Source organism: Cupressus sempervirens, chromosome 1 (genome assembly GCF_028749045.1).
Source record: "Cupressus sempervirens isolate cs-2001-9-10 chromosome 1, ASM2874904v1, whole genome shotgun sequence".
NCBI lineage: Eukaryota > Viridiplantae > Streptophyta > Pinopsida > Cupressales > Cupressaceae > Cupressus > Cupressus sempervirens.
In genome coordinates this window covers 654,139,096-654,211,184 of record NC_143118.1, presented here as the reverse complement: position 1 = coordinate 654,211,184, position 72,089 = coordinate 654,139,096, and the positions used below count along the sequence as shown (strand labels likewise).

General features: G+C 35.1%; 1 protein-coding gene across 1 annotated transcript; it reads right to left on the bottom strand.

Annotated features, from left to right (window-relative positions):
• Positions 1–32,329: 32,329 nt before the first annotated feature.
• LOC149579590 (protein PHR1-LIKE 3-like) lies at positions 32,330–66,953 on the bottom strand. The gene is made up of 7 exons (XM_089786067.1): positions 66,037–66,953; positions 65,422–65,629; positions 63,501–63,577; positions 63,088–63,145; positions 33,456–33,528; positions 33,299–33,368; positions 32,330–33,204 (listed from the first exon to the last, which is right to left on the bottom strand). Exons 2-7 carry the CDS (start codon positions 65,624–65,626, stop codon positions 32,521–32,523), a joined length of 1,167 nt encoding a protein of 388 aa, XP_089642193.1. The 5' UTR covers positions 65,627–65,629; positions 66,037–66,953; the 3' UTR covers positions 32,330–32,520.
• Between the last annotated feature and the right edge of the window lie 5,136 nt (positions 66,954–72,089).

Sequence of the window (72,089 nt, the reverse complement as noted above, 5' to 3'; positions counted from 1 at the left end):
ATAACTTTCTTCTTCTTATTTTCTCATGATTTCCTTATTTCTAAGTCATATAAAGGCTCATGCACCCATTAATTGATATAAACATGGGTGGAGTCCTACTTAGCACCAGTTAGAGAGTCAGTTTGTACATAAATAGATTTTTTTTATTAGTTTTAAGCATATATTTGCATGAAGGAATCTCTCACTCTCAACACGAATTAAGGAGAGAATTTCTTATAAATTGAGGAATGTAATTTGTATTTTTGGCCGCCATTATTTTGATGCAATAATAGATGATGTTGGTGCTCGCATTTGGAGTGTAGTGATTCTTGCCTATGTGTGTTATATTTTTGTGAATGTGTGTTCATGGGATGTAATTGAGCCAATAGTTTTATTGCATTGTTTTAGTTGTGCAATCTTTTAATTCTAGTGTTTGTTATGGGTCTACAAATTCTTTTGACTTAGTTTGAGAAGAGATCACCATATTGTTCCTGCATAGCTTTTCATCTCGCATGAGCACACTTTTTGTGGCCTTGCGATTTGATGACAAGTGAAACATCTTACAATTATTGAATTCCCACCGACGATTGTATCAGTGGAATTAAGGAAGCGCTACTCCTATTTTCATTGGTTACCCACCAATCTTTTTGAAAGCTTAACTTACAAACACATTATTTTTGTAGCTTATGTCCATTAGAATTTTACTTTCCATGTTATTTTCTTAAACCTCTTGTCACCTTACCTTCATTATTTTCTTTACTAAACCCTTGGTTAAATTAGTTATTCATATAGTTGCATTGTTAGATTGCATTCATCTTAATAATAGAAAATACAACAATATATTCCTTTTTGTGTGGTTATTATTTTTGAGACAACAAGTAGATCATACATCTTATCCAAATCATTTCAGAACCAACAAAGGCCTCCTCATGAACATTCACATTTATCTTCAACTGAGTAGATTCTAGTAGGTTGAAAGATCACCCAGAACCTTGGAGTCAATCCTTGGATTAGCTTTTCAAGAAAGGATTTTGAAAGGATTCCTATTGTTAAGCATCGTGTAAAATGATAACTCAACAAACTATTAGACTTGATATGTTAGCAACATTTTATGAAAATTGAATTAGAAAACATCACATTAGAGGCGCGATGTAGATTTTTATGTATTAATAATTCAACCATTATAATAGAGCATGTAATGATTGCTAGTAAGTAGGGCTTATACATGCATGGAATAACATGAAATGTCTTACTAACAATCATTGATGATATGTCTATTTATTTTGTTTAAAGTGCATTATCTAATGCATCGAGTATACCAGACCCTTGGATGTCATGGAGCAGATAGTCCCTCGAGTGTGGCTACCACTAGTCACTTTGTTATGTGAAACATGTTCTTATGGAAATTTATTTTTGTTTATTTATGATTTGTTCATGTTGTGAGTGGGATAGCATTGAATTTTTAAATTTCTTATGTGTCAATTAGTCACCTTACTCTCTTTTTTCTATCTATTTTGTGACACTAGTCACCCTTGATTTACTATTGAAATTTGTCATGACATTCTTTTCATTTGGTGTTGAACTTGATGTTCACCCACTTGGGTTTTCCTTTTGAGTTATACTGTGACTATATGAATGTTTGATATTGTTGGCCTATTATGTGACAAGTATTATTTCTATCATGTTCATTAAGGACCTCTAATAGTACGTGTGAGGGAGGACACTATGAGATTTCATTTTGACTGCATATAGAAAGGAAAGCCATTTAGATCGCATAGGTTGCATTAGTGTCACATTAATTATGATTGGGTGGATGTTCTAGGATTGCATGGGGTTCTCAACTTATTATTCAAATATAACATTAAATGTTGGATGTCTTTTACGATGCTCATTGAATGTGAATCTAAACCTATTTAAGATATTGTTAAAGGAAGAATGTTGGTCAATGTGGTGTTTGTTTTATGCTTAAACCATAATGATATTTTTCTTAGTGGTTAGATGTGCATACTTAGTAATTTGGATTGTATTAAATTCTTATATGACCCTTTTGTATGACATTGTGGATATTACTTTTGATTTTAAGTATCTTAGTGGTGATAGTCAACTTCCATGAGTAAGCCTATTTTAAGGGGGGGAGGATCTAATATCCCTTCTCTACTATCATTGGAGACTTTTTTGTTAAAATTTATATTAGACTTTGTTGTGGACATGTTATCCCTTAACTTATATTTGAAATACAATACTTTGTTAAATAGGGTAATTGATTATATCACAAAACAATGGTTTCTTACTTACAATGATGGTGCTCTAATTGCTCGTAATTAGTGAATGTAAATACCTTCATAATGATGTCAAATGATGTTTCTTTGAATGATACTTACCATATCGTCATGATGATGAGTTTCTTATGTTAGGATATGATGATATTTATAGTCATGTTTTACTAATTATACTTGCCTCATACTTGCATGTGTATGGTGTGTGTGTCTATTTTATATTTCTATTTGATCTACTTTATGCAATTGAGGGAGTGGTAGTCACCCATGAATCGGGATCTATGCAATGTACCATTCCCTTCCCTTACATGTTTATCTTAGATATATATGCACATGCACATGATCATCTTTTATGTAAGTTGCATCTACCAAAGATTGACTTCCCTGAATTGCCAAGATGAGCGTGCCCTATCACAATAACTCAATGGTAAGACTGAGGAGATAATGTTCAAGTCCAATCTCAGCCAAAGCCTTATTACTTGTCTTGAGAAGGAGGACATTTATCAAATTGCCTACCCTTTTGTAACCCGTGAGTTTTTCTTCATGCATGTTGTTTAACTTTGACTTTGGTTAGTTTTTCTTATGTTATTTTTATGTGGGTTTGGCTATGTGATTTGCTTGGTAAATGATTTAATAATGATGCTTGGATTAATCTTATGATATTATAATTACTAAATATTATTTGATTTAAAAGGGAAATAATTAAAATATGATGATATTTAATTAATTAAAAATTCATTAAATATATGTTTAATTTTAATTTAAAAACTTAATTTTAGAGTCTAAATTAGAAATTAGAGTAATAAGAGAATTAAAATATTAAAGAGTAAATATTGATTTATTATAATTATCTAATTAACAATAATTAAATTAGAGTTGCATTTAAATAATGGACTTTAATTATTATTAATTAAAATAAATAATTATTATTCTAAAAATGTCATGCAATATAAATAAAGTGAAGAAAAGAAAGAAAATAATATTTTAGTATAAAAAATGCTTTGAGTGTGCATGAAAAGATTTATTAAATTGAGTTATCTAATATTTAATTAAAAGTAAGTAGTTTTTATTAAATTAAAAATTAGGAAATCCTAGTTAGGGTTAGGATTCTTTATTTGAGGCTTTTTGGTCATTTTAGAATTAGATGGGTTTCGGGAGAGCAATTAGATGGAGAATTAGAATTAACAAGTTTTCACAGAAGTGCATGGTGATTTGATATTGATTTTAAAGAGAAAACTCAAATCTTGGGAATATTTTGGATCGTGTATTTTGGGCTTATTAATCTTGAAAATTATGCTAGTGTATTTGAGGTAGGGTTTGGGAACTTCGCAAATCTTTCTTTAAAAAATGATTGTCTTCTTTGTGTCTATCTAGTTGTGTTGTAGCAATTGTCAAAATTGATGAATGATTTTTATTTGTGAAATTTAAAAGTGAAATTACTAATGGGTTATATTTTTTTTGAGAGATTGAGAGAAAACAAAGTCACTATTCATGTATAGAAATTTCTAATAAAACATAAATTTAGAAACCCTTGTTTTAAATTAACAAAAACCATGTGTAGGACTAGAAAAATGGGTTAAAATGCATAACATACTATGAGCAAATCACAAAACTCAATCAACATACGTTAGCACCCACTAGTCTACCATGCAAGCCAAACTAATTAAGAAAGCAATAGAAACCCCCTTTTTCGTTTGTAGCTCCCATGTTCTTCTTTCTTCTCCAAATGATTGTAGCTCCAAAGTTGCCTATAGTGCACACAAAATTGAAGCAAAAGTCTATGATGTGGATAATGCCATGAGAATACTTCAAGTGTGATTTTATGAGAGAGAGAAAATGCAACATGCAAAGAAGTAGAGACTCAAAGATTTGGATTTTCAAAACTTCAGCATTCCAAGATTCAAGGACTCAAGACTTAAGCATTCTAGCCTTGAAATGAGAGGAAGGGTGTCCATTTTATAATTTCCATGTAGGGTGAGAGCATTGGATTTGTCACCCACAGACATGTGATGTGGCAAGAGATTCCTATGACGCATATGACGGAATATGCCAAATGTAAGATTCTATGACACATGAGAGTCAAATTTGGCTAAATGTGGAAGAGAATCTGTGACACGTCATAAGATTCCTCAACCCACTTAAAGCCAAGAATCTATGACGAATAAGCCAAATAGGGACATGCGTAAGAGGTAATAATAATTCCTATGACGCATATGATAGAATATGCCAAAAGTAAGATTCTATGACACACGAGAGTCAAATTTGGAAGAGAATCTATGACGCATCATAAGATTCCTCAACCCACTTAAAGCCAAGAATCTATGACGAATAAGCCAAATAGGGACATGCGTAAGAGATAAGAATATTTGATTATGATAAATCTCAGCCAAGTGTCAAAGGAGAATCCACGAGGTGTCACATCCAAGTGTCATGATGATGAAATATTTTATGGAATATTTGAATTAAAATCCTTTTATTCCACAAAATAAGAATTAGTAGAAAATGGAATTAATGATGGAAAATAGAACTTAGGAAATTGTAAATTTCCATGGTTTGCAGATAATGAATCAATCAATTAATAAAATTAATTAATTGAGGATGATAATCAGGAAGAATAATTAGTGAGAATAATAGAATTAAATTATGGGTTATTTAATCCTATAGAGAAAATTAGTAGATGATTGGCCAAATTGATTAAACGAATGTGACCGTATCTTTTGATGAAAATGTGATGATGATAGATATCGAATAAGATGATGAAAAGGTAGACCAAAGCCATGGTCAAATTAATTGATAGATCAAAATTGATAACATGCCAAGGACACATGACATGAATTAATTGATATGTAACATTTAACCGACATTGTAAATGCTACAAGATTGAAATTGATTGATAAGGTTTGATCATAATAACATCGACGGACACTGTCAATATTATTAAAATGATTGATGATGCCATGATCTGACATTGAAAGCCTCAACAATGTCAAAGATTGGATGACATGAATGATAGTTCGACCTAGCGCTAAGAGCCACGACAGTACTAAGGTCAAATTGATAAGATTGATAGGTTGATAGGTTTCCAAGGCACTGAAAGCCACAACAATGCCTAGGAGTGGATAAATGATGATTTATTTGGGATGTTTGATACATTTTGGGTTGATTAGGACCGATTTTGAGTGATTTTGAGTTGATTTGGGGTGATTCTAAGTTGATATGAAATTGATGTGAAAGGGGATACAAATGACAAAATATGGTCAATCTGGCCAAAAGATTGAAGTTAGTAGAATGAGAAAATGGGACAAATTAGTATGAAGAAGTGATGAAACCATAGATGTGAACCATTTTTTAGCGTCTACATTTTGCCCCTCTTTGATACAATGTGATTTAGAGTGTTGTATCAAAGAATAACTGATGAGAAAGCTACAACATGCCCCAGTAGGGATGATATATATGGGTTCCCCCTCAATAAATTGACTAAGATAAGCATATGATTAGTCAATTTATCGATAAAAAGAAGACAAAATGATAGCAGCTAACGGAATGAAAATCAGAGCTAAAATGTGAAAGTTATGAGGCCTAGAGTGTAGACCCGAAATTGTGCGTGCATGCCCAAAATGATGGAAAGATGTCATAACATGAGGGAAATCATCAAAAATGGTTGTATTTGGTCAAATATGATGAGACAAATTTTAGAATAAGGTTGAACCAGGTGGAAAGCCACAGAAAGTTGACTGACGATGCAAGATGATGCAAGAATGCATGAATGCGAGATGAAGATGATTTGGTGAGTCGAAAGACATGATTATGGTGATGGAGAATGAGATGAAGAAGAAAGATGAGATGAGGAGATGTTAGTATGATGGAAAGACTTTTTCTTCTGGAAAGTACACTATATGTCAAATGGAGCTTTATTTTGATATGGCAAACGGAATGCAATGCATCATGGCATAAAGGGCCAGAGCGCAAATGCAAGCCTTTTGCGTAAACAAGCACGATGCAAACAGAGAATGACCTTTTCCTTTCTAAGGCATATGTACATGCCCCAAACTCTCAAAGGTACATTGTAACAGACAGAAATGGAAAAAGATGACCATGAACCATCTCGGCCAGTCTCATAGATTAGATTTATATCATCGAGTGGCATAGGAACATGATCAAAGAAAAATAAAGCGAAAAATAAATCACTCACTAAACAGCATGAGCCAACAGCTATCCTTGTCCATTATTACTTTCTTTTTAGTGTTTTAGGTGTTTAGATGGTGTTTGACAAGTTGATAATGTGATAGCACTATTTGTGGATTCAGTTGATAGGTTCATAGTGACATGTTGGATTGATTGTTGGTTCCTATTGCTCAGATAGTGTGATCGTCTTGAAAGTGTAGTGCTTTGATTTTCAGTCTGCAAATTGCAAGTGTTTATGCAAAAGGGGTGGTTATCCATAGTGAAAATGTGCAAAGTTTATTGCAAATTTTTGACGAGTTTTGTGATTTTTAGGGTTTTTGAGGATATTTGATGTTTTTGCGTGACTAATTTCTTCATGACATTTTACAATTTTTAGGGTTTATTTCAGGACATTTTATGATTTTTAAGGATTTTTTCAAGACATGTTATGTGATTTTTAGTGATTTTCTCTCAGGAAATTTTATGATTTTTAGGGATTTTTTCATGACATTTATGTGATTTTTAGTGATTTTCTCAGGATCATTTTATGATTTTTAGGGATTTTTTCAGGATCGTATAAGAATATACAAGTGTTAGCTCCAATCCGTTATGTGATAGATTCAATGGATAAAAAGCACTTAGGGGTATGCCCATAGTTCAAATTCAAACTTATGCACTATGTAGGTAATATGCCCCCAGACAAGATGCAGACTATGTACAAAGGCCAATGACAGAGTGTGTACAGACTGGTAATGCTTGGTAAGATAACAAAGGAAATTAACTAGTTCATGAGCCATGATAAGGAACCAAGGATGTCTTGCAATATGAAGGATATGATCAAGGAATGATAGAGGGGGAAAAGTCTAGATGGAATCCCGATAGATGGAGGAGCAACACTGATTACACATGGCGCCTGTTTGCTAGGTTTTCACCATGGTACTTGCCCAAAGTGCCTGTTTGCCAGGTTTTCACTTTTGGACGAAATTTTTCTCTTGACTCAAATTTTTGTGCCAAGATGCCTGTTTGCCAGGTTTTCATCAAGGCATCCATTTTTTCATGACTTTTTTCACTTTTTTTTTCTTTGCTTTTTTCATGACTTTTTACTATTTTTTTTGATATTTTTTCATGACTTTTAGATGGAATCAAGAATAAGAAGATATTTGTTGTTGATGTTGCTAGTTGATGAGCTCTGAATCCATGACTGACCATAACTACATAGGATTTGTTCCGAGTCTGTAGCTAAAATCAAACCACTAGAAAGGCCTCAAGAGATACCATCATGTACCGTATGTAAGACAATGTCTATCTCTTGCAAATCAAGGCATCTAAGGATAATTGGGTCAATAGAAATGTCATGTGGGATGTCACTGATGATGACATAGGCAAAGGCTTGTTGGATAGAGGACTGATTTTGGTTATAGGACAAAGTAGGTAGTTGGATTTGGGGATAAACAAAGGGATATACGGGAGGGTTGGGAGGGTTGAGACCAATGACCTTCCGCATGAACGCTGATTGAGAGAGCTCCCAAAGACTTTTTGGCATGTTGAACACTGGAACACTGATATTCATGGCATCATATTTTTCATTTTGTATTAGTGGGAGTTGCTTAGCTTTTTATTTTTTATAGCCTAATGGCGCCTTTTGATTTTCACCAAGAGACCTATGCTTGCTATCTTTTTCTCTTTTTGCTTTGTAACTAGAAAGTGGAGTTGGCTCCCCAAAATATGCCAATGTGTTCTCTTTAGGAGAAACTGTTTCTTTATGATCTTCAGTCATAATTCCTTCAAAGTCTATTATGAGAGTGTCATCATCGTCGAATTGATCAAAAATTGGTGGTCCACGTTGGTCCCAATCCAAAGGTTCAGGATAATTTGAGGAGATGTCATCATCAGTGTTGAATGGGCTTTGATTGAAGGTAGATATATGGGTAACTGATTCAACTGGGTCATTGGGGTTATGCTCAGAGGCTAGGGGATTGTTGGTTTCAAGTGGGATAATCTCAGATGCCTTTTCATCATTCAAAACATCCATAGTCCTACATGTAGGTACCGTGGTACTAGGAGGACCTATTCGTAATGATTTAAATCCAAGCCCCAAACTAGGAGGTTGTCCTTCTATAGTGATAGGTTCAATGATTCCTTGTTTCTGAGATCCAAGACCACTATAGCCATCATAGCCTTGTTCCTGCATGATGGTAAACCCAAGTCCATACTTGCTACGAGATATCAAAGTGGGTTCTTTCGTTCTTCTTTTTCTTTCTCAATACATACAGATTTATTCTCATTGATAGAAGTATCATTCTTTGTACTGATGGGGAAAAGTGGTGACTCCCTAATGTGAGAGACTTGAGACATAAAGTACTCTCCACACCCATTGTCTTCAATCTTCATCTTTTCCTTGGCTTTACTGAGTAGTATATCAACATCCACATACTTAGAGGAATTTGTGGGTTGTGCTTCATTATTTGTTGGGATTTGGTATGCAGTGGCATCTCTTAAATTAGCACAAAATTGGAAAGGATCTGGATCGCCAAGGATGGTAACCTCCATGTTATTATAGGAAAACTTCAAACATTGATGATATGTAGAAGGGACTGCTTTCATAGCATGAAGCTAAAGGCGTCCTAGTATCATGTTGCAATTCATTTCGATGTCTAGGACATGGAACAATGTGTCTTTAGTAGCTGGACCAACTCTGACAGGTAATGTGATGATGCCCCTAGAGAAGCGTTCACCATCATCATAAGCTTTTATTGTGATTCTTCGAGAGGGATCCACATCATCTTCAAAATAACCCAAATTGTTGACAACCTTAAGAGTATAGATGTTCAGTCCTGCTCCTCCATCTATTAAGACAGGTATGACTTTGGCATTATGGATGAAGACTTCGAGATAAAGGGGATCATTATGGTTAGGTTTTTCCTTAGGAATATCACAAGGTGAAAAAGTGATATGTTGTGACGTGGATAGGTTCCCAACCATGGCTTGGAACTGGGCGACATCCATGTTATCTGGGACTATTGACTCTTTAAGGGCTTGCTCCAAGATCTTTTGGTGTTGGGGGGATGCACGCAGTAGGTCCAAAATGGATATTTGTGCAGGGGTTTTTCTGAGTTGTTCAACAAGGCTATAATTAGCCGAAGTAGGAGTAGTAGGTCTAGATGGGAGTACAGGTCTAGTAGAAGCAGTAGGTCTAGATGGGGCTCCAGGTAGGGTGATCTTGCTATGGCGTGTAGTGACAGCACAACGAGGGTCTTCAGCCTTCAATGTGAATGTGGATATGTGGAAGTCAGACTCATTAAAGCAATTGATGGTGTAGTCATAGCCAGTACGTGTGTAATTCACATTACCTTGCGAGTTTGAGTTTGAACTTGAGGGTTTCTCTTTGTCATGATTACCCAAAAGATTTTTGAAAATAGTGTGATCAGAATTGGATGCTAACAGTGATGGATCAACTGTGATGACACCATCATCAATAAGGTCTTGTATTGCATGTTTCAGTTGGAAGCATGATGAAGTCTTGTGTCCTTTGGTGCGATGGTAATCACAATACTTTTTGTCATCCCACCAATCTGCTTTAGTTAATGGTTCATCTTTGATTGGGGGTAGCTGCAGGAAGTTATTACTCAGTAACTATTGTAATGCAGTCTCAAGTGGTATTCCCAATGGTGTGAATTTCCTGTCATTGGTTCTAGGATGTCTTCGAGGTTTATCTTGCGTGGGAGTCTCAGTTTTCTGTTATGGAGCTAATGTTTGATTAGAGGTTTGTGAATTTGTAGGGTTTACACCTTTCAAAGTCAATTGAGGTTGTGTTGTGCTAATTGTGCAAGCATCCACAATACCATCATTAGTCACATTCTTGTTTTTGGAGAAAAAATTTGCCTTGTCAATAGACAAGTTGGTGTTTGTGTTTTCTTTGTTTACCTTGAGGACTCCCTTACGGATAAGAGCATCTTCAATACTAGCCCCTTTTTTCATTAGTTTAGAAATGGTGCTTGGACTCTTGATTTTGAGTTCATACATTAAGTCTAGGACTAAGTTTTCAATGCACAGGTTTACTTGTTGTTCTTCAGGAATATCTAGTGAGCATTGACTAACTAGGTTTCTCCAACGCAGTAAGAATGTGATGAATGATTCTCCTGCCTTCTGTTTAGTTGAGAACAAATCAGAAAGTGTCACCTCATTTGCGATGTTAAAGGCAAAGTGGGAGATAAACTTGTCTGCTAGTTCTGACCAAGATTTGATATTACCAGGAAGTTTGGAGTACCATTCAAGTGCAGGCCACCTAGAGAATGAGGGAACAATCTCATAAGGTACGTGGGCTCATCACTAAGTTTGGTGCATGAAGCACAAAATTCTCAAATTTGATCAATAGGGTTTCCTTTTCCTCGATATTTTTCAAACCTTGGAGCTTCAAAGTGTTTTGGGAATGGAGGCATATACAGACTTTTATCGAATGGGTTAGGACGTAGGTCCCTTTCTGTATATAGAGCCTGTTTCTTTTGGACTCCCAATGCCTCGACTTGTTTGGAAAGCTTTTTGAATTTTTGTAATAGTTCTTCATTGGGTTTTTGCATGATGGTCTTTCCTTCAAGTCTTTTGTGTCTCTGAGTAGACCGTTTGCTGTGGCGAGAACTATGTCTACTTGGTTCTGACATTTCTGTGTCTGATGAGTTTGATGAAGTTTCACTAGGTGGTGGAGGTATGTTGGCACCTCGAAGACAGAAAGGTCCCTGTTGTTGGGGAATTTGTTGTGGTATTTGATGTGGCACTTGTTGTGGGATTGACTGTGATTGTTGTACCATGTGTTGTTGTTGTGCCATGTGTTGTGGTTGTTGTTGGGATACCTCTATTGGTTGTATGTGAGACCATGTACATACTTGTTGTTGTAGAGGTATTTGTTGAGGTTGTTGTGGCACATGTTATTGTTGTAACAAATGTTGTTGGTATGCAATTTTTTGCTCAAGGCGTCTTTGGTATTCCATTTGTTGCTTGAGTTGCTCTTGTTGTTTAGCAAACATCATTTGTTGTTGTTGGAATTGTTTTTGATAAATTGTGTGTAAGTCAAGTGGGTCATTAGGAATGTTGGATGTTTGCCCCACTTGTGGTTGTTGTCATTTCTTTTGATGTTGTTTTTGATATGTATGATGTGTGTCAAGCGGATGTAGACTTGGTTGTGCCTTGGAAGTGTTGAGTCCTCATACCATTGTAGGTTGTTGTTGTCGTGGGGGTTGACTAAGTCCTTCAGAATTGAACATCATGTTTGTATTGTTGTTTTGGTACCTTTGTGTTTTAGATGTTCCTGCTTGCGACATCATATTGACTTGACTATGAGATACATTTCTATTGGGAATGGGTGTAATGTCAATAAGACTTTTCCTTTGTGTGTCCATAGGGATGGTTGCACTTGATGTTTCACATGTTGTATTTATGAGAGGCTCCATAGTGTTTGATGTCGTAGCACTAGGTAAAGTTAGGAGCAAAGGTGTACTTTGTTGATTTGCCTCCAAAGAAGGTATGTCTGGAATCCCTAGAGCATGGGTCCCTTTAGGTGCATCTTGTTGTTGCATCATGTGACTAAAATCAAGTCTTAATGTCCTTTTGGGGTGTTTAGGGATTGGTGGTATTTCATCAAACAAGGGATTAACATTGATGTGTTCAACTGTGCTTTGGAGGATTTCAATTATTGGTTCTTGATGGGACCTTATAGGTTTCATTATTGTGTTTGAAAACTCCAAAGGTTGTTTTCCCTTGTCTAAGTCCAAATTTATCATGGGTTGGATGTTTTCAATTGTTGTGTTGGTTTGATTTTTGGACCTAGGACCTTCCAAGTTTGGATTAAATTTGACAATTTCTTGAGCTGCCAAACGTTTGAAGTTCTTGCGAAAACTTTTGTCTTGACATGCCCTAGCCATTTCTTCATCAGTGATGCCATAATCATTTTCAGAGTCATCACTTAGGTGTACAATACTTTGTTGTATGCTTGATGTGTTAGGTTGGCTGAATTCAAATGAATGTGATTGTTCATCTTCAGGTGAGGTTGGTACACTTCCTTCTCCTGGTGGCATTGGCACGAATATAGGTTCAAATTTAGGACTCCATTGAACCATCCCATGTGTGGGGGAAGTGTTTGGAGGAAATTTCATGATAGGTCCATTGTTCAAGTTTTATTGTGCCATAGGTTGATTATGAGGATCTTGCGGATACATATTCAAAGGGTTTGATAGTAATGGTTGTGATGCCTCAATTTGATCTTCGTCAAAGGTTTGTTAGATTTTCTTGCTCTTTCTTTATCTTGGATGAGGTTTTGGTTGTGCTTGTGCCTTAGAAAACAAAGGTTGATAGAGTTCCTCTGGTCTCTGAGCTGCTTGTCTCCTAGTAAGTGTCGGCATGATACCTAAGAGTGCAAAGAGTGGTGGGTATGCAAGATATGAACGTTTTTGGGATTTTTAATTGTTTAAGAATGTTATGAAATGTGAGGAAATGCTAAATGAATTAGGGTTTTTATGTGCAAAGTGCAAATATCCTAGGGATGTTATGCAAATGCAAATGCAAGTTGATGTTTTGAAGTTTGACTAGAGGGGATGAAAATGACTCTAAGGTATGCAAAATGACAATTAGGGTTATGTTTTGGACATGTTAAGGGTACTAAAGGTTGATGTATGCAAGGTGTATCATGCAAAGGATGATTTTCTAGGGTTCGTAATGACGTTTGGGACATGCAAAATGAGGGTAAATGCTCAAGAAGGTAATTTGGTTGATGGACAATTTGATAGGGTTTGGTAGTGAAAATGATGCTAAGGATTTTGATCAATGCAATATGAAGGGGATATACCACTAGGGTAGGTCAAAATGACATTTTGGGATGCTAGGGATATGATTATGCAATGAAAAGGGTATATGGAAAGTTTTGAACTCAGATAAAACCTTTTGAAAGTATTTTGCCTAAGAGTTTAACCTTGTGATAAAGGACTTTGGATCTTGACCAAAAACTGATAAAAGATGAAAAGATCAAATTGATAAAAGATGAAAAGGTCAAATATATCAAGACATAGATAAATTTTGATCAAAGAAAATGATAAGCAAAGACAAAAGGACTAGTCAAGATCCATTATCCGTCAACACTAGGAGATACTCTAAGACTTATACTTTGTCTAGATTTTTGACTAAATTCAAAGGTTTTGGGGGTTCAAAATGACGTTTTGAGGACTCAAAATGATGGTGATGCTGAGAAAATATGTGATAAAAACAATGCCTATGATGCAAAAGGGGTTTTTGGGTGCCATATGTGGTTTTGGGTTAGGTGCAGAATAGGGAGGTCTAGAGGCTCCTAGATGCAGTTTTGGGGTCCTAAAGTGCAGTTTAGAGGCTCAAAATGGTCATGTAGGTACCCAAGTGCGCCCTAATAGTGTCAAGTGCACCCTAATAGTACCAATTGAATCATTGATGCACTTGGAGCCAGTTTGGGCACAGTTGGTAGTTTCTAGGTGCAGTTGCTAAGTCAGAATGAAGGTTTGCTAATTCTGAGAGGTATGGATGTCAAATTGATATGTCAAGAAGCTAAGATGCTGGGGTTGATGTTAGGATGGGTTGGAAGATGAAAAATGAAGGTTATGACATATAGAATGATGTCTTAAGTGAAGGTGATGATGATTAGGTGTTGTAGAATGCATATCTGGGCAAGCTATTGCAAGGGGAGCTAACCAGGTACCTAAGGACACTGTTGAAGCCCCAAAATGTTATTTGAAACCCAAAAATGTATCTCAGGACCACCAAGTGCACCCAGACAGTGTAGACTATGTCAATGACGTAGTTGAGGCCCAGTTGGGCACACTTGGTAGTTTCTAGGCGCAGTTGGTAAGCTGGGTTGAAACTGAGGCAATTCTGGAAGCTATGGTTTCAGGATTGATGTCACAGAGAGGTAAATGGTAGAGGACAGTGTTAGGGCTAGTTTGGATGCTCAAAATGATGATTAGGACACCCAAAATGATGGATGAAGTGGTCAAGATGATGGATAAATATGCAATGATGCAAGGTGGTGAATGCAAAGTGTTGATTCTAAGATGGGAATGCAAAAACTAAGGAAAGCAAAACTGAACCTAAATGGATGCAATATGAAAAGTAATAGATACTAAATGAGGACTAAAAGGTCCAATATGAAGTCTATATGATGTAAAAATGAAGCTTGGACTAGGGTGAATGCAAGTGAAATCTATGCAAGTGTGAGATCTACGTTTTGCCAAGCACATTTAAGAGCACAAGTCGCCATGTTTTCCAAGGTTCGAGTGTGTTGAATCAATGTTTGCAAAGTTTGATAAAGGTTGAAATGTTTTGGAAATGTGTGAGGTTTTGACAAGTTCAAATGATATCCAAGGTGTAAATTTAACAATTTGGCTTTTATCTTGATTATGTTTTACACACACGCAAGACACATTAAGACAAGAATAGCTCTTGTAAAAAGTTAACAAACACACCACAACCTAGGCTGTTAGGACTATATCCACTGAATTCCTACTTGAACTGAAGTTTAGCTATGCTTATCCAGAGTGGACAACCTGGGATCTTGGCACTACAAGCTCCCCCTTACAGCGCACTCACTTCTCGGGGCTACCAAGATCCGCTTCCCAAGGGGCATGACTTCCCAAGGGACTGTTGCCTCTACTAAGGACCATGAGAATGTAGGATGTCTTCGCGGGCATGGGTGACCCCTTGAGCCAGTGGATAGAAAGGATTTTGGCCACTAAAACATGGTTTTTAGTAAGGGCATTCCATTCGGCAAGTTAATGATAAACTTCCGCAGAAGGTCTCCCAGCCTCGAGAACCGAGGTTTGACACACCACAAGGGTACTGGAGGAGAGCTATCATGCAGCAATACCGCCGACACAGCTTTCACTGTAATCGAGTTTTATATAGCAGTTGGAACGTTGACCTAGCTTTGGCCCGTTACCGCTCTAAGGTCGCCCCCTTGCATACCCAATATCGAGTATCTTGGTCCAAGGCAAGCCTCCTATAGAAGTTACATGGATTTCTCTTACACCCAAGACCGACAAATGGCGAGGGGAGAGGATACGTCCAATGCAACTCCTAGGGATCTAACACTGTAGACACGCCAGGCAGAAAAGAAAAAGGTTCTTTTTAAGCACCAAACGAAATGTTATCTAATCTAGGAAATCCACACACATAGTTTTGAAGGACACACAAAGTCTTTGACAACATCCTGCAAACAAAGCATTAGTAGTTTATGATCATGTCTTCATCCCACGATTGCCACATGCTGCAAATAGACCATCAGTAACACAAAAATCACTTAATCTATGTCCTAGAGAGCGATAGGAACTTGAAATGCAGATTTTGATTGGTGTATGTGCTTACTGTGAACCTAGGTGTGCTCCGACAGTGCAAATTGCTCCCCAGAAGGCCAAAACGGCTCTGAACATCCCCAAGTGTACCCAAACTGTGCAGACTACGTCAATGACATAGTTGGGGCCCATATGGGCGCAGTTGGTAAGTTGGAAATCGCAGAAAGAGGCTTTTGTGTCTTCTAGGCTCCTAAAATTGCTCCTAGGGGTCCCAAGTGCGCCCTGACAGAGCAGAGTGCGCCCTAGGGAAGCAAGCCTTCCAAGTGAACTCCTTCCTTGCACCTACAAGCACAAACAAGAAAACCCAAAAATTGAAGCAAAAGTCTATAATGTGGATAATGCCATGAGAATACTTGAAGTGTGATTTTATGAGAGAGAGAAAATGCAACATGCAAAGAAGGAGAGGCTCAAAGATTTGGATTTTCAAAACTTCAGCATTCCAAGATTCAAGGACTCAAGACTTAAGCATTCTAGCCTTGAAATGAGAGGAAGGGTGTCCATTTTATAATTTTCATGTAGGGTGAGAGCATTGTATTTGTCACCCACAGACATGCGATGTGGCAAGAGATTCCTATGACGCATATGACGAAATATGCCAAATGTAAGATTCTATGACACATGAGAGTCAAATTTGGCTAAATGTGGAAGAAAATCTGTGACACGTCATAAGATTCCTCAACCCACTTAAAGCCAAGAATCTATGACGAATAAGCCAAATAGGGACATGCGAAGAGGTAATAATAATTCCTATGACGCATATGACAAAATATGCCAAAAGTAAGATTCTATGACACACAAGAGTCAAATTTGGAAGAGAATCTATGACGCGTCATAAGATTCCTCAACCCACTTAAAGCCAAGAATCTATGACGAATAAGCCAAATAGGGGCATGCATAAGAGATAAGAATATTTGATTATGACAAATCTCAGCCAAGTGTCAAAGGAGAATCCACGAGGTGTCACATCCAAGTGTCATGATGATGAAATATTTTATGGAATATTTGAATTAAAAATCTTTTTATTCCACAAAATAAGAATTAGTAGAAAATGGAATTAATGATGGAAAATAGAACTTAGGAAATTGTAAATTTCCATGGTTTGCAGATAATGAACCAATCAATTAATAAAATTAATTAATTGAGGATGATAATCAGGAAGAATAATTAGTGAGAATAATAGAATTAAATTATGGGTTATTTAATCCTATAGAGAAAATTAGTAGATGATTGGCCAAATTGATTAAACGAATGCGACCATATCTTTTGATGAAAATGTGACGATGATAGATATCGAATAAGATGATGAAAAGGTAGACCAAAGCTATGGTCAAATTAATTGATAGATCAAAATTGATAACATGCCAAGGACACATCACATGAATTAATTGATATGTAACATTTAACCGACATTGTAAATGCTACAGGATTGAAATTGATTGATAAGATTTGATCATAATAACATCGACGGACACTGTCAATATTATTAAAATGATTGATGATGCCATGATCTGACATTGAAAGCCTCAATAATGTCAAAGATTGGATGACATGAATGATAGTTCGACCTAGCGCTGAGAGCCACAACAGTACTAAGGTCAAATTGATAAGATTGATAGGTTGATAGGTTTCCAAGGCACTGAAAGCCACAACAATGCCTAGGAGTGGATAAATGATGATTGATTTGGGATGTTTGATATGTTTTGGGTTGATTAGGACCAATTTTGAGTGATTCTGAATTGATATGAAATTGATGTGAAAGGGGATACAAATGACAAAATATGGTCAATCTGGCCAAAAGATCGAAGTTAGTAGAATGAGAAAATGGGACAAATTAGTATGAAGAAGTGATGAAACCATAGATGCGAACCATTTTTGAGCGGCTACACCATGTTACATGAAACCTGTCAAAAGCCTAGGTTCTTCTTGAGAGAACTTACATGCAAAATAATTAGAAAATATGATAATTTCATCTAATTTAGAGTTTGATTGAATGTATTTGTAAATAATTTATAAAATTTAAACAAATTAAAAAGTCAAAGATAAATTTGCAAAGTAGAAATTAACTCTAATATCTAAGAAAAAATTTAAATTGAGCAAATTATATGTAAAAATATATTTACATATTTTATAAGTAAAATAGAATATATTTATTGTGAAAAGAATTATGTTTAAAGAAAATATATGTATAAAGATCAATATAGTTATGTATGTAAAGAATAAATATATTTATTCATGTGAAAATGAATAAATACATGTTAGGAAATTTCATATAATAATCTTGCATGTTTAAGAGTAAATAGGCATGTGAAAATAAGACATGCAGGCTTTTATATATATATATATATAATTTAAAAAATAATGATTCAATTATTAATTTTAATATTTTTAAATATATATATATATATATATATATATATAATTTATTTATTTTTAAAAATTAAATTAAATTATTATTTTTTACATGTGAGTTGTAAAATAAATAGATAATAATAATATTTTTATTTATACAACTATAAATGCATATGCAGTTTTGATTAAGTAAAATTAGGTTTTGAAAGGACCTGAAACCTTGTACAAAGAAACAAGAAAGATATAGTAGTGAAGGATCTTAACACAACTATGCAACACCACCCAGAAAACTAGAGGGACACACCGAAGATCCCAACAAAAGGGTTAAAACCAGCCCAACAAAAAATAAAAGATCATCAAGATTTACATTTTGGTCTGGTCTTTTGAGAACATAAAGACATATCAAAAAAGGGTTTGGAGGATTTGACTTTTTTTTCTTTAACTAATGTCCAACCGTCCTCCACTTTTTCAACAACCATCTACCAATCCATAGATAAAACTAAAGAATCAAGGCAGATCGCAAGAGTATCAATAGAAGGGAAAGGGGTAGCACTACTACTAACCCCCAAAACCCTCACAAAAGAAACATGGGCATCAATACCTACAACAAGAGATAAGACAGTTGATTCAGCTCCAGCATTAAGGTTCTAGATAGAGCTAGTAGCAAAAGAAGGGACAACATTAACATTCTAAACCAAAGTCGCCTTAGAGACAACATTTGTGTCATCAAAGACAGCAACATTATCATCTACCAAAGAAAGATCATGCTGAGATGAGTAATCCACCCCATCCCCTTCCTTGGAAACTTTTTGAACCATATAATGATGGTCCGCAACCCCCAACCATCAAGAAGGTGATTCCTTCTATCTAACCTTATTAGAATAACACTGCACGGAAAGATGGCCAGTCTTATGACATTTCCTGCATCTGAAAGGAATACCCTCATAATCAAGATCCTAGGTCCAAGAACCATTTGGAGATGCCAAAGTAATATGTTCAGGGAGACCCTTAGAAACATCAACCTCCACAAGAATGCAAGCATATGTCATCTTAAATATATCAGAAAACTCTATATCAACCATCTAGAAATCCCCATATCAACCATCTAGAAATCCCCTATGGCCTCCCCCATGAAGTCCAAGACTGAATCAAACCAAAAGTGAAGGGGAAGATTCGGCAATCTTACCCATAAAGGTATCTTAGGTTTGGCCATTAGGGGGAACCTCTCCTCCCAAGAGAAACAACTATTACACAAAATGGTTTTCATGTCTACAACATTGCATATTTCACAATAAAAAAAACCCCTTGCCCTAGGGTAAATCTGAATCGTATCAATTACGATTGGTTCCCAATATTTGGAAATCCAAGCATGTAAATCTAGAAGAGAGGGCCAGAAACCCCTAAAACAAAAAAATAGCAATAGTAGAAGAATAATCCTTCACATTTTTTGAAATCTCATCAATAGTTTTTGAAACAAGATTAATCATAATGGGGCTATATACAAAGACAAGCACAACCGAACAAAGTCCCTCTCTCCCAACAAAGGCATGACCACCGAAACTTGCCTCAAATGTAGCCAAATCAGCATAAGAGAGTGTCGACCTCTCTACAGCAACCCAAGACTTGATGAGGGTCATTTGAGACATGCTAGAAGACCCACCAGGAGACACAACAGCATGGGCATAGGACTTCTCACAAGCAACACCCCCAAATGTGGCAGTCGCAATAGCAGGACGGTGGGCGAGAGCATCCGTGTTTTGAAACACATTGTGAGCGAGAGCATGAGTAGGAGTCATCTTGTGCATGAATATAAATGCATATGTGGTTATAAGTTAGTAATTATTTAATTGTATTTTAAGTGAAGTTATAGTGAATTTAACTAGATAATCATTTATTTATGATGAGTAGATATAATGGGTGGAATTAGATTTAATTGTATTGTATTTATGATTATAATTCAAGTTGAGTTATTTATAATAGAACTATGAGTTTAATTGAAATTAAATATCAATATTGGACCTGTATGGAAGTTAAAGTAATACTTCAAGAATGATATTGATATAAATATTTAATCTATACTTGACGTTATTAACTAAGACATGTATAATATAAGATCATTTAAATTGATAATATTAAATAATAGGTTATAGCCAGAATTGATAAAATATTAATATTTAATTTTTGAGTTGAATGTTAAATTATTCAATAAGTTATTAGAAATAATATTATTAGAATATTGATTGATAATGATGATTTAATATATATGAAGTATTTATTTACACTTATACCATAGGTATTCATACATGTTTTGAACATAAACTCTTAAGTCAAGCTGGACTTTAGAATATAAATTAATTTTACTGCAAAACTAAACTTATATTATTATTTCTTACTATATGGTTTGTTGTACTTTCTTTAATGATATTTTGGGGGTTATGTAGTTGGTCAATTAGTATTGCACACTAGAGGCTATTGGATTCTATTTTCTATATGTAATAATATAACTATTTTTATGTTTCGGTTAGTCCATGTATGGTTTGGATTGAAAGTGTGAGTAATCTTTCTTGATCCAATCATTGTGTCTTTAAACTAAAGAGGGTGGCGACCATTGTTTTTGTTAAGTCTAATTTAGTGGGTCACCTTGTGTTATCATTTATGTTGATCTATGTTCTAGATGGTTGTGTTGCAAAGTATGCTATTTTATGATTTATTCTATAATTTGAATGGTTATCTTTATGTGTGGCGCACTTTATGACGAAAATGGATGTTAGTAATATTGGTATGTTGTTCTCATGATTATGAGATTTTATGGATTGTTACTATGCTTATGGGATATCCATTATGAGATGGATGATTCTTTGAGATATTATATTTAGATGGATAATGAATGCTTGTGTGGATGTGATGTTTTTTCCTATGCTCCATTATTTTACTTTGGTGACTTTCATGATTATGGTTTATGAGAATGTTTTGGTGTTTTTGGATTATTTTGAATGGAGCATTAGGGTAGGTTATCTAGGTGTATAGGGGGAGTGGCTTGCAATGGGGTTTGGGGTCCTAAATTGTTGTTAGGGTAACTCGTTGTAAGTAACTTAATTAAGTGATAACAGTACACATTAAATTGGGGGTTTTTTAATGAATTAAAAAGATTAAGTATTCCCCTTCCATATCATGTGCGATAGTACAAGCTAAGATGGGAGTGGGAGAAGATGCTTGATTGTGATCTTGCATAGTTAATTTCCTTGTATGTAAAAAAGGATTACTGATGTCGCATAGAGTCACTAACTAGGGGCACAAAGTCCAGAGAGACTGTTAGGGTAACCTTAGAGCTGACTCATGTGATGACACTTCCCCATATGCATCTTAGATTTCCTATCTATATTTATATTCATGTTTTTCTTTTGGGTTGCCTTTGGGATTGTCTTTTTGTATGAGTAGTACCACTTATTGTAGAAAGACTTTAGGATCCTTGCCTAGGATTTGTATTGTTGATTTTGTAGTTTGATTATCCATGTGTGGATCATACATTATCTCCCCTCCATGGTCAAAGTGGGAACCTAATTAAGTGACCACGCAGTGCTAAGGTAGTGACTTCTTAGCATTTGGGTCCCCCTTAGATTGGCACCAATATTGGATGTTTGTTGATGCAATTGTGCCATTATCACTTGTATTCTTATCTTGGAGACTATTTATTCAAATGTTATATCTATGTACTCATCTATTTTTTATCTTGAGATCCTACGGGGTGCCATATTGTATTTTGGATGTACTTGTATTTGTTGTTGCATACCCTTTGACATGTGTGATGAATGTGGTTATTTGGATGTGCTTTATTGTATCAATTGTACTTGTGTATCTACTTATGAGATTATTTATTTTTTATTCATTCATGGTTATGGACGTTATATTCAAGATTAAAACTAATTAATAAAACTTTCTTAAACATGACTCAACGTGGAGGAACCCTTTAAGGAATGAAAATCGTATTTGTAATTGCTTATGTGTACTTGATGTATATGTGTATATTGCTTCCACATTGTTATCTTGTGCTATACAAATCTTTAAAAAATTTTCAATAAAACATTGTATCATAGCAGGTTAATTTCTCTTGGGTTCCCAAGCAGGGCGTTACATGGCATCTTGGGATGGATACTTAGCCATTCTTTAAGTGTTTCTATTAATGCAAAAGGGGGGGATTTTTGGAAAGAGTTATCTTGTAATGCATAATATGTTGTCATTGATGGTAACTAAATTGACTACTCTTGGCCATATTTCAATTGTGTTAGTTTACCGAAGGTGTAGATGCATGAAATTGACTAAGAATCAAAAGCAAAGTAGCAGATAGCCAGATAAAATAGCTTGATACAAATAAATAACAGTGAGTAATCATGGGCATGAAATTAGAAATCCTCATATGTCTAATTTGATCTTCACATATTCTATAGTTTTGATAGGTATGACAATTTTGGGCTAGAACAAAGCGGTTTAGTATAATCATTCGATATACTTGGCTAATCAATTTAGAGTTGTGTTTAATGATTGATTATGCTAGAGTTGACATAAGAGGATATTACATTTTCTTAGCAAGATTTGATTTGATGTTTTGATCAAGATTTGGTGCAAAGCTTGAACACATTTTGTTATTTTGTTTTGGGTCGACAAACTTATGTTTGTGAGTTTATGATCTCATATATAAGATGAAGTTGTGATTACAAAGGTAGATCTATAAATTGAATGCTAGTGTGATGATATTGTGAGGTCATATGCAAATTATATGGGTAGATTATTGCATTGTACTTCATCAAAATTATTTTGGCATAATTAATGCTACTTGTCAGTTCAGTTTTGGATTGCAAATCCTTTTGCTATGTAAAGTGGTTGTAAGCCTTGATATATTTTGATTTTGTAATTGAGAATTGTGCTCTAGACTATAATCTTGAATGCAGGTGTATTATGCATTGTGTACTTGTACCATTAACATGGTACTTATTACTGCAGTAGTGAGATATTTGTGGGTTCCATTCCCACTAGGGTTTTTCCCTTAACCAAGTTTTCCTCGCTGATAAATCATGGTTTTATAATATTGATGTTGTTTATCTTGTTTGCTTTACTTTCATTTTTTTGTGGATTTAAATTGTGGTTTTGGTTAAATAAGTATGGTGCATTAATTCACACTCTCCCTCTCACTCACACGGTGCTTCCTAATCCTAACATGTACTATGTGGTGGCATATGGTTGCTTGATCATAGATGCTCAAAAATTGTGTCTATGAGACATTTTTGTTGAGATGCTCATAAACTTAACTAAAATCCTCATAATGAATATTCATATGGCCCTTCTGAGGGCCCATCTAGCACATTGATAGCCAAAATAGGTCCAAATTTGTGAAACTTTTGTGACGTATCTAGCTCTAAATTCCTTCCTACTTTACTCCACTAGATGGGGCCAAAAACATGGGGAACATTATATCCTTACAACTAATTTTTTATTTTTGAATAAACGTAACATCTCTTAAAGCATTCTTCTCCTTGGGGTAGCTTCTTCCATTTTTGGTACCAACATTAGTTTATTTTATAGATCATACTAAAAATAATTATGCAATGGGAGCATCACTTGTATTCATCTGATTGAGTTTACTAATCAATAGATGATTTTGTAAGGTAATAAATGTGTTTAATACGCTCCATGTACCTAATAACATTTTATCTTTTAAGCAACTTTAGTATCCCTAATCTTTCATGATAATCGACTCACTAATGTGGGAGGGAAATTAGCATCCTAAAATTGCACCTTTACATTTACATCATTTATGCATAAGGTCTCATGTATTTATAACAAATGATCATGATAAAATGCTTACAATTTGACAGCATGACCCTCTGTAGCACAACTTCCATTATCCCTCGTCCAAAATTTAGCCTTACTTTTGGACAAGAGTGCAGTGTGTAAACGTTTGTGTGATGTGCACTCGCCCCCATAAATTACAAAATTTAAAAGTCCAATGCCATTTCCAACGTGAATCCCTTATATTGAACATGCACGAAACAACTACTACCACCTATTTGTAAACATAAAAGGTTGGATTATTCTCATTTTATCTATGTCTCGAATCGAGAAAATAGCTTTGATCTCATATATGAATTCTAAAGTAAAGCTCTGCCAAAATTTCTAACATAACATAGCTTCCTTCTATCTAGGAAGGAGGATCTACATTATGTATCACTCTCTTTGATTCGTTGTCTCTCTGTATACATTGATTTATCATATTTAATTTATCGCTTGCATTGTATATTGGGACTTAATCTACTAGGTAAGAGGGGCTTTCCTCCCTTGAGCGAGGTTTATTTTTATTGGTGGTAATAGGGGTTATCTTCTGATAAACATTTATTTATATTGATTGTCTCAATCTTGGTCTATCAATTTTATCTACTTGGATGTCTATGGAAGTGCAAACATCAAAGCAGGGGTTTGACTTAGAAAAACCTCTATAGCCTAACATTTATCCTTGTCTCAATGAGTGTAGATGAAAAACAAATATCATGACAGCAGAATTTGAAGCATTTAAAGCTTATTGGTGCCTTCTTCTTCTTTTTGGTAACCAAGACTATAATGCAACTCGCAGACATCCTTGCATCACACTAGCATTTGAGGTAGATAGCTCCAAACTTGCCAAGTAAGTAGCTTAAGGTCTATATTTTCTACTTTTGTATCCAAAATAGTTATAGTTTAAAACCCCATCAATTATTGGCACTTTTATTTCCTTGTTTATAATACTAGAATATTATAGCTATCCAAAGACTCGGTTTACCCTTCTTATCCTTTCCTTTCTCCATTGTTTTTCCATAAGAAAGCAAGGCCTCCTTAGCCATTTCAATGGATTTCTTTTGCATCTCTTCGAACAACAACAAAGAAACCACATCTTCTAATTTGAAAGTGGTTGTTGTGCTTCCAATGGTCATCACAAAGTGATCACACAAGTTCAAAAAAGAATCAAATAGAAAGCGTACATTTTTCTTAATCATCAATCTTAACACCAACATAATTTAACTAAGAAATCACCATATTAAATGCATTCTTATGACCAATAACAAGTCTTCCTTCCTCCATCCTCAAAGAATACAACTTATTTCTTAGGAATAATTTTTTCACCAAGGATTGTCCTTGATATAATAGCACAAAATCAGCTAGACAAAGTCTTATCAAACCTTTGACCTTTTAATCTATTATATCTCGTACATATTACACTATAGTTTGGGGTTTTGTTAAAGAACCATAGCACATAGATCTTATCTATGAACATATCATTCTCAATCTCTAATCTAGAGGATGTGTTTTCCATATCAAACCTCCAATAGTGTTATGAAATCTTTCTCTACAAAATTCCCAGTAAAATTAGATGAGCACAAAAAATTCTTATACCAAACAACACTAAAAAAATAAGCCAAGATCTAGTTCCAATTGAAAGGAAGTCAAGAGTTGAATATACATTTTCAAACACTAAATCCAACAAAAGGGATTATGGAAAAAATGTTGTTATGAACCCTTGACTGCTACAAATTAGATAAACAAACACAAATAAACTCACAATATCAAAAAGCAAACTCAATTTATTATTATCAACAACCATGTTACAATACAATGCCTAAAGTCAATGCTATTTAGGAGTAAATAGAATAACTAACAATCCTAGAAAAAGTTTGGCACACAAAAGCTTCTTTAAAGATATCCAACATATCATACAAATTATACTAAGGAACCACATATTTATTAGAGTTCAACAAAAGTAGAAGTGCCCAAGGTTTCCAAAACCAACTCCATTGTCAAAGAGGTGAGTAAACAACAATTTCTTAATCCCGTCACATAACAACATCCACAGCAACACTCATCATAACGGTCAACTTGTTATATACAACACCTCCTTCACACCAGTTGTCAAAAATGAACTCTGTTATAAATATCGATTTTCAAATAATAACTCTACCACCAAACTAGTAATTGTTGTAGTCAGAATAGCAATTCACCAAACGAGTAACTGTTATAGTCAGAATAGAAATTCATCATAGTTATAATCGAAATTATTCTAATTGAGACAACCCTTGCCTCTCTAAGACAGTCAAAGAAACAGTTGAAATTTTTCTGAGCTTAGAATATGTCATTCCCTTCGAATTTCTCAAGATTACTAGAGTGGCCAAGTGGAATATTGAGTCTAAAGGAGAATATAGAATTGAGCAGCCTAGCAATGAGGTTGCACAAGAACCTTGCTCAGCCTGAGAACAAGGAAATATAGCGTAACGAGTCTAGGTGTCAATCCACCAACCTGAGTTTCCATTTCAAAGCCTTTAATCTTGGGCAATGATGACTATAATGTTTTGTTTAGAAACACACTGTGCATTTGAATGCGATTTTTTTGTAGCCTCAATAGATCTCAATAGAAAGACCATTTGAGAGATCCATATTTACACAAACTCGAGGATAGGTAGAGCTCGCGTACTTATTGTCTCTTCTGAATCACAAAGAAATTCACCCAATCCATTGTCAATGGTCTACAATCATTCCAATTATCAACTATTAAAGGTAAGGTTCTAACTTCCAATACTATAAGAAAGGTGTGGTAATTAACTTAGAGGATATCAAGCTTTCATACATAATAAACATCACATATTAAAGTAAAATTACTGAGTTTTGTCTTAAACTCACATATTTTAAAATTATTTCTCAGGTGAATGTGAACATGATACTGGATAGGGACAGGCTTAGGCACTTCCTTCAAGCAGGCCACTCTACCATGTTCGTTTATGAGCTTAAGGACGGCTATGACTAGAGGAGCCACATGGATAACCTTGTCAACTTTGAAGACACTTTGAAGAAGCTCACAAAGAAAATCAACCAAGACAACAATCCTACTGAACAACAACTGTGCATGCTGGCCCAAATTCAAGAAAAAAAGAACATTGTGTGGATGGAGGGTCCTGGAGGATGGACTGCCTGGGTGGAAGACAAATCTAATATCCTGAGCTAGGCTTCTGTTGTTGCACTTTCTTTGCTGTTATTTATTTTTGACGTACTCATAAACTTTGGTGTCTGAGGCTAGGCCTCAGCATGTATACTTTCAATTAATTTGGTACCTCCTTTTATTTTTTGATATCACTATAGTTAATACAAAAATTAAGCTTGGAAAAAGTTAGTCAACTTTGACTATTTAAAACTTTTAGCTTAGGAATCAAGTCTTCATGTGTGGTATTTAAGTCGTTCGATGAACACCCTTAAACATCACACACTTAGAAAAAAAAAGTGAGCTTGAAAAAAGTAAGTCAACTTCTATTTAACACTTGTACTCTACAACTCAAACCTTAAGAGTGATATTTAAGCCATCCAGGCCCAACCTGTGTGACCCATATGTATAGATCACAAGTCACTAGAAACGAACCTGTGTAACCCATATGTATAGATCACAACTCACTAGAAACGAACTGGATTCATCTCAAGAATGAATTATAAACCAACACGGGGAAATACTGATCTCATTCTCCAATTTGTTTCTAATGAGTTGTGATCCATACATGTGGGTCACCCGTTTTAGGCCTAAATAGCTTGAGTCGTAGATTAAAAGTGTTAAATACAAGTTGACTTACTTTTTCCAAGCTTTTTTTTTTCTTAATGTGTGATGTTAACGGTGGCCAATTAGACCATATCTTAGCATATATATATATATATATGATGACATGGTCTTGAAGAAGATCCTCCCTATCATAGACAAGACCTTCAATGTGAATCTCTAGAGTTCTAAGGAGAGCTATCCAAGAGCAAGCGCACCAAGATTGCCCACACAATTTGATGTGGCGTCCCCACTAGGAGTATCCATAATGAAGGAAGGACATGGGCAATGACCAAAGCTAAAGAGCAAGCACCATTTAGAGCAGCGTATATCACTCCTCGTTAGATTAGGTTTAAAATTCTTGTTGCAATAGTAAATGCACTTAGTGTTTTGTTTGGCTGGAGCTATTAGGCTTGAAACCACTCGATACGGATGAAACTATCCATATCATTGTTAAATTCAATTCTCCTTGCATAGTATTTATTTTTAAAAAGAATAATTGAACTAACCAAGAGATTGAGTTTTCTATAAAGATATTACATTTTTTGATGGCAAAGCTCTACGTAATTACCAGGTATTACTGCTATTGTACATTGTACACATCTTTAAAATTTTGTGTTTTTCTGTCAGATCTTACATTTTGACAACCAAGACATGGAGGCACTAATAAGGCTTACGAACTCTAACAAAATGTTCTGTACTTTGGCTAACATCTTTGCCAATGTCTACTATGTTCTTCTACATACCCTCAAATAATATCAATCTAAAAATTCAATAATTTTTAGAATTTAAGTATTTATAAAATATAGTTTTACTCTGAATTAAATTAACTCTATTAATAAAAAAATACTGGATTATTATTTTTAAATAACCAATAATATATATGTATATAATACCATGTAAATATTTTTTTCTCGCTATAACTTATGTACCTAATATCCTATGTAATCTATAAAAATTCATTATACGGCAGCCTTTCATTTTTATTTTGTTTCAAAAGTCAATAATTTTTAAATGAAACGCCTCAATGTCACTCCAATACTTTATATAGATTGCATTAAGATATATATACTGGTAGAATATAAATCAATTATAAAAGAATAAGTACATCAGCATTGACAAGTTTATAGTCATGCATACAATAATCATGATTGATATATTGCACTTCCTTTAAAATTACTCAGTGATGCGAGAATTTTGGTTTCTGTATATGCTCTCAAAGCTTAATAAACAGCATGTTTACATATTTCAGAGCACCATCGAATCCTTCATTATGGGAAACTATCAAGGTTTTCATTCCAGAGTGCATTGAAGAAGAAAGTAAGCAGAGTCATAGCATATCATGAACTGAGCATACATAAAGATGAACTTGCTCAGTTTTTCCAGTAATAAATTAGATCATGCTAGCGCTTTATGAGCGACGAAACTTTATTACTAAATCAACCACTTTATAATTGTTTTAAATTTGACAATTAGCACAAACTTTGGAACTTGCTTTCTCCTGATGTTCTAGCTTTGATCTTCTTCAGATTAAGCTCTTCAAATGTAAAGCAGCCAAAAACCTTTCCTCGTTGAGTGTATACATTCAGTCTGGTTACTGGGATACTCAATAACATTTTTTATTTCTAGGATCTTTAAAACTGGCTGCCAGTTTGTACGTCATCAAAACTCTTCCTAGTTTCAAATTGTGGAGGTTTCATATCTCTTATTTGTATTTCATGACCCATGACTTCAATTTTTATGGGGGGTATGATAACTCTGTTTCAAGTGGGATGAAAAACTAAACAGACTGAGAAGCTGGATTATAGCCCTAATAAGTGTCACGAATGCAGTAGTTAAAGAAAAATGACTGAAAAAAATGACGTTGAAAACTAAAAATTAGATTCACCTTGCATTTATGACCATGTAATCTAGTTTCAAGGGTAAAGTGGTGCCGCATAAAGGTGATGACTTCATCAAACCAAATTCTGAAGGAATAGCTCAGTTTTAGACAACATTGTAATACATATAGCTTCTCTCGAGAAGAATTAGCGATCATCGAATGAATAAATTAAGAAGTTACAGTGCAAATTTGCTGACATTGCCCATCTCCACGTGCACACCTTATCAAAATACTTTTTCTGTTAGGAATTGAATGTATAATTGCTAATCCAACTGCCAGAAATGTTTAACTCCAACTGCTGCAAGACAAGAATATTTGATGCCTTGGTATTGAAATTAATTCTTAAAGTGTAATCTACCAAAAACCATGCACAGTTGTCAACACAATCACTCACCAATGAAGACCTTTTTGCTCCAGATCATGCTTAAATAGGCAAAAGCTCTTATCAAGAGATCAAGCAGTTCCTTTCCATTCCGAACACTACTACAAACCCCACGCCAAATTAATTCAGCGATTAAAAGCCCATTTCAAATATGCTTCGACTACTAATTTATTTTCTTCTGATTGGTACGTCAAGATTTTGCCCCCTGAAAATCTCCCAGCAAGGTCCAGACCAATTCTATTGACTGCTACCATGCTATCTCCACCACTTCACCTGGCCTAGCAGAGAAAAAATTTCTTATTAGGTTTTGTCACTTCAATTTCTTATTAGGTTTTGTCACTTCTATCTACTAAACATTTTTTAAGTTTAACCATTAGGCAAATTAGCAAGATTATCCATAGAAGTGAAGACTAAAATGTAATTTCCAAAGCCACATACATGTGATAATAGAGAATGAGAATAAAAGAAAAATGGAAAGCATTGTCCAAAAGACATAAATAGAGCTTTGATGGAGCCTTAAAAGAAATCAAGGTGATATGGGTGTTGGCAATGTAATTTATGATTCAGAAGGCATGTTTGTGTTGGGAAGGATCAAAACATCTAGGCAGAGGAAGAAACGATAAAGAGAGACGGAGGCCTTGCTAGCTGGGATAGAAGCAACATTTGTTGCTGGATATTAGAGTATTAAGATTGAAGTTGCCTTCCAAATGATGGTGTGCCTCCAGACAGTAAGAGAGAATAGGGAAATTAGTAATGAAACATATGATACCAGAAAAAGATTTTTGAGGTGTCTAGTGACTATATTACTCCTAAGCTGAGAGCTGTCAGGCATGCAGAACTGATAAGAGGAGTCAAGTCTCAAGGTTTGCAAAATGCCATTCGCCCAGCAATGATGATGGTGGTGTCAGGCAGTAGTGTTTATAGCTGTGCTTTTAACAGATGGAAAATACCTCAGGGTGCCTAGCGTATTGGCCACTAGGGAGTACACGAATTGCCCAGTTTCTTATTAATGGTTTATTCTGTGTGTTAGTCATTACAATATAGGTTAATGATGGTATGAATTCACATTGTTTCATGCTGTTATACCTGTCTTTAGTGGGTATGCAGTTGTGAAATGGAAGGAGTCCACAAGGCCAACCCAAAATACTAAAAATAGTTTTCAATCTATTTGAGCTTTTAAGATTTGTCACAAATCAAAAGGAGCATAACTTTTATCTCCACTACTGTGGGAAGCAGCAAATGAGAATTTATCTGAAGCGAACCTCCTAGGAAACACATACCCATATACAACCAACTAAAGCCAGAATCCAAGATTGCCACACCTAAAAATTCAGCTGCTATCATCTCTCAGCCAAAACCATATCCAGCATGGAGTTATAATCATACCGATCATAAAGCATTCTGTAAGCAACTTAAATATCAAGGGGAGGAAATCAAGGTGCCACTTAACATCAATGTCGATGAATGCCTCAGTAAAGCTCAATTGGCCTATTTCATCACGCATGCACACGTCGTGAAGAATTGAATGAAATAAAAAGCATAAGGGAACATATTGTATACCAAAATGAGAATTGGATCTTATAAGGCATGCAAACTTACATTGTTATAAAGATGTCTGAGGTGATAAATTCAATATTATCAGTCCTAAAACAAATTACAAAGACTTACCTCTGAGATGATCTTCTTGCTTAAACTTGTCATCACAAGGATCATTACATCGATGCTTTGAACAAGGTAAGCACGATCTAATCTCATTTTAAATTCACTTTCAGAAAATTACCAAACCTGTTAGAAAAAATCCATCATTTCATTCTTCTTATGTAGATGGCTAGTGTAACATAACATACAATAATTTTTTATCATCTATCCAGTATTGATTACTACAATGACAATTTGACAGGGGTTTGGTTTTTATTAGTTGTTTCCCCAGAAATCCCCGTAGGAACTCAGAATTCCCCTAGAGTTGATTCTGAATCCTTTCAGTCTTTCAATTAACTTCACAATATGGGTCATCAAGATTAGTGGGCACTATAAATGCCAGAATACAAACAAAATCCTACTTTCTTATTCCCAGCATGTGGCAGCCTCCATGACACCTTTATCCCAGGAAGAAAAAAACCTTGCTACAGTGCCAAACACAGTTTTCCCCATTATATTTTCATGTTGCAACTTCAAGTAATATCTTAACAAATAAGCTGATAGTGAAGGCATCAATGTTTTGAGAATCACCACAAGCAATACAAATTAAAATATATCTACCACATCCATTTTAGCATGTGAAAGAGTCACGACCAAAGTATGATTATGACAAAATCAAAGTAAACAAACACGTTGAACACTACGTTTTCCCAATCATTGTTAGCTTCACACAGGTATTGATTTCTGAAATCACCCTACAATGTTCAGATAAAGTTTCATGTAAAGTATTTCACTTGGGGGTAAAATGTCACAAAACATTCAAAAAGTTGCCTGTATCCAGAAAACATCCACAATCATGATATGTTTATAGCTTACATCATAGACAATTCAGTTGTTTAGAATATAAAGGCACCACCATTCACATGTGAGGAGATTCTGTCAGCAAGATTTGTGGCTCTTCTAACAGAGGGCCTTTCAAGCCTGGGTGAATTTCTCAGCTCTCTTTCTGCTGGGTTACTAAAAGATTCATTTGTTTGAGTCATTCTGGCCTCAAACTCATCCTTGACTGACATCCTTTCAGAGTTGCTCTCAACAGGAGAAACAGATAATTCTTCCTTCAGGTTTCCCACTTGTGCTAAGCAAGCAGAACTCAGTTCCCGCAACCTCATATCATCTGGGACATCATTGTCCCAGACAAATGACTCATTATCAAAATAGAGGGGTCTTGATCTCTTCTTCCGCATAGCTTGAAAGCTCTCCTGTGAAATCTTCCCTGAACTCTCATTTGATGTTAAACAACTATCTACAGAGCAGTCTGCTAACTGTGTTTGCTGGTGGAAAGCATTTTCATCAACATGAATTGTATGTATTTCTGGTAGTGAAGGTAAATTCACAGCTTCGCACGGGGAGGTCAAGCATCCATTTGAGACCTTTGTTGCAAGTTCAGAGAGTTCTTGCCGTGCAGCCTCTAAACCTTCAGAGGCTATAGTTTGGTCAGCAAGGGCTTGGCAAGCCTTTTCCAATATGGATTGCAAGTACTTTCCTTGAGCTTCTATTCGGAGTTGTAGATGTCTCTGAACCTGTTCAATCAATAGAAATATATGACCTCCATCAAATGACATTGCGAATTCTCAGACAAATGTAACAACAAATTCTATTAATTCTCATGCATACCTCTAGTTGCTCATGCAATCTCCTCTGCACTTCCATCTGTATTCGTAGTGCCTCAGTTATTTGGAAGCTCCTGCCAAAGGACAGAATGATTTTCAGTACAAGTTAAATTTCAGCCTCGATGCAACCTACCTAAGGTACATCCATCTCTCTTGCTTACTCATTCATATCTTGGTTCATTATTTTTGAAGAGGAACATGTGCTTGCTCCTGGGCCCTCGCTAAGGCAGGAAGCTGCAATTTCACAACATTACAAAACATATCCAGTTACTTGCATAGCAATAGAATGAAGAAATCAATTATTAAAAGCCTGAATGATCTTAAGTTTTATTATTTTAATTTCAAGATTCTAATATTTTGCAGACTAATTTTGTTGCAGCCCCAACCTAACTTGTGTATGTTACATAATTACTCAATAAATTATAAAGTTAATCACGGGGCTTCAAAACTATGCCAGAAAGAAATTTAAAAAGTTGTACCAGACAAAAGAGTGCACAGCAGAATAGCTGTCAAGCAACTCCTCTAGATAATTGTTTACATGTGTATCAGTGAATAATGCAGTTTTGTGTCTGGTACTCACTGCATCCAAGGTATCTGCTTTGATATTTGATGTTAAATGTGTATGTTAAATGCAAAAAGAAAATGAAGTAAATATGTGAAAATTCCTACAATTCAAGTTTTCATTTTTTCAACTATTCATGCAAATATATATCATGAATCAATCTGAGCACTTGATTTGACCGCAACAGGATGAACAAACAAGTCAAAATTCATCGACTTGGTTCACAATTTTGAAAAAATAATGAAATTAAATTGGTCAGACCCAATGCATCTATAAACTTGAAAAGGCAAAATTACAAAGCAGTTGTAAGAATGCCAGCATTTCACAAAAGCTAGTTAGGAAATTAAACTCTAAAGATCACACTTGACACCTCCATATTTTGATCTGTACATCTTCCAACTCAACAATATCCAATCTGGGCCTAACCCGACTTGAACAAGTGGTGAAGGCTTTCTCTCAACAAGATGCAGCAGCACAAGCATTTTAGCACCTTCCATAACTGACTGAATTATTCACAAAAGTGTCTTCAGATGAGTCTCCGATTACTATTTACAAAATAGTAAACATTTAGGTAGGGGTTTTTGTTTTAAGTGTATTACACTAATGTTTGATAAGGATTCAACCATATAGTTTTTCAATAAATCTTTATCTCTGACTTGTGGTCCACAAGAAACCATCTCTGATAAGCATAAGCAGGAATACAATGAGTTCTAACAGGACAAGTGGGACGGATTAACTAGGATAATAGCCTTCTAATTAATTAACCAGTCATTTATTACTTAAGTTCCTTGTTACTTTATTAAACTTAAGCTAAGATTTGGAGTGTTTTTTGATTATTAGATTGAGCTAATTATAGGTCAAGTTGTCCCAAATCATATGATTAAGACACTTGTCATGCTCTAATTTAAACATCTCTTAGGGTTTTAGCTTTTCATTAAGGTTTTATCTTTATGCTTTTATAAAAATTCATTGTAATCTATCCAAATTTCATTACAGGTTAATCTCAAATATTTGATTTCCTCTTTCCATAAATTCTCTCTCAAGGTTGCATAAAATTAATCTTGGCTTTTTCTCTTTGGCTGTGATAGGCATTTTGGTTGCAGGTTATTTCTCGGAGTTGTGAGGACATGTGCCACCTTACTAAATTTAACTCAATTTTCAAAAATTCATAATTTGGGCAATATGGTGTTAAAATTAGGCAAACAAGAAATCATCGGAAAGCTGGTTCCAAGCACTTTCAAGTGCTGCATTTCTTACTCAGATTTTCCTACTGATTTTTGTTATTCTCAATCAAAGTCAAATATTCATTATTTTACTTCGAGCTCGTATCTTTGCACCAATATCTCTAATTCTCACTATTCTTACAGAGTTGGACAAATGATTCAGAGCTCTTCAAATGGATGCATGTACTTTTTCCAGAATCTGCCTGACATACATTCTATTCATTTTTTTGTATTTTCACATTCCGGTCATTTACAACATTTAGGCACCTTGAACAGGTTTTCTTGGATGAGATCTCATCATTAGATTTGCTTTAAATGCACTGAATATATTGGCCCTTGGGGTCCAATTATATCATTTTGAGTTATCTTGTGTATTTGTTCAGCCCGTTGTGATCATCCTAGCAAAGGGTTATTATGAATCTTGTTGAAATGACATCCTAACACATCTCAGGTGGCTCAATCATTTAGAGAGGCATTTTCTTCTTGTGTGGTTCTCTGTTTTTCATAGTTACACCACCCTGGGAGACGGAGGGATGGGGGGACAGGGGGACAAGTTTCCGAGATAGGGGGACAGAGGGGCCTTGATTTGAGGACAGCAAGGGGACGGCAGGGGGACGGCAGGGGGATGGGGGGGTGGCGGAAGGAGCAGGGGTGTATATACCATACATATGGTACTTAAAATGTTAGTTATGAAAAGATGTACTACAATTATACAATGTAAGATACAAAGATGTAAAAAACTTAAACATCAAACATTGCATTGAAGTTTTCAATTGGAACATCATGATTCATGATCAAATGACAAACAAACAATAAACATTGAACATTGAACATCAGCAAATAATAAATATTAGTCTAGACTCTATATATCAGCCTTCAGATCAATAGTATAAGTATCTAGATTCTACTATGTAATAGTAATCAATGATCATATGAGTCATGACATAAAGATGATTACAATAAGTATCATGTGCCATGAATCATGATATCAAAATTAGTATATAATGCAAATAAAAACTACAATTCTCCAAGAGTCCAAATCAAAATGTCAAATCAATGAAGGAGACTCCTTGGCGTCCCCCCGCACCCCCACACTTGAAGACATCTCGCCGTTTCGGAGACCTCTAGCCGTCTCGGAGACATCTCGCCGTCACTGGCGGCAGTGGTGCTCAAAGTGGCGCCGCCTAAAATGCCGAGATGTCGTCCCCCTGTCTCGAGGATGTCCTCATCTCCGAGACGGCCCAATTTGGGGGGGGGGGGGGGGGTGCATCACTGTGTTACACTACTTTTTTTTCTCCAATTATATGAAATTGCATTTATTTGTACATGGTTTGCCTCAACAGGTCTAGTAATCGTCATACATCCATCATTTCATTCATCATTAGGCTTAGAGCTTATCCCTAAGTTGATATTACAGGGGTTAGGTGTTGGAGTAATTAGGATATTACCTTAGTATTTAATCAATTAATCATTAATTAATAATTATTGTTAAGTAACATGGATCGTTTCTGCAAATGTAATTATATTGCCATTGTTATAGATATTTTCCAACTGCAGATTTGAGGACTCATAAATATGAAAGGAGACATGTCTCTATAGTTAATCATCATTAGTTAGTATATTAATAATATAAATAACCATATGTATAATATACAAATTATTATATATATAATATAATATATGTAGTATATATATTATATATATAATTATATATATATAAAAGAATATTTATCTAATGATGATTTACCATCAATAATGAAACTCATGATCATATCAGTCTGTAACTACAAACTTAACACTCCCTCTTAGTTAGGAAGGATTGATATAGAAAATATTATGTTCTTGAGTATATGAAGAGATATCATCTCAGTATGATATTCCTAGAATGGCATATTTAAGGATATCAACATAAATCCATCAACACACACATGTATATTAACATATATTACACATGGAATTGGCTTCGATTCACAATGAGGCTAATTTCTCAACACTTCTTTAGCAAAGAGGGAATTGAAGCAAATTCTATAATTTTAATATAAGTTTAAACACCACCTTGAGTGTGGTCTATAATAAATTTATGTTATGGTGTCTGGCAAGATCTAGCCTGAAGAACCATAACAATTTAATTTCATTGTGTCCGGCAAAATCCGGCCAGAAGAACCATGATAACACTTGCTCCAACACATTTTGGTGTTAGGAGATAGGTCTACTATTGATAAGATCGTCACCTTTCAATAGTTACCTTATGTTCATTACCATAACTTTCGACACTTCAGGGCAACAACTTAATGTAGTTTGTTATGATAATAGGTGCAACTATTAATAAGATCATCACTTTTCAATAGCTCCCCTCTAAATATATACATCAATGAAAGATTGTCACCTTTCATGACATAATCAAAACAGCATCATGTAGTAACTCACATGATATCCACCATGAACCAAGTCAAAGGGTGGACCCACCATAGCTGCTACTAGAGGGTGGAACAAGGGTTTTCACCTCAGACTTCCCTCTCATAGAGGAGAGCACATTACAAAGAATTTCACTTAGAACTTCTCCTCATAGAGAAGTTATCATCCATAAAGGATTGCATCTCAAAATTTCTCCCTCTAAACAATGACCCTGGGAAGTCAAGTCCTGTAGTTACTCCCTTTGAGACTCTCTTCACCCAAGGATGCCTCTCGGACTCTCTCTGAATCTGATATCAATCTTCCGACTTTCTAGTGATATGTCAATACTTCCTCATGATGCACTCAAAAGTAGGCCCATCAAAATCATGCAGTCACACACATATATTTATAGACTCTCTGAGTATCAATCTTCTAAGCTCGTGCGTTGCTTTCGAAGAAGTGTCATACTCCCTCTTAATGCAAAAGGCTACTCATAATCTCAATCATCAAAGATATTTGCTTTATGAACCTCACTTTATCCTACCTACATAATGACTTCTCAATAAGTTTCTTTACAGCTACTATCATAAGATTGAGTCAGCACAATATTTGGTAGCATGTGCAAAGTACCAAACCTCCTGCAAGAACATCCTTAGACATGAAGGAAAAGATCAAGGCAAATAAGTCTTATAGTATGCATAGAATTATAAGTAGGAAAGAGACTAAAATGAGTAGATAAATGTAAAAAATTAAGAATACTTATCTGCACATGAGGGTCCATAGATATTTGAGAATGGAACATCTCCTTTCTAAAGATGGTCCAAGTGGAAATGGAACATTGGTTATTATTATCCAACCCACAATGTAAAATTTCCACTCATTCCATTTTATAGATTTTCCGGTCACATAATAATATCAATCACCTCTTCTTCTTGTTTCATGATCTAATATTCTCTTCCGCTGAAATTTATTGACGCTAAATATTGGGATGCAATCATCGTCATTCCCAAACCGGCCCTATGGGATTTAGGACTTAATGCTTATATTTCAATTACAAGAGACTTATATCACTCACATCTCTCTTTGATGATTGTTTTATCCAACCATTCCAATAGCTAGCTATGTCTTAATTGAGTTTCTTTCACAATAAAGAAGATCGACTTATTTAACTCAATGGTTATAATAACCTCTTTTTTAATGAGTAGTTTAACCCTCTCTCCTAATTCAACAATATGTTTGTTAGCTTATCTTCTTAGGCGGTGAATCTGTCATAACGATTACTGATATGTAATACTTGTAATGGCATCTTTCCTTTATAACCATCCATCACTCTAATGTAGTGATATAATACTTGATTGAGTTCTTCATATCACTAATGTGTTGGTAATATTGGTTCGTTAATTTAAACATTGTTTGTTCATTTAGTGATCCAAACACGTCGATATCGCTGACATGCTTTTTCAATGTAGTTACTGTTTGTCTTCACTCGAAAAGCTTTGTATGGGTCATATGTCAGAATGTGTATTGTTCTTTATCAAAGATATTTCTGTCCTTATTACCTGTGATAAGGAGCTATAATCTGCAATTTTGGAAGAGATGCTCTCTGATATTTTTTTTGTTAACAATGCTTCCTCCTTCTACAGTGCCCAACTTTTATAATACTTTAATAAATCTGGAAGTTCTCCATGAGTTTTCTATGGCTGCTCTAGACTGGAATACTAAGCATGCCTCCTACCAACTGCATTCTTGCTGGAAGACCATGTTGCTACGCATAACTCATGATATCTTATTATTTCATTCTTGTTATTCCTAGGCTCTTTCTATCACTTGTCTGTAAATTAGAAAATTGCTGATTGTATTGTGAAGACAACAATGGATGAATGCCCTTCAAATTGTGGAAATGATTAATCAATTATTATTTGTGACTGTTTTGTTTCATTTCAAATTCATTTTTTTATGATAAGATAGTTCTCGAATCGCTGCCATTACTCATCATGGATTTGATATTATCCCACTAGGTAAGGAAAATGCTGTTAGGGACACCATGCTTGGAGCACGGGTTTACATTAATGCATGCTGTTGCCAATGCATCATCTTTATCTGAACTTTGATATGTGATCAATGGAAACACTACAATTTACAGGCTAATAAAAAAAGATAAAGCTTTAAACAAGGTTAATCTCTACACGAGTTTGAAATGCATATGTGACATCTGATAAATGGGCTTCCACACGAACAAGTCTTATAACCCTATCATGAGCCATGATTACTCACAAGGGGAAACTTCAATCACATCACTCGGAACCAAGGGAAACTAAGCACTAACAGATAAGCATGATGTATCCTCAACTTTTGATATTTTGATCATCTCCATCTTTTAACATAGAACATTAATATAGCTGACTCATATGAAAATAAACCATCTCCTTTGTCCCTTAATATCATGCCATCACTCATCCGCAGGAATGAATTTTGATGCTTATTTCATGATTTCTCCATAGATAGCATAGAACCGTGACTGTTGGCATTGTAGTTGCTGAGCAAAGGCCTTTCGGATTTCAAAGTATGGAATTGAATGCTGCTCTTTCCTCCATTGAATGAAGATACATTCTCATGATATCACCGTCTCCTATCTGTTCTTGAACTAGAATATGCCATTTCAGAATTGATATCTTTTTATATCTCTATTCTCTGGTAACATTCCTTATCTTTCTGCCAATTGGGAATCCTGACTGGACTGTTATTCCATATATATTTATGTGAAAGTGATTGTTGAATCTGAATATGCAAATTTTGAATGATTGTACTGTTGACTGTATACGTTCTTCGGGTCTCTTGTGAATGGTAACTAGCTGAGTGTATTGTGTATGTGACCGCCTGATTCCAATCTGCATGATATGTGAGCTCGCAGACCTATTCATCACTTATTAACTCTGTAGATTATTTCCTTCTATGCTATGGAAAACCTTATTTGTTTTTTTCTCGCTCACTGAAACGGTGAATAAATTAGAAATAAGCACTTCTGGAATCTCAAGAATCCATTGTGATAGAAGAGCGACCAAATATATTGGTACTCTAGTTTGGACGGGACTGCAAATGGTTTTCTTTGTTCTTGCCTTTTACTAATTGGATTGTTTTCTTACAGTTGATGTTGACCGGCGAATGGTGTATGCAGATCATGTGGAACCTTCTGCGATTCACATTTTCCACAGATATTTGTCTCCACTTTAACTCATTCTTATTTGGATAAACTATTAAGAACGATTTCTGAAGAATAGTCTCTCAAACTTTTTGACATCTGCAGTTTGGCTCTGATACCATGTTAAGTAACATGGATCGTTTTTGCAAATGTAATTATATTACCGTTGTTATAGATATTTTCCAAATGCAGATTTGAGGACTTGTAAATATGAGAAGAGGAGACATGTCTCTATAGTTAATCATCATTAGTTAGTATATTAATAATATAAATAAACATATGTATAATATATATATATATATATATATATAATGATGATTTACCATCAATAATGAAACTCATGATCATATCAATCTGACTGTAACTACAAACTTAAGAATTACTAAGTCCCTTATTACTTTCTAACACTTAAAATACACTTAGGAGTGTTTTTCTATTATTTGATTGAGCTAAACATAGGTCGTTTTATCTTTATGCTTTTATAAGCATTTGTTCCATTGATTGCAATCTATCTGATATATTACAGGTTAATCCCAATAAATTCCTCTTTGGGTTTCGAAAAATTCGACCCCAAAAATTAGGGTTTCGAAAAAAACGGCCCTAGCTGAAAAAAGCTTGAAAAAACTTCAGATTTCTTGATGAAAAATGGTCGAATCTGCTTCCCAGAGCACGATGACAGACTGAGACGGCTAAGAGCATGAAGATTTGATATAGAAACATGCAGATTTTCACTCCAAAAACGCGAGTCTTCAAAAAATGGCCACGATTTCCACGCGATTTGCAGACCCGTAATTCGGGAATTTCTCCAATCAGAAAAACCCTAGGTGGGTTTTGGAGAAATTAGCTGAAATAATTTTGGAAAAATTTAAACAAATAATTTCAAGAAGAAATTATAAATTTTTCCGAAAAAATTTAAGTATTTAGCTTTGATACCATATTACAAGGTAATTGGTAAATACTTGCTTATTAATAACAAAGACCGAAAGGTCAATTTATACAAAAGAATGAGACGATGTTTCATTAGGAAACGATCGTAAAGAATAGAAACATTCTATTCTAGAGAAAGCAAAAAACGAAAGCAAACTAAAGCTAAAGATATTTACAAGATAACCATTAACTAATAATAGACGTCTTATCTATTATTGTAATACTAACAGGGACTGATGTACTAAATACATTGTATTTGACTCCTAATAGGGTCACATCCTTTCACAAAGAATTTATATATTAGTAGACTATCTTGTGGGTACCATCCCCACCTGAGTTTTCTCTCTGATCAAGGGTTTTCCTAATCAACAAGTTATTGTGTTATGGTGTATGATTTCCTATTGTTGTGCTTCATTGCTTTAATTGTTGGAAATCAGATTTATAAGTTTGGTTTCGATTATATTTGGTTACAAATTATTCATCCCCCTCTCAGTTGTGTCTGGACTTTACTTTTAGCTCTTAACAATTAGTATCAAAGCATTAGGTCCTCTATGGCTTAGAGGAAGAGGAGTCCTAAGTTTTGTTGGTGATAATTATGATAGTTGGAAGAACAAGATGCGAACACATTTGATTTGCAAGGGGATTGACTTTTGGATGGTTACAAAGAGTGAAGTTTAGGTCAAAACAAAGAATGAGTTGTCTTCAAGCATAGATGAGGAGAAAAAGATATTCCAGTGTAACATGATTGCAAGGGAGGCATTCTCGTGCCCTATCTAAATTAGAATTCATCGAGGTAAAGGAACTTGACCTAGCACATTATATTTGGATTAAGTTAGAGAATTTATATGGAGATGAATACATAAAGAAAGCAAAGCTACAGAATTAGAAAAATAAGCTAGAAAATGTCAGAATGCAAGAAGATGAGACTATTAGAGCATATGTGAAAAGGATTGCTGAAATTGCTACAGGAATAAAAAGTTCTAGATGAACCATATCTGAAGATGAAGTTTGTCAGAAGATTCTCAGATCCATAACACTAGCTTATGAGAACAAAGTAAATGCAACTAAAGAAGTTATTCCTCTTATTAAAGGTTTTAATAAAAAACATTGATTGGTAAATTGCGAGCTTTTGAAACTAGAAGATGGAAAGATGCTTTGTCTAGGATTGAAACTACTATTAGAGCTAGTGCACATAAAGATAAGAGAGTGCTAACCAAGAGTGCAAGCACCAGTAGTAGGAACCTTGGAGATTATGCAAATGATTGGGCAAATGTTCAAAAAGAAGAAAAAAAGATGGATGAATTTGAAGCATTGGTCACAAGAAGAGAGCCTAAAGGTAAGGGTGCTTTTCAAGAACAAGTTATCTTTAGCTTGTTGGCATTGTAAGAAGATTGGTCACTTTCCTTTTAGATATCCTACAAGAGAATCTAAGGTAAAGCCTAGACCTTACAAATCAAAAATTGCTAAAAAATATGTGTATGTTGGTGATGAAGAAATTGAAGTAAAAAATATCGATTTTATATATAGTGATGATGAAGATGAAATAGGATTTGTTGTTATTAAGGAAGAAAGTCCTGTTAGAGAAGAAAAAGCATGTATTTCACATGTTGAGAAAAAGACAATAGAGTGGATCATAAATAATGGTTGTTCACATCACATATCCAATGACAAAGAAAGTTTGTTAAGTTTTAGAGCTATGATGAAGGTGTTGTTAAAGTTGATAACAATGCACCTTGTCCTATAAATGTTATATTACTCTTGATGGTAAGACTAACACTAAAGATGTATATCTTGTTGATGGATTGAAACATAACTTGTTGACTGGTGGACAACTTGTTGAAAAGAATTGTTATTTGCAATTTTCTAATAAAAAGGTTATATTACTCTTGATGGTAAGACTAACACTAAAGATGTATATCTTGTTGATGGATTGAAACATAACTTGTTGACTGGTGGACAACTTGTTGAAAAGGGTTGTTATTTGCAATTTTCTAATAAGAAATGTTCAATTAAGGAAAAGTATAGAAATGAGATTGCCACGGGAACAAGGACTAGAGCTAATGAATTTCAGTTGAGTTCCATTGAGATTAGTTGTCTTGTTGCAAAAGTTGATGATAGTTGACTATGGCATAGAAGATTTTGTCATATGAATTTTGATAATATAGTAAAGGTGAGTTCTAATGTCGTAAGAGATCTACCTAAGATGGTGAAATCTACTAACATGATGTAAGGAATCTGTAATGGCAAAATAGAAAAGGAGTACATTTCAAAGCAAAACATTTACAACTTCAGAAAATTTGGGGGATTGTCCACACAAATTTGTGTGGGCCAACCAAGACAGGAACATTCTATGGTGAGAGGTACTTATTCTTCTCATTGATGATTTCACTAGGATGATGTGGGTTGCTTTTTTGAGAGAAAATTTTGAAGCATTTGATAAGTTCAAAATCTTTAAAGCAAAAGTTGAGAATGAGTCAGGAGAGAGGATAAAATGTTTAAGATCTAATTGAGGTGGAGAATTTATTTCTAATCAGTTCAATGCATTTTGTAAGGACAATGGGTATTCACAAGCAAACTTCAACACCTAAAACACCACAATAAAATGGTATAGCAAAGAGAAGAAACAGAACAGTTAGTGAAGCAACAAGAGCGATGTTACTTGAAGGTAAGGTATCACATGTACATAGGAGAGAAGCAATTAATATTGCTGTATACACCATGAACAAAGTTTGGATCAGACAAGGAACAAATAAAACAGTTTCTGAGCTTTGATTTAATCATACACCTACTCTTAAATATTTCAGAATCTTTGGATGCAAATGTTATATCAAAACAGAAGATGAAATTAGGAAATTTGATCCTACAAGTGATGAAAACATATTTCTTGAATATTCAGCTAAGAGTAAAGCTTATAAATGTTATCATTTGAGGCTAAAGAAAGTTGTTGAAAGTGCAAATGTCTGAATTGATGAAAGATTTCAGGTATAGGGAAGAACTTTTGAATATGATTTTGATAATGATTCAAATCAGGCTAGCACAAGTCAGAGATCAGTACAAAACCAGAATGTAGAACAAGGCTTATTCTTTGAGATTGATGATGGAGTTCAAGTACAAACTGAAGAGCCTAGTGAAGAACAAAGAACACCTAAGTATGTTGCGAGAAAACATCTTGATGATCAGATCATTGGAGATGCAAGCAAAGAAGTATTCACAAGAAGAAAGGTAAGAGATGAGATTTGTTTGATTTCACAGATTGAACCTAAGATTATTGATGAAGCATGTAAAGATGAATCATGGATTAATGCTATGAAAGAAGAACTTGGGCAGATTGAAAAGAACAATATATGGAAATTACTCCCTAGGCCTAAACATAAAAAATGTTGAAGGAACAAAATGGGTTTTCAGGAACAAAAAGAATGAGCAAAGAGAAGTGGTAAGAAACAAAACAAGATTGGTATATAAAGGCTATTCATAACGGGAAGGTATAGATTATGAGGAAACATTTTCCCTAGTAGCAAGATTACAGGCAATAAGATTGTTTTTGGCTTATGCGTCTAACAAAATTTTCAAAGTGTATCAGATATGTTAAGTCAACTTTCTTGAATGGCAAACTTGAGGAAGAAGTCTACATTGAGCAACCTAATGGATTTCCATTGACAGAAGAAAAAGACATGGTATGCAAGTGATGCAGAAGCATCCTGAGGTAGTTGGTTATCCTACATGATTAAGGGATTTTAGTAGAGTTCAGTGGACCTATTTGGGTTTCGGGAATTAATTTTGATGTATTTAATAAGTATTGTAAGCCTTTAAAGGCATTTGGTATTTAATTGTTGTTGGAGGTCAACTTGTGGCTCTTCAAGTAATTAATGTAAGGGATATTTAATTTGTAGCTTATTGGGCCGACCTGTGGCTTAGTTGGGTATAAGTAAGGGGTCTTGTGGAGTCTTTAGGCATTATTCATTCGGAGGAGAAGTAAGTGTGGAGAGTAGCTGGAGAGTGAGTTTTTCCTAAGTCTGTGGACAAAGCGCCGAATGTGAGGCAGTTTACAGTAGGATTGTGATTATTCATCCTTCTTGGAGAAGAGGAGGTGGTAGAGGAGAGAATTTTGAGAAGGGCTAGTAGCTGAGGCTTGGAAAATAAGGAGATTGCTTGGTGGGCTTGTGAGTACCAGTTGGATCTTCCTTGGAGGTTTCTACCAGAATGTGGATCTGGACTAGGTAGGGTTTGGATGGGATCTTGAGAGATCTTGCAGAACGATTACTTGCTTTGTATTTGGCCGTAATCGAGAAGGCCTTACAGCTTGACACATTGCATGTAATCAATTATATTTTATGAATAAAGAGTTGTGATTTGGTATCTCTTGCATTGTTATTGTGTTTCCGCTGTGTGGTTATTTGTTGGGGGCTAGGACATTTCCTTTGGGGATTCTCCTACCTTGCACTACATCAAGTGGTATCAAAGCATTGGTTGTTCCTAAGCATGTAGACAGAGCGCCTAGGTTGAGGCAGTTTGTACCAGGGCCTTGGAAGGACATGCAGATGGATCTATGGTTGTGAAGATGGAAGGTTGATCTTGCTCGGGAAGACTGATCTATTGGTGATTTGTTGCAGCAGGTTTGCGAAAATCTTGGAAGATGGCTCCGAGAGGATTGGACCCTAGGATGATTGCAAATCTCCGTGATATAGTGGACAGGAGGATTAATGAGACAATAGCTCGGGTGGATGTTGTTGTAGATATTGATTTTTCTAAAAGAGTTGAAAAATAGAAGGAAGTTGTATGTTATTGGAATTGGAGTCTACCGATCCAGAAGAGAGTGGTTTGGCCAGTTAGAAGACTTGTTCGAGAGAGAAGATGGCATAGCAAGGTCAAGGTGGAAGAGGTTGGTTTTGTTGATCAGTTTGTGGAGTTTGATATAGAACCTGCAGAGCAACTTGAGGTTGTTGCTGAGGATATTCCTAATCTTGTTGATGTTAGGATGGAGATTGGTTTTCATGATCAGTTGGTTGAGTCTAACATGGAGATTGCAGAGCACTTGGTCGTGGATGATCCAGTTGCTGTTGGTGGTAACTTGTATGTTGCAAAGCATCTTTTAGTGAGCAATGAGATGGTTGGTGTTGAGAGTTTGGCATATGTTGTTGAGGGGTTGCATATTGCTGTTGATATGGAGTTTGTCGTTGCTGTTGTGGATTCACTAGTTGCTGATGTGGATGCAGGTGTGTTGATGAAGCATTATGTTCAGTTTGTTCCTGGGAGTGAGCATGTTGATTTGATGGTTGAGATTCTGGTGTTTGACAAAATGATGCAGATGTGGATGATTTGCATGTTGGTTTTCTTGCCTCAATTAGAGTGGAAGCCTTTGGTGAAGATGAAGATGGTTGTGGATTTTTCGTTGGGCATCAAAGTGTGGGACACACTTTTCTTTTCGCACCCAGGGAGTCTAATGCAGGAGCATCCTGGGGTAATTGGCTATCCTGCAATTAAGGGATTTTAGTAGAGTTGAGTGGACCTATTTGGGTCTTGGCTAATTAATTTTGATGTATTTAATAAGTATTGTAAGCCTTTAAAGGCATTTGGTATTTAATTGTTGTTGGAGGCCGACTTGTGGCTCTTCAAGTAATTAATGTAAGGGATATTTAATTTGTAGCTTGTTGGGCTGACTTGTGGCTTAGTTGGGTATAAGTAAGGGATCTTGGAGTCTTTAGGCATTATTCATTCAAAGGAGGAGGAGTGAGTGTGGAGAGTAGTTGGACAGCGAGTTTTTCCTAAGTCTGTGGGCAGAGAGCCAAATGTGATGCAATTTTCAGCAAGATTGTGATTATTCATCCTTCTTGGAGAAGAGGAGGTGGCAAAGGAGAGAATTTTGAGAAGGGCTAGTAGCTGAGAATTGGAAAACAAGGAGATTGCTTGGTGGGCTTGTGAGTACCAATTGGATCTTCCTTGGAGGTTTCTACCAGAGTGTGGATCTGGACTAGCTAGGGTTTGGATGGGATCTTGAGGGATCTTGCAAAACTATTACTTGCTTTGTATTTGGTCGTAACCAGGAAGGCCTTACAGCCCGACACATTGCATGTAATCAGTTATATTTTATGAATAAAGAGTTGTGATTTGGTATCAGATCTTGCATTATTATTGTGTTTCCGCTGTGTGGTTATTTGTTGGGGGCTAGGACCTCTCCTTTGGGGATTCTCCTACCTTGCATTGCATCAGCAAGCTAAAGAAAGCATGGTATGGACTAAAGCAAGCACCTAGAGCTTGGTATGCAAGGTTGGATAAACACTTGTTAAGATTGGGTTTTAAGAAAGGTAATGCAGATAGTAATTTCTATTTAAGAGTTAATTTTGATGATTTACCGATTATTGAAGTATTTGTGGATAATATGTTTTATCATTTTAGAGGAAATGATTTGGTAAGCAATAAGTCTTATGATGAGATAAAAAAGTGAATTTGAATATCTATGATTGGTGAGATGTACATTTTGGGAATGCAAATAACTCAAACAAAAGATGGCATCTGTATATCTCAAACTAAGTACCTTAAGAAATTGTTGGTAAGATTTGGCATGGAAAATTGCAAACCAATTGGTACACCTATGGTTACATGATGCAAATTGACTAACAATGATAATTCGCCTAGTACTATGCAAACAAGGTATAGATCAATGATTGGTGGTTTACAATATTTGATTCATACAAGGCTAGTGCAGTTAGAATTGTAGCAAGGCATCAAGCAGATCCTAAGGTGACACATCTTGCGCTAGTAAAAAGGATTTTCCGATATTTGAAGGGAACATTGGAATTGGCTTATGATATGACAGATCTATATGCATATACTGATGTTGATTGGGCAGGAAATGTAGATGACATAAAAAGCACTAGTGGAGTATTTTTTCTTTGGAGGAAGGCCAGTATCATGGTTGAGCGAGAAACAAGATTGTATTTCTCAGTTTATATCAAAAGCAAAATATGTAGCAGTAACAAACAACTGTAATCAAATAATATGGATGAAACAGATGCCCAAGGAAATTAGTATTATACTTTCTAAACCTACTATCATGTAATGATAATACAAGTACAATCAATACGTCCAAGAATCCAATTTTAAATTCTAAGACTAAACATATTGCAATTACGTATCATTTTTCGAGAGAAAAAGTCACTGAGAAGGTAATTAGACTAGAATATGTGAGCACAAAAGAACAGGTAGCAGATATATTCACTAAACCATTGGCTAAAGACATCTTTGAGTATCTCACAGGTATGCTTGCGGTACTAGCCCCACCTAGTGCAGAGTAATTGATACAGATTTGCATCAGTCCAATATATTCAGAGCATACTTATTCACCTAGACATGATTGCTTGGTTCTGCTCCTTAGGGGGAGTGGTCGCATTGACAAGAGCTAATTCTAGAGCCCTTATGTAATGTTTTTGGCATAACAATGTTCGTTGGCATTTGACATGTTTTTCGATTGCGGATTAGCTAGATTTAATGCAGGTACTTTGATGAAGATCATCATCAAAGGGGGAGATTTTCAGAAGATTTGTCGATATTTGGCAGATTGGCACCTTTGTCATTGATGTCAAAGGGGGAGTAATAGTTCAATGAAAAAACAAAATGAACCAAGGTGAAAGGGGAAGAAGTGTAAGAGTAGAAGGCTATATATGTTGAGGATATTCAAAAAATCGTATTAGGTTGCCAATGAGATACATGTTGCTTTTTGGATTGACGATTTTCCGCCATATGTTGTCATCAATGCCAAAAGGGGAGATTGCTAGCAATTGAGGTCTTTCTTGGCACTTGGATATATTGCTTTGATGTTGTATCGATGACTAGTTTTGTCATTGTTGAGAACATATGTTTGTGTAATCATGAGTCATGACACACATATTTTGTATATTGCGGATTGATTATTAGTACAACAAAGTTGATAAATGACAAGGTTTGTTATGCGAGCTTAAATTTGTGTAGCCAATTGAGCATAGACATCATGTCTATTGTTGTTAAGTCTTATGTTTAATTTTGGATGAGTTACAGCTTGTTTGGTGAAGATTGGTAGCAGACCAATGTATAGGGAATAATGGCAGACACAGTTGAGAGTATTTTAGCTCTATCTTATGGGCGAGCAAGAATTAATGTCAGCGAGCTTGGGATACGAAAGAAGACTTGTTCGTCCACCTATGTTAGAGAGTGGGAAGCATTTAAGCTATTATGGAAAGGTCATTGTTGTGAACCATGCAGTGTATTTTACTAGCAACCGATAGCATTGAGGAAGCGTCTATTTTACCATAAAAAATGCAGTATCTCTATTGTAATGTATGGGAACTTTATTGTACTATTTGTAATGATGCTTATGAAGGCCTGTATGTCTTAGCATGGACCTATGTAATTAAATGTACATTGGACAAGCTTTAACAAGCCGACCTATTTAATTATTTGAAAGGCTATAAAAGAAAGATGTTTTCCTTGGCTAAGAATCATCATGTATGGTATGCATGAGATTAATTGATGTGGATGCAAGCCTATATGTTGGATGATCAAACAGAGCAGTGATTATGTTGGATGATTGAGGTGAGCTTCAAAGAAACTATTTTGAATAGGTTAACCTAAAGGTTTATCTTTATTGGAGCATTTAGGCAGTGGATCTACTTGTAACCTTTAACAAGGTTGGAAACTTCTAACAAGGGTTCAAGGTCTCTCACAGGGACTATTGTACTAAATGCATTGTTTTAGACTCCTAACAGGGTCAAATCCTTTCACAGGGAATTTATATATTAGTGCACTATGTTGTGGGTACCATCCCCACCGAGATTTTCCCTCTAATCAAGGATTTCCCTAGTCAACAAGTCATTGTGTTATGGTGTATGGTTTCTTATTGTTGTGCATCATTGTTTTAATAGTTGGAGATCAAATTTATAAGTTTGGTTACAACTAATTCACCGCCACCCCCACCCCCCACCCTCTTAGTTGTATGTGGACTTTGCTTCTTAACATAAACATCATTTCCCGTTTGTCAATAATTCTGAAGTTAGCATTTCCATATCTATTTCAAAAACTAATTTTGTTTTTAACTTTTTCCCCATTTTGTAGTGAAGATTTGAGAGGTAATGACAAGAGTCAGTTGAGCAAAGCCCAAGAAAGCATATTTTGCTCAATCACGAAAGACATTGAAGTCAACTACTCAACTAAAGATTTATAATCCACATATATTGCAAAGACGATACTATGATGCACCTTTTCCAAGGCTAACTTCAAACTAAATATTTATAATTCAGACATATTCAACAGAAGATGCCATGTTGCACCTTTTCTAGCGATCTCTAACAATCTTGATGGTGTGGTGCAAAAGGTGTTTGACGCTCATTACTGAAGAAAGATGAGGGAAGGGAATTGAGGAACTTTAGGTTAATACTTCCAAGGGTTGGCAATAATGAATAATCTACACTTTTACTCATAAATTGGTAATTTCCTACTTAGTATACCATCCATAGTGCATTGGCAATAAAGTCAAAGGTTACTTGGCATAGACCTTAAAGATCATGATTGCGTAAATCCAAAACTTCTACTAATCATTTAGGTTACCATAGAAAGAGAACCTTTTTTCTAAATTGGGTATCAATGGTTTGCAACAAAAAGTCATTTTTATGTTCCCTTCAATAGGCCCTCTAAAATATTCGGCGATTTAGCTAAAGAAACATCAAGTTTCAATATATAGTTGTTGAAGATGTTGAAGATGTTGGTTAGCCATCAAATCAAGCTCTCAAGCTACCTTCAACATGTGAGCAACATCCATCAAATGGTTCTTTCTCTTCTCAAATCCTGCTCCTCCTATAACTTGCTCTGGATCTTCTCCAAGTCAAGTTCCTTATCTTGCAACTTGGCTTCTCGTTCAGCGATTCTCTTTCTGCTAGTTGTATGTTTCTCTTGGCCACCTAGCTATCTCACTTAGTCATAGTCTCCTCTAGGGCCATCCCTCATGCATGCTATACTACTGTGATTTAAGCCCAACTACTCTTGAGACTTTTAGCTATGATCGTACAACTCTGCTTGGGAAGTCTCCATCCTCTTGAAGGGCTCAGTCTCTCAATTAAGTGGCCTCCTCAATCGAAGCCATTTGTCTACACAAGCAGAGAAAGATGTCTATGTAGCTCATCTCTATGCCATGAAGTGTTGAAAGCACTTGGCCATGACTCCCTCCAACTATGGGATCTACATAGGTGTCAAGCACCCAACACCTCAATTTCTCTACTCTAGACCACTTTAGTGAGATAAAACATCTGAAAAACTCTCCTTCACAAGCAATCTGGATGAATGCTAGAATCCTATCTGCCATGTTCACTACCAATGAGTCATGGCTGATGTCAAGGTGGCAAGAGATATCCCCCAACTGCATCCATAACCTTAGCCATAGATTGGAGTTCTCTGATATACCAACAAGGTATATCATTTGGTTAGCATTTGGTTAGCCAATATCTATGGAAATACCCACTAATTCAGCCTCACCAGACAATGACAACAATTCTCCAATGGCAATTCTACTTTAACAGGTTTACAGAGTAAACAAAATATAGAGTTACAAGAAAGAATAATATAAACCTCATGAAACATTTCCAGGAGATACAGCTTTATTATCAATTGTCAAATATTAAGTAAATATAGAATGCCATGAAGAGTGATCCCCAAAGATGAACAATAAGTACAAATATATAGCAGACCAACATTGGTTAAGGCTACTAACCAACAACTAACTGGCATATTTTAGGCACTATCTACTTTGTTTGAAGAATGCTTGTTTTTTCATTACTAGCATTGATTTCAACATGAGCCTCAAGACCCCATCAGAGTTGCACTGAATTAATTTCAACATAAACAAAGGAATGGCAGCAAAATGACATAAATTTATTATACATTGTGTTCTTTGGTGAGGTAATTATTCCAGAGCCAAAGCATGATTGTTTAAATGGTATTTATATTATGTGACACCATATGATCCACTATCTATTAGTATATGACAAGAGATGGAAAACTCTTCTCAAACTTGTATTCAGATGACTCTACTGTCGCTTTTCAAATTCAATTGCAGGCTGTGTAGAACTAACTCTCGTCTTCCTCTACAAGGATCTTCTTTAGAAATGCACCATCCTAATATGTAAACTTTTAATTCAATCATTAAGTAATTTATTCACAATAATAGGAAGAAATTAGACACTGGCATACACCTTATTGTATCCTTCAAAGTAGTGCACTACCTTGACTTTGTTAAGATAGGGCACACTATAAATAAGAAACATAGATATACAAGCCCATTGCTTATGAAATTGCAGGTTAGCAAACTCCCCCATGATAAGAAGCAACTGCTCAAAGAAAGGATTCACTATTATAAAGAATATGGAACACTGCAAAAAGATCCTTGTTAAAAGAATTTCTTATCCTTTCAGATTGTATTCTAGATCTAATAATTGCATGCTTGAAGATAAGATAATAATATTAATGTCCAACAAAGAACCACAACGGGTCCAAGGGACTGAGCATACAAACAAGAGAGCCCGAAAAGAGCGAGAGCACCAAACGGTGTCCAAGAAGAAACGATACAAAAAGCAAGAACAGGAGAGCCCAGACAAGAATTAGGAGTCCTTCCTTGGCAAGAAGAAATCGATCACAAAAGGATATAACTGCGGAGGAACAATAATCCTGGATTGTCGCTGGGAGCTGCCGCTGGAAGAGTGTCGCTGTCTGAAAAGACTGTTGCAATGTCTCACCGATCTGGAGTGAGTGATACTGGATGACCTTTTCATGCCCCGAGGAGGAGATAGGGGGAAGAAAAAGCCAGTGATGAGCTGATCGGAGGTATAACACTGAGGTAACATTGACTGTAAGGTATGATCGCAAAGAGAATATTCTATTTTCCAATCACAAGAATGACCACTCACTTCAACATTTGATGATTTGGGTTGATGTCAATAACAATCTCTTGACTTAGATAACTGAAATCACAATTGCTTATTTTCATCTCCTGATTCTGCAATATCATAGCCTATCACCTCCAATTCTAATTCAACCCTCAAACATGGCACATTTTCTCTCATGATGCACATTTACATAGACATAAAATTGCCTCATGATTAGAGCTTACATTCATCCTATTATTTTCCTCTCTATTCCATCTGCATTTATACAATGTTGGATACATACACATGCTCACCAGCCATATATGCCCATACAAATATGCCTATTGATGTGGGAGCCACACTGGATACTATGAATCCATTCAATCTAAGCAGCACAATACCTTTCTAATCAAATCAAATTTTTAGTGGTTGTAAGTTGTAAAAATTAAAACAAGGATGAAGGAAATAAACTATTGAGTTTCAACAAGTTCAATAATTTTGTCACAGTCTCTTCGGAAACAGGTAAATTTGTTTTAGAAACATGTCTTTTCAGAATGTCTTTATCTTGTGATATTGCCACAGGAATGTCATATTGCCAAAAGATATGCCCTATGCTTCCCCATTTTGGAATGATGTCAACAATAATTTTGAATCGCAAACAAAAAAGTTAAAAGTGAGAGTAATCCTGTAATATAAACCATAGCTACAAGGCTTGGACTTGGCAAGCTGGTTTTGGGCTCGAACTCAACAAGGACTCGGCAGATTAAAAAACCCAAGAACTCCAAAGATTTGTAAGGATTCTTCACGTACCATTTAGCCAATTAACATCAAAGACACAATATTTGAGATAAATATATTATATAAGCTACTTTGCACACATAAACAAGTTTACATTGATCACATTAGTATAAATGCGAATTTCTAAAGGAAATAAGTTAAACTAAAATTATATATAAGGTAAAGGATATTTATTATCATCATGTTGAGTATTGTATTCATGTTGAAGGTTGTTGGTGTTATCTCCCTTGAAGTGGATGACGAAGTTGCTCCACCAAAGTAGCAAATTATTATCATGCGTTTACAGCATATTTACCATGCAAGTTACCTTTACAACAGCTTCGCTTATTTTTTTTGTTCTTAGTAGATCAAAAATATCATTATGAATTTTTAATATGATATCAAGCATATAATTGCTCAAATGTCATCGTCTTTTAACTTTGTCAAATGTTTGGTTTAACAGACATTTTTTTTAAGTCTTTCACAAACCTTAGACTTGTTCTTTTATTGTTCTAGAGATGTCCAATTCTTTAAATGGAAAGCATTTTATCTTTATTGTTCTGGAGATGTCCAATTCTTTAAAAAGAATGCATTTTACCTTTTATTGTTCTGGAGATGTCTAATTCTTTAAAAGGAAAGCATTTTATTTGTTGCAATGCTTTCAAATTTGACAAAGTTGTTTTAAATTTTAAATACCTAGTTCCAGGATTTAGTGATTATAGTCTATGATATGACACTACTTTTTTGGTAGAAAATTTAGTGAAATCCTCTCTATAATTTGTTTTATAGACGAATTGTTATGTTTTGTACCTGCTACGTGCAAGGCATTTTTTACTACTCTATGTCAATTGCCTTATTGGGAATCGCCATTACAAATCTTTGGAACTTGCTATTGCAATATGACTAAGTTGTCAGTTCAATATGGATGCGGGTTTGAGATTCGGGTTCAAAATTCGTTCAACAAACTTTTGGGTTGGAATTTGTATAGGATTTGTTTTAATATATACATGTTTGTGTGTGCGTGTATATATATGTGTGTGCATCGATATATATGCAGCGGCAAATAACGAAGGCGTTATCAAATTATTACACAAATAGATAAGCTTCTATTATTAGTTAATGGTTATCTATTTGTAATCTATTGTATATACTAGAATGTTACTAATATTAATTAGTTTGTAGTTATTTGTTAGCGTTCTTTAGCTTTCTTTTAGCTAGAATAGAATGTTACTATTCTTTACGATCATTTCCTAAGGAAACATTGTTCAATTTTTTTGTATATATGGACCTCTCGATCTCTATTAATAACAAGTAAGTATTTTAACAATTACATCATAATATGGGATTAGAGCCACTTCTTTAAATTTTTCTGAAAATGATAATTTATTTTCTAAAATTACTAGACCTTATTTTTGAAATTATATTTCTGAAATAATTGCTTCAAACTAGGGTTTGTTTGAGAATATTAACCATCAATATTCACTTCCTTTTTCTTGACCATTTTTGAAAAAATGTGACTATTTTTGGGGCATTTTCATCCCCTTTTTTTTTTTGCACATCTAGGGCTGGGAGCAATGCCATGGGTTTCTTAAAACCCTTAGTAAGAGATTCGCACCCAAAAACTGTGTTTTTTGCTGCAGATTCGCCATTGATTTCAAGCTTTTTTCAATAGGACATTTTTGTTCAAAACCCTAATTCTTGGGCTCGAAAAAATTTCTAATCATGGATTCTTGGTGGGTTTTCCGAGAGCTCGACTGGGTTGTCAAATTTTTTTGGGTGCCTCAATTTTTGAGCTAGCGGATCCAAAAACCGACAACATTCTTTTTGGGTTTTTCGAGCTCTCTTCTAGGTGCCCCTTCAAATTTTTTGGGTCTTCCATTTTTTGCCTCCAAATACATGCCTTCACAAATTTTCATGCTTTTTCATTGAAAATGTGCTTACAAATGCACCTAGTACCTTTATGAGGGTAATGAATGAGGTTATAAAGGATTATATAGGAGCCTTTGTGGTAGTCTACTTAGATGATATCCTCATTTTTAGTAAAACAAAAGAAGAACACATGAAACATTTAGAACTTGTATTGAGGAAACTTCAAGAAGAAAAGCTCACCATAAACCTTGAAAAGAGTGAGTTCACGAAACAAGAACTAGTCTACCTAGGGTTTGTAGTATCACAAGGTAACTTGAAGATGGACAAGAGCAAGGTTGAGGCCATTTTACGTTGTCCTACTAGGACAGGGACTGAAGTCAGAAGTTTTCATGGGTTGGCTCAATTTTACAAAAAGTTTATAAGGAGATTCAATGAAATTTGTGAACCAGCCCTTGATACCATAAAAGGAGGACTCCAGACAAAGTTTGTGTGGACCAAGGAAGCTAATGAAGGCTTTGAAAGAATGAAAAAGGAAATGGCTACCCAACCTATACTGGTGTTGCCAAGTTTTGATAAGCCATTCATAGTAGAATGTGATGCAAGTAACATTGCAGTGGGTGCAATCCTAAGCCAAGAGGGCAAGCCAGTGGCATTCTTTAGTGAAAGGTTAAATGAGGCCAAGTCTAGGTATTCATCCTATAACTTAGAACTATATGCTTTAGTACAAGCCCTTAAAAAGTGGAGGCATTACCTATTGCCTAAGGAGTTTGTGGTTTACACTGATAACCAAGCCCTGAGTTACATCAACACTCAAGACAAACTAAGTTTGAGGCATACCAAGTGGATGGAACTACTGCAGTCCTACACCTTCACCATTAAGCACAAGAAGGGAGTTAATAATAAGGTTGCAGATGCACTTAGTAGAAGGTTGCTCACTGTTCAGGAGATCCAGTTGCAAAGCATTGGAGTTGAGGAATTCAAAGACCTCTACAAAGGAAATGCAACCTTCTCATAGATCCACAAGGTATGCACTGAATTTGATAATCATTTTCATAGTGGATATGCTGACTACACATTGCAGAATGGGTTACTATTCAAGGGCAAACAGCTATACGTCCCAAGAGGTTCTATGAAGGAGAATCTTATTCAAGAAAAACACAATGGGAGTTTGAGTGGGCACTTTGGGTTGAACAAGACCCTAGACTTATAAGAGAAGTTCTACTATTGGCCTAAGATACAAAAAGATGTAAGAAGATATGTGGAGCAGTAGAGTGTGTCAGAAGGCAAAGGGGACATCATCAAATGCAGATCTCTACCAGCCATTGCCCATCCCAAATAGGCCTTGGGAGTGTATCAACAAGGACTTTGTAGTAGGGTTACCTAGAACACCAACTGGTTTGGACAGTGTGTTTGTGGTGGTGGACAGGTTCGGCAAAGTGAGCCACTTCATACCATGCAAAACAACACATGATGCCAATCACATTGCCCACCTTTTCTTCAAGGAGATAGTCAGGATACATGGCTTACCCATGAGCATAGTGGCAAATAGAGATGTCAAATTCATGGGCCATTTCTGGAAGACCCTTTGGAGGAGGTTAGGAACCAACTTGTCTCATAGCTTAGCTTATCATCCCCAAAGGGATGGCCAGACGGAGGTAGTTAATAGGGTACTTGGTAACTTGTTGAGGTGTTTGACTAAGGAGTATGGACAAGGATGGGAACAAGTTATTCCTCAAGCAGAATTTGCTTATACTGACAGTACAAACAGGACTACTGGTAGAAGTCCATTTGAAGTGGTGTATGGGTTACATCCAAGAGGCGTTCTTGAGCTCAGAGATTTGAAAGGTTATGAAGGAATCAGTGGCCATGTTGATGACTTTGCTCAATCAATGAAGGAGGTTCATGAGCAAGTAAAGAAGACACTAATGGAGGCAAATCAAAAGTTGAATGCTAAGAGAGATGAAGGGAAAAGAAACCTACAATTCAAGATAGGTGATTTGGTAATGATATTCTTGAACAAGGCTAGATTACAGAAGGGCATACCAAGTAAGTTACAAATGAAAAGGATTGGACCATGCAAAGTGTTGGCTAAATATGATCCAAATGCATACAAGGTGGAACTACCCAAGGAGATGTCCATTTCTCCTATCTTCAATGTGAAAGATTTGGTGAAGTACAAAGGGCTAGAGATCGATGAAGTACAGTACAGTACTGAGGTAAGTAAGGATGTGGTAGAAGTTAGAACTCAAGGCTACTGATCAGATCAAGCCACAAGTTGAAAAGATTCTAGATTCAAGGGTGAAGAAGAAGACTAGACATAAGATATACATGGAACACTTAGGGTCCGTTTGGTTCCTGGAAGATGACAGGAATTGGCTTTTTTAAAATCCAAATTTGAAATTTTTTGCGTTTGTTTCAAAATTGGCAAAATGGAATTAGCATACCGGACTTCCAATTTTGCCTCAAAACCAGGTTTTCCAACTTCCTACTAGCAAGTAGGAATTGAAAATCAAAACCTGGTTATGTTTTTTAAGGAGTGTAAAAACAATAGATTGGACTACTTTTTGAAATTTGCCTTCAACTCCGAGCTTACACATAAAAATGTGTCTTCACATGCATCTTTCGAGTGAAACAAACGGTTCAAGTAAAATCCCAAAAATCAGAATGAAGATTTGCAAAACCTTGATTTGGCTAAACCAAGGTTTGTAGAAATCCAGGTTTTTTAAATTCCACGAACCAAACAAACCCTTAGTGAAATGGAGACATCAACCAAAGTCAAAGGCTACTTGGATAGCTAAGAGTGACTTCAAGAAGCATGGCATCAGTAAAGAGTTCTTAACACCACAGGTTCCCTAACTTGTTTGTTGCAGGGGGAGAATGGCACAGGAGCACCTTAAGGTCTTTTGAAGATCTTTAAAACATTTTGGTTTAGACAACCACCAGATAATAAGGACTAAGTTATGACGTCCCAAGTTGTTTTGTGTGTGTGGATAGTTATAAGTTTGAGTTGAGTCGAGTGTTTTGAGTGGTCATTTAGGATCTAGGTGTTTAAGTCCTAGAAAGGGGTCAAACTTTAACCAAGACTCCAAAATGGAGTGGCTTTTGAGATTTTGATGAGTTTAGTTGTTTTAGGGTCATATGTAATGGTTTGAAGTCAAGTTGAACCATTGAGGTTAGGGGTTTGACAAAATTGCAAAAGATGTAAAAGTTGCTCAAGACAACTTTACGAAGTTGTCGTGACAACATTTTCTAAAAACTAAGAAAGGGCATTAATGGTGCCCAAATCCCGACCTAAGGGTCCATACATGTGGGAATAGGATATTTAAGACCAATCAAACCCTAATCTGACAATTAGTAAAGTTATTGTACGAATTGTGGACTGAGAACCAAGATTTTGAACTAAGTTTTGTAATAGAGCCTTGATCCACACATTTAATGGATTAAAGGAACTAAATTAATGCATTGATACTTTGACTCTAGTTATGCATTAAATCTTTGTGGCATTAGTTTAGTAGTTTGGTACATTGATTGGTCATTTTGTAAATTATTCAAGTTTTACTGGTTCGTTGTCCAATTATGAACCAATCATGTAAATAATGGCTTTACCTTGAGTTCACGTGGTTCAAACTTCATGGCCACTTGGAATCAAATAAAGCACTATGTAAATAGTGTATATACGAAGTGTGGAGTTGTTTCCTGCAAGGGAACTATTTTTACTACCAAGCCCTAGGCGAGTGCAGTGGCATTCAAGCTAGTGGTTTGTGCAAAACAATAGCAAGAGGGCTTGCTAAATGGATTGGATTGAACCAATCAATGGTGTAAGCATGTAGAGGGGTGTGTCCTTGTGGTGTGTATGCAAGGAGAGGAGTAGTGGAGTTGTTTTGAGCAACCAATGGAAGCATAGAAGACAGACTAGCATACATGCTCTTTAAACCCTTGAAAATAGAGGTTTCTAAGAAAGCCAGTGTACAAACAGTGTCATGACCTAAGACCCAAGAAAACTTTGAGTCTTGATTGATGGTAGAAAGAACCCATAGTTGATTCAGGGGGTTGTTGAGGGAATTTGTGAGAAATTCAAGAAACCTAGTTTTTAGGAAGCCTAATTGACCAAAAAGGCTTCAAGGCCTAAAAACAAGAAATCTATGAACTTGATTAGGAACTTGTGAAAGAATCCACCCAAGTGGATTGAAATCAATTGTAATTGACTTAGGAAAGGTTAGAGACCCCAACCCTAAAGCCAAGAGTGGATTGGGAGAATAGTGGATAATGGAGCCTAAGGGTGCACTAAAGGATTGAGAGGGAAAGGCGAGTGATTTGAAATTGGTGGAGAGTTCTAAGGGAGGTAGAGGAACATAGAATTGTCCTCTGGTTAAAGTAGAGAAAGATACCCTAGGAAGATCAAAGAAACGGTCTTAGTTAGAGCAAGAGTAGTAGAGCTCCCCATCAGTAGGTTGTGAAGATGTTTAGCTTCGTCGAATGCTTGGGGATATGCAGATGTCACCAGCAGGACCAACCGCTTTGTTTGTTGATAAGAAAGGCATTATCAAATTAGCACAGAATCCAATCTTCCATGAACGAACCAAATGTGTGGATGTTCATTGTCACTATATACGACAGTCGGTTGAAGACAAGACAATAGACTTGCAGTATGTTCCTACCACGGATAAAACTGCGAACATTCTCACAAAGCCTCTTGGTCTTGATAAGTTTTTTAAATTCAGAGGACAGCTTGGTGTTATGGATAGATTAACCATTAAGAGAGGGTATTACGATAATAAATAAGCTTCTAATATTAGTTAATGGTTATCTATTTGTAATCTATTGTAAATCAAATTAGCACAGAATCCAATCTTCCATAAACGATCCAAATATGTGGATGTTCATTGTCACTATATACGACAATTGGTTGAAGACGAGACAATAGACTTGCAATATGTTCCTACAACGGATCAAACTGCAAACATTCTCACCAAGCCTCTTGGTCCTGATAAGTTTTTTTAAATTCAGGGGACAGCTTGGTGTTGTGGATAGATCAACCATTAAGGGAGGGTATTATGATAACAGATAAGCTTCTATTATTAGTTAATGGTTATCTATTTGTAATCTATTGTAAATATTAGAATGTTTCTAATATTAGTTAGTCTGTAGTTATTTGTTAGCTTTCCTTAGCTTTCTTTTAGCTAGAATAGAATGTTTCTTATCTTTACGATCATTTCCTAAGGAAACATCGTTCAACTCTTTTGTATATATGGACCTCTTTGTCCCTGTTAATAACAAGCAAGTATTTTATCAATTACATCGTAATATATATGTGTGTGTCTCGATATGTATGCAGCAGCAAATAAGTTCGTACACCACTATACTAATATTAAAGTAACATAGCAAAATACAACACCACATATATTAACATTTTAGTCCAAATGACATGACGAAAAGTCAAAATACACCACCATATCAATGTTTTGGTTAAAATTTTAAAAACAATAATGTCAACATTAGTAATCAGCCATGAGTGATCAAATATCATAAAAGACAACAAGACTTATATACTAGTCTATTAACAATCACCAAACAAAGATCAGTATAAAGATATCAAAAAAGATTATAAACATTGAGAAATTATTAAAATGTAATATATTAATTAACAGACACACATTGTCCTTAAAATTTGATTTCTACCTTATAACAATATTTTAATACTCAAAATAATACAATACTAAAGATCTCCTACCTTGTAATAATATCTATACTTCTACCTAACCTAAGAATTATATCTCCTTGCTATCAAGTAATGTAGATATGATTTTTGGAAAATACTTAACATTAGTCAGCATTACCCAACATTTGGAATGTATTACCCAGTGAATACCTAGCAAATTAATTTTGAACTGAAGAGAATATCCAACGATTAAACAGAATATAATCAATATAAGTCTTCAGCAACAGTTAGCTACAGCCTACAACTATAAGAAATAGGGTTATTACTATTAGTATAACTATTGAGAATGTATATGACTTACATCAAGAGACACGATGCCTATCAATTAAGGATAAGAAATCAACATGTCAAAAGATGTTTAAGCGGTTGTCCCATTATGTTGCAAAAATAATTCCTGTCCTTGAAAATTTACTCCAAAGAGTGTCATGTGAGAAGAATCCCATGTGAGACAATAAGATATGTCTTTGCCGAAGCTTAGGCGGTGACTACTAGTCACTTTTAGGATTGTATTTGCAAAAAAAAACTTTATGGAAAAGTCAACATAACTGATGTTTGCAGGCAAATTTGACCCAAATTCCTTCTTCCGGGCTCACAGGGGCATTCCGAAAGTCATTTAAAGCCTTTGCAAATTTGTATTGGGTACCTCTAAAAGAATTGGTGTGAATTGCTCAATCTGCAGGTGAATATCAACTGAATTTGCACCGAAACCAACTTTGGCCTTCAGCAGGCAAATGTGGTAACTCAGCGATATGATCATATAAGTCAAAAAAATCATTGAAAACAATTTTAAAAAGTTTTTTTTACATTATCAGCCAAGTCAGAGTCCGAGGCCAAAAACACAGGCATTTTTTTCCTCTCTTTTTTCTATCTACTGATTTTGCATTTCCCACTCACAATGACTTATTGTCTATGGCTGCCAAAAGGATGACCCTAAACATTGGCCAAATTCTAACTCTGTTCTTAAGTTAAATTATAGAAAGTTGGTTTTTCTTTCCTCGAGATATTTAACAAGCACACATTGTGTCTTGTTTAGTGGTAGGTGATTTGAAATGACATAGCCCAATCTTGGCTTGTAATGTAGTTCATTATTACATTAATGTTACCCATCAGATCTATTTGGTATGGACCAGATCAAATAATCACACTACATTTTTTCAACCAACTAAAGAACAATATTTCTAACAAACTTTGATGGATATATGTTGAAAACAAGTAAACAGATGATTCAGAATTTTCATTACCATCCTTGTTTGATGGATCAGTTAGCTCTTTAAATGACTGCTTTCCAAGCCTGTATTTCTGTGAAGTCAAAATTAAAGGAAAAATTCACAATTAATAATGTGTAATGGATAGTGAAGGAAATCAAGTGCATTAATGGAGAAAATAAGTGTTTGAAGATTTGAATACAATGCTAGCTATAGGTGATGAACCAAAATAGATTTTGATGTGCAAATAGTTACTTGTATAATCTCAAACTCCACTGAATGCAAAGAAGATACTTTTTGCATTTTAATTAGCAATCCACATTGCCGTTCATGGCTTGAAGAATTTATCTTGTTGCTATCAGTGAACCATGTAAAAGTACATGAATGTATATCGAAGAAATGAATGACTGACCTTGCTCAAGCTAATCCCAACGAAAAAGGAAATGTACCTGGAGATGACTTTTCAGGTGGTAAAGAGTGAGGCCTTTCACACCCATGGCTCTCATAATAGTCTTTGGTGTAGCTTCTGTAGATTGGAGCAAACTATAAGAGAGAGGGAAAAAGAAATATCTGATGCTAGAGCTATTCACTGACAAAAGGCTCGCTTGAAAACAATCCAACGAAAAAAAATCATGAAACAGAAGCATTTACAAGAACTCATTGCATACAACACACAATTATTATAGCAGTAAAGCTGAAACACAAAATTAAGTAGACTATAATTTATATTGTTAAGATAAATGTTTATGCAAAATGTTATATAGTTCTGAACCATATTAAATAATTATAATGTATAGTTGACTCGAGCTATCAAGAATTTCTGTATATATGGAAAAAGCAGAATTGAAAAAAAATCCAAAATCGCTAACAAGTTACAACAATTCAATTAGGATTTGAAGGAAATATATATACAGCTACGTGCACATTCTCCCAAACCTACGAAATTAGAATTACAAAACATTGTCGGTCATTAATATGATTGAAAATAGATTCCACTTTATTTTAGAACATATGAAAAATCAACACAAATTTGACTCGGGGCAACTAATAAATCTTTGCCTATGTTAGCAAATTAATCACTAATCAATCTTCTGAATGTAGGCTATAAAAAGTAATTCTTCCATGAGAGATCATTCCTGCATGTTTTATCTCAACATTAATTTTTAAACACAGTTGTCATTTTGGAGAGCTTTCCATGGCATCGAACATGTCAATTTATTGTCATCACATTTGAGAGAGCAAAAAATAATTCAAAAGTGATATGGTCGATTACAATTAAACAACTTGAGATTATATAATAATCTAACCACTTAATAATATTCATTATATTATTATATCTTGTTTTTCCTCTGAATTTATTCCCAAAAGTCCTGTGAGAGGATTGGAAAATAAAAATTTCATAAATGTTCATGAAAAACACTTATTTTAAAACATATCAATTCTTTAGAACAGACATTTTAGAAGGAAGACATTTTCTGCATTTCTTATGGACAATATATAAGTTATTTATCCACAAAATGAAAACTTCTATACATGTTCTCCGAAAGATATTTGACCAAAGATATGAATTCAATTCGTCAAATCTAACCCAATTATGTTGCAACAACTAAATGAGATAAACAAGTTACATCAAGAAGCAACGATTGTAGTGCAGAGTGCAGAAACATGTCTAGATTAATGAGATCAAAACACAAATTGACCAGTCATATACACAGTTACTTGACAAGCAGACATGTTTACAATTTAACACCTGGAGTTAAATAGCTTGTGTTGTCTGCTGGCATTGGCATGTTATGATGGTTAACACGTGGTGTTGCTGTTCTTCCCATCAAGGTTCAAATCCCACTAGGGTGCTATTGTTGAATGTTTAATGGGGATGAGGTCCCCCATTTGTGACCTCACTGGTTCATGGTTTGAGGTCAAAGCATATGCCCCACCGTGGAGGTAAGTATTGTGTCCATCAGATAAAATAATCGACTCATTTTTTTTCATGTCCGAAGCACACTAATATCCAGTTACACAACCCATTTACACAGCGCATAGGCACCTGGTACAAAATAACGCAGTACTGGAGAGCCCAAAAGCTTTGGCAGAAGTGAGTTTCTCATTAAGGCCCTGCTCTAGCCTTTTGGAGTGAAGAACAAATAACAAATAAAAGGACCAGTATTCTAGAATGTGTTAATGCAACAAGAAAACGAATGTGTTTTCTTAACTTTTGCTAGATAATTATTTCCCTTTCTTCGTATATTTATTTCAGTCTTACTTATTTGCATCGCCAAAACTGAAATTTCGAATACTTGCAGGCTAAAGAATAGGCCAAGCTTTCAAATCTCTAGTTTAAAACAAGAAAGGTGCATCTAGAAAACTCACTGTCAGGACCGCCCAATTGAGTGACTGCATCAACAAAACGCTCGTGAAGCTCTGCAGTCCACCGGAGACGTGGCTTGGGATCTGTCGTTAAAACAAGGCAGGCATCTACAGGAAGACTTTTCCCTTCGAGAGATCCTCCCTGTGAGTCCTCAAAAGATTGGGGCTTCTCATGGGAAGAAATGCTTGAATTGCTTACCTGATACATTTTCTGCAAAAAGCCCAAAACCACACGAGATGGAAAGAGCTCAAATACTAACATCTAGTGAAACATTTGTACAGACCCTAAAAAAGAGAAAGAAAATCAGATAAACTTGAGAACGAGTTTTTAAATTTTTTTTAAATCAAGTAGAAACCTGAAAACCGGAAAAGGAAAATACTCCACAGAAACTAAATTGCATCAGTTTTTTTGCCCAAAGACCTAAACAAGATTTATTCATTTTATGCAAGGAACCACGAAAACAAGTATTTTTTCTTCGCATAGAAACCTGTAAAACAAGATTTTTTTTCATCACAGAACCCTGAAAAACAGGAAGTTGTTTTTTAAGCTAAAAGAGTAAAGTATATTCATTCTGGAGTACAAGTTACTGGGGAATCCACAGCGGCTTAGTGGCTTACCTCATGAATGAGTATCTGGGTATTGGTACTCTGCAGTGCTTGAGACTAGTGAAATATTATTCTTCTGCAACTGCAAACCCTATACATAACAACAGAAGTCCAGACTGAAGACTTAACCCTTGTATGCTCACACCAAAAACTTGTACCGGAAGTGGGTATCATTCATTAGCATCCCACGGCCCAAAAAAATAACTTGAACAGTATTCTTTGCCCCAAAAACTCGTTGATAAAAAGTGGGTACCAGTCAGCTGTGCTCCATTGTCCAATCCAAAAGAACCCAGGTGAAGATATTGATCAATTGGGTTACCACTATCAGATCATGAATTTATCCTCTTCTAGCTCCACAATTTCTGCTATCCTTCACATATGTACATTTTGAGGTCAGCAGGTGTCCCCCACTGTAAACTCTGAGACCACGAAATAAAAGCACATCTTCCCATTGCCTGCCCAACGGACAACTGTATAGTCCCAGCACAGAAAAAAAGAGGGAAACTTGTTTTTCACATTACTGACTTACTGGAAAGCTTTTAATGAGTTGTTTATGAGCAGCAGTTGCCTGCAAGAATACTATAAAAGGTCTAATGGAGTAGACTAGCTAAAAGTTTCCTTTGAGTGTTTTGAGAGCTTTGTTTTGGTTACTACCTGCTGTGTGTGGGATTGGTTGCATGTTGTGCGTCTGCTAAACAACAATAGCTACGTGAAACCAGATGAAAAGAAAAATATAATTTATTTTCTTAAAAAGTAAAGTGAAAACCATGTTTGTGTGTTGGTTTTGGCATCTTCTCGTAATATAAAAATTGGCAGCTTTGAATTAAGCTTGGCTATAAAGTGACAATTTGATAGATAAAGAGAGGTATGAAGTATTTGTGTTTAAGTTGGGAAGACTCGCCAACTCCCAAAAGTTTGGGTCCATAACCTAAGTATGTCTTGACCCATTTCAAGTGTTTAAGAGATGACGTTTTCCCAAATAAACAAAACCCACTACTCAATTACTTGCTTGTTTTTCACCTCTTTTCCAATCTCTCATCCAGCCACTCCACATATTTAAATATAATTTTATATTAGTTTTTTGAAAATATTTCTTTTTCAATTTTTAAATGAAATGGTCAAATTATTTGTAGTAAATAAATAAAAAAGTAAAGCTACATAAAAAAATAATATGTATGGAAAGAATTAAATTCACTTAGTCATAGAAAAATGGGTCTTGCATCAAAAATAGTAACATGGGCATTGTCTAAAATAAAAACAATCAAATACAAAAGCAAAAGAGTAGATAATTGTATTTGAAGATAATGATAGAATTAATGTCTAGTTAAACATTCAGTTTTAATATTTTAATAGGGCTTTCACTTTTGTGACATGAATAACACCACTACACTTTAATCATTACATTATGTTAATGTCAACACAAGAAAAGTTCATTAATATAATTAAATGATCTCAAATTTGTTTTCATTATTATTTTTCAAGTTAGCCTTGGAAAATCGAAATATAAATAAAGGAAGGTAGTATTATTTGAAGGCTTGTATTTACACTTGTGATAGTGATTTTTTATTTATTTGTATTTTTTATTGAGGCAATAATAGGTTTTGAAGGGACCCGAAACCCTTTATGTCAAGAATTTGCAAGATAGATGAAGAAATGGGAGCACATCTATAGTGCTTAAAAAATCAACATGGACCAAAAAATTTCATATTAATTCTTTTTTAGCATAGGAAATTTCTATACAAATGTTGATTCATATTTAGCATGGATCTATTTTTCAAATTCAGTATATGTTGAATATCCTGCATTCCCTTCATTTGTGACTTCATTTAACTCATGTGTTCCATGATATATTGGTATTAAATAGTGTGTAAAGATATTTAATGTTCATTCATCTATCACCAAATATTCAAGAAATGTCATTGGAATTTAGGAGCATTTATTATTTTACATTTTGTTTTAGAGCACCTAAAGGAAGCTTAAATATGCATCATCATTCTAGTGATTTCATATACTCGTTCAAGTATTTATAAATATCAATAACCATCAATAGTTATAGAGGGGCAAATTTGATCATGAATTAGAGAATGGAAGTGCTTTGTGCACATGTTGTCACGTTAGATATGCGGACTACAAAATAAATATGTGCATATGAAAGTGCCTTTTTTAAATATTCAACTCACAAATAATCACATTATCAATTAACAAATTGACCCTTCAAATAAAAGGACAAGAAAGTTATTCAATATTCCCAAGAGGAAGGACTAATAACACTACCAATTAGAGAGATCAACATGGGATTGATAATTTTCCTCTTAATTTTAGAGGTGCAACTTCCTTGTATGGTCTATCACTAAATGGAGTAATCTTTTGTGAAGAAGAAAATGGAGACTATCATCTTAGCATAGCCACATTGCAAATGTGATTATATATTTAGGATTAAAGGGAGAATAAAGATGAACAATTCAAAGACTACTCATTCAACACCTATGAGAAGGATTTAGGAACAAACAATAATCATTTTAGATGATATGAGCCAACTATGACTCAAAGCTCATATAATGCACACACCTGCAAGCTAATATAATATGGTAGAAATCAAAAAACAATTGCAAAACATAAAAGAAAATGAAAATCTAAAGGAGGCATAGATAGACAAAAAGAATTGGAAAAACCTCTATATTTCCTTGATAAAAATCTAAGAGTTCAAAGGATCTTTTTACCTATACAATAGAACATGCCTAAAGAAAATCATTGTTACCCCTCCTATGTTTTCATAATTGCATAATAAGGTCCTCCTTTGATTGATTCACACACATGCCTACAAGGACAAGGGAGATTTAAAAATGTCTCATTTTACTTCAATCATGTAATTGTTTAATTCTTTCACAATTATCGAATAGAAAGTTTATTGAGTCCTAAATTTGAATTCCATGTAAGGCTTTAACCAATCATGTTTCCAAGTTGTGTATGATCTTTGTAAGGTATGAATGTAGATCTTTACTATTTCTTGTTGAATTTGATAGAATACTTTAATTATAACATGAAATACATTTTCCAATACTCCATTTGCATTATATCATTTTTACTACACTTTGAGATTACACCCAAGTAATTCCAAAATTGACTATTTTACTATCCTTAATTTCTTTCATCAAAAGACTAATTATTTTAAGGTCTTCGTGATTAATATTAATTTGGTGCAATTAGTTCATGTCTTTTAACCCATCAATGGGAACCTTAAGAAGATATGGCAACTTTAAAATGCCTAGTAATTCTTTAAAGTATATTCAAACCTCATTCACCTACTCTTAAATGTCTTGTATGAGAAACATCAAATTTTCATCCCTAAATCTATTTCATGGTAGCTATTTGTGCCACTAATTGTATGCTTGGCAAGCCCCTAAACAATCTCTTCCATGTTTCCATTTTATTCAGGAATAAGAACATCACTTGCAATTAAGACCAAACAATCTAACGTTGTCATTTTTGATAAATTATTTTAGAAGGATTTTAGATCATCTAAACTCAAAAATATCCCAATGTTGATAATGTTAGGTGCACTACATGTAGTGGTCCTGATTTTTTTTACACTCGTATATTTCACCTGCAACAATATAAATTTATATATTCTTATCAAAGCCTAAGGTCTTCAAAACCATTACAGGTTCCTCTAGCATCAGAGGGCACATGCCTTTTGATTATTTTTATTTAGACATGATCAATACTTTCTCCTTCCACAAAATAAAAATGCCTCAATTGTGTGATTTTATCTATCTCTTTCTCAAATCAACCATGTGTATAACATATTAATTTTATATCTTAGATGAAGAATGATGGAAAACCTTTTATTGCAATTAGCAAAACTTTTGTTAGATATCGTGTGTGGGTACTTACATGTACTTATTGTACTATTGTAAATTTTAAGCACCTTATTGATGTATGCAATGTCATGATTATTTAGCCACCATCTTAGTATGTTTAATTTAATTTCAACATGCATAATAAGACTTCATATGGTACTTAATAAGTGGTCCGCCTCACAATAGGTGTATCATAGTCATGCTCTGGGCCATGCTTAGGAATAATATATTCAAACTACGGACTATTTTTCCTACTATGAGTTGCATTTAATCTTGTCAACCCAAGGACGTATACTTGAAATGGTTGGCACAATATGTGCACTAGGTCTCTTAATGAGTCACTAAGCTTATGCTACAGGAAAGTAAAATGCAAGAAAAAGAACTTACACTATTGTTGTAGGAAACTAACACACTTCACTCTACAAATACTAGAAATACAATGAAAGGCTAACAAATATTCCAACTTAGTTCATCCACTATAACTATTCTCACATGTGTTGCAGGAACATTCATGAAATGTGATGCTACAGGAAGGAACTTACAACTTCTACTTACAATACTAAGAATGCTTGGAAATAAATCTATATTATCCTAATCTAATCCACCTTCCAAGTGGGCCCCCTTGGTTGGTTTCAACTAAACTACTAACATAGGATAGAAGCCAAAAACTATTTCATTACATTTTAGAAATTCATTACATAACACATAGAACTGTAAAAATACAGCTCACTGTAGAAGTTAACAGTCTGTTCTCATAAACTCTTCTCTTCTACTTATTTCATAGCAGAAAAGTAAATAACCTAGCTATAAATCCACAAAAAAGAAAGAGGGAAAATGACAACTCAAGGCGGGAAGAAGAGATAACATCTTAAGGCGGGAATAATAAAGTCTAGCCATCTGTTTGCCATAGGAATAAATGCAAAGAATGCAATAAGTCTTCATAGCTCCTCCATACTCATTGTCGTGTCCTTTAGAACCATTATGACTTTCCTCCACCATGACTACACCTCAGCGTTCTTTTCTCCTTGAATGCTATTGGCGCTTATCTTTGAATTCTTTCAATCATCTTTCAGTGTCATTGCTAATAGGTTAGTTATAATACAGAGATAATTGCAAATAAGCATTGTCAAATTAAATTCAAATATAAGAACACACATTTTCATAATTATATGAAATATTGCATCGTATATATGATATTGGCAAAAGTTGACATACTATCTACCCCTAGGTTAATCATTGCTTTAGGTAAACATAGGTCCACAAATGTCTTGATGCAAATGAAACAAAGTATTAACAAAGTGTTTTAAAACTATCTTGAAATAGAGGCAATAATTAGCGTCATCATCTGTCCCCCAGTAAACTGATGTTTGTTCTCAAGCATGGCATTTCCTAGTCAATAACCTAAATTCCCCCACTTCTACCCTTCCTTTCTTGCTACTCTTGAAGGTGAAATAAAATTCTCGTGTTCTTTTCCAAACCTCCCTTCTATTGTCCTCTTGCAGCTTGTCAAGTCTATCAGCATTAATGTCATATAAAGGCCACATGAGAATTGGAGATTGCATAGTGAGTGGGCACCATAATTCAGGTCTAGCCTGTTTTCCTAGCTCTAGATACTTTGGAGCTTGGTGAAGGGTAGCTTCCAAGTTGATAGGACTATGTGGCTCTGACTTTTTAAGTGACTCAGGTAATTTGGCCCATCTACTCCTAGCACCAATCATAGCTCTCTAGAAAGCAAAGTAGGGCAAATTCTCATAATCAACATAAGCTTTGGCTCTGGCAACGAAGATCCTATCCCTTACTCCCTTGTTCTTATCCCCATAAGTTAACCTGAACCAGTCCCTAAGAACTTCTTCTGGTTTGCTGCTTTCAGCTCTTAATGGCAGGGGTTCTATCCTTTCCTCATCTCTGTAATTATTCAGCTACCTATCATAGTTTTCTTCATTAGACATCCAAGACATCAAGGCTCTTAAATGTATATCCCCTATATAAAGTAAACGGTTCCATTGGGTTTCTGAAGGGATAACAAAATTATGCACATATAATTCACAAAGCAAATTATGCTACTAGGATGGCAGAGTTTGATACAAACCATAAAATTCCTAGGCTGATTTAAACTCTGCATTGATATTCTTAAGAGTTAACATGAGTTGGAACAAGAGAAATTGTTCTTTTAAAAAAAGAGCATAAACTCGTGGCAGCGGTCTA

Bases quoted from the DNA above. Each gene is read 5' to 3' on its own strand.
- LOC149579590 (XM_089786067.1), bottom strand. From the start codon at position 65,626: ATGTATCAGGTAAGCAATTCAAGCATTTCTTCCCATGAGAAGCCCCAA. The intron at 33,529-63,087 runs GTAATGAAAATT...GTGAAATTGCAG, and splicing joins TGATCCATCAAACAAGGATG to CTTCCTGCCTTAGCGAGGGC. The intron at 33,205-33,298 runs GTATGCATGAGA...TTGATTGAACAG, and splicing joins GATTGCATGAGCAACTAGAG to GTTCAGAGACATCTACAACT.